Source organism: Sorex fumeus, unplaced genomic scaffold (genome assembly GCF_029834395.1).
Source record: "Sorex fumeus unplaced genomic scaffold, SorFum_2.1 ptg000006l, whole genome shotgun sequence".
Taxonomy (NCBI): Eukaryota; Metazoa; Chordata; class Mammalia; order Eulipotyphla; family Soricidae; genus Sorex; species Sorex fumeus.
In genome coordinates this window covers 56,391,093-56,463,181 of record NW_026606063.1, presented here as the reverse complement: position 1 = coordinate 56,463,181, position 72,089 = coordinate 56,391,093, and the positions used below count along the sequence as shown (strand labels likewise).

General features: G+C 44.6%; 1 protein-coding gene across 1 annotated transcript; it reads left to right on the top strand.

The window, feature by feature from the left end:
- Window positions 1-24,828: 24,828 nt before the first annotated feature.
- CNGA3 (cyclic nucleotide gated channel subunit alpha 3) lies at window positions 24,829-54,723 on the top strand. Its single transcript, XM_056127969.1, has 8 exons — window positions 24,829-24,941; window positions 31,869-31,982; window positions 34,962-35,141; window positions 38,595-38,648; window positions 44,306-44,377; window positions 45,545-45,646; window positions 47,426-47,532; window positions 53,031-54,723. Exons 1-8 carry the CDS (start codon window positions 24,841-24,843, stop codon window positions 54,434-54,436), a joined length of 2,136 nt encoding a protein of 711 aa, XP_055983944.1. The 5' UTR covers window positions 24,829-24,840; the 3' UTR covers window positions 54,437-54,723.
- The last annotated feature ends 17,366 nt before the right edge of the window (window positions 54,724-72,089 follow it).

Below are 72,089 nucleotides of genomic sequence, written 5' to 3'. Positions count from 1 at the left end.
CTCGGAGACCCATTGGCCAAATCTGGGCTCTCTTTCCTAACAGCCCAGATCTATGTGCTGAATGCTCTTTGCAGGTAGATTCATAAATATCTTCCCTCTAGGCTTTTTCTACTTATCTTTAATCTCAGTTTATGTGTTTTCACAAGGTTTTTCAATGACAATTATTGCCTCAGACATCATTTCCCAAGGGCCTGCATGCTTGTCTCATTTTATCAGACCTGGGAACTTTTCCATTTCATAGGTTAATTGGGGGGCCTCCCAGCAGTGTTGGGAGTTTGAGAGCCATATCTTGGGAGTTTGAGCCCATGGCTATCGTAACTACACAGGGCAGTGTTGGTGAGAGGAATGGGTGAGAAGGGAGCATGTCATGTCAGGAATCGGGCATGTAAAAGACTGGTGATGTCTTTTGAGCAATATTCCTGTCATCTCATGGGTTAATTTTATAAGGGCTTATTTTCCTCAGGGAGAAAACATGGTCCAAAGAGATGTATTTTTTTAAGATTCTGTTTTAAAAATGATCTCATGATAAACTACTTTCTCTAAAATTAGTATTATAGACTCTTTTGAAGCTCTGAAATGTTTCTGGACAACAGAGTACTAACCATCTGCTTCCAATCTTCCCTGAGGACAAGCCAAGAGGAAGCAGCTTTAACATGTAGAATAAATTACAGGGATTCGGGGAAATAAAGGATTTTTTTACAACAAGGGCTATGAAAACAAAAAGTTGCATAGGACAGCTGATACAAATTGGAGGTTCTTTGGATTACAGATTCTAAGGGTCTTGATAAGACAACACTCCTAAAATTATGTTTTTCTCTCCTGTTTCTTTACTGCATATTTCTTTCAGAAGTCCAGATAATAGAGTAAGAATTCTCTGTTCTAATTCCCATGGCCTCAACTGTTTGTTTGACTTCTCACTTTCATTTACTCGCTTAGTATCAGAATTCCTAGTATCTGAACAACTATATGGACTTTTCTTTAGGGAAAATCTTCTTTCAAAAGATGTGGCTTTCCTTCTTTACAATGAGGGTGTGTAGAATAGACTGCATCAGGCCACTCTAATTTTTTTCTCCCAGTGAAATTTACACTTGACTTTCAAGTACTTCATGAGCTCAGAAACAGTGAGACCCCCTGAGATAATCTGCCACAGGACAGACATCTTGATGCTTATAAGGGAAATACAATGAAGACCACAAGCCCACAAAGAAGCCTGTTTGCAGGTTGCTGTGGTGTTACACCTGAGACTTTCTTTCCAAAGGTTGTCAGCCGTAAGGAAGAGGGAGTCTGAGGTAGAAGGCTACAAGGTGGGATCCCTTCTCTTCTGCTCCAGCAGATCCAGAGTGGAGGATCGGGTTGAGCTTAGATCTTTAGTGGAATAGAAAATCCTGTTATTAGACATGAGACTTCTCTGGGGAAAATGAGTTTGGTGGACCGTGAAGGTGTTGTTAAATAAACTTATTATATCCCTGAAAGAATGTTTCTTTGGCTCAGTAGCGGACAATGACCATTTGAATCCAGTGGTTGTTCTAAACTTTCATTTTGGGGGTGTCTGGTTGCCAGCTGTGAGCACGGGAAACAAGTCCGCGGGGAGCATGTACAACAGCCCTGCTATTTGTGGCCCAGCCCGAGGACTGCATGTGAGTGTAGGGGACACGGGCTCCCACCTTCGCGCCGCCAACTCCCAGAAGGCCGTCCTCATCAGTGCAGATGACACAACCGGCGATGCGTCCCGGGAGAGAGTCCAGGTGACGCCCGCGGTGGGTCGAGCGTCCGGGCGACCGGCGGCCTGTTCTGCGCGCCTGACGCTCGCTCCGGCGCCCGCCCAGAGTGGACGGTCCGGACGGTGCGCCGCGAGCTGCGGCACCGCCTTCGAGGCTTCCGGGTGTCCCTGAACCTGCCCGGGTCGGGAGCAGAGACCGAGCGAGAAGGAGCCTGGAGGGGCGCGGGGGACGTGGGAGCCACCGAACTCGGGCAGGTAAGTGTTTCGGGGGGTCGGGGGGGTCTCCGCGGGACACTTCGCGGGGGACCTGACTGCGGAGGGCTGTGGGCAGCCGCCGGCGCTGTCCTCGGGGCAGGTGCTGAAGTTCTCAGGAGCCCGCAGGAGCCAGGCGAGGTCCTGCCGCGGGAACCGCCGGACCCGGAGACCCAAGCCCGCGTCGCCGGTTTGCACCCGCGTCCTCGCAGCGCGCGGCAACCCCGCAGCGCCGGGCTGCACCGTCGGGGCGGGAAGCCGGAGCAGCTGGACTAGCTCTCTGCGGGGAGAGTAAAAAGGGTCCAGCTGCGAAGCCATCCCTGGCACTCCACCCCTGCTAGATCACCCCCACCCCGAAGCGCCCCCAGGGCTGCCCTCCGGCAAGGGCGCCCAACCCTGTACCCGCGACGCGAACTCCCCCGGGCCCTGTGTGGGGTGCGAGGGACGCCACCTCCGGGAATTCCGCCCCACATTGCTCGCCCCTGAAGACTGCAAGGGTAGCTGGGTTGAAGAGAAGGGCTTAAAGCTATTGAAGGAAGGCGCCCTTCTTTCCTTCTTAACTTTTCTTTCTCCTGTTCTCCCTCCCTTCATCCCTCTCTCCTTCCCTCCCTCCCTTTCTTCCCTCCTTCCCTCCTTTCTTTGTAGCTTCTTCTTTCTCTCCTCTTTCTTTCCTCTTTCGTCTTAATCCGAAGCTTGGGGCTGTGATAGGGGGGGAAGCTCCCGATCCCAACTGGATCAGGAGATCCTGCAGAGCAGTCGTCAGTGATGGCGCTTTTCTCCTTAGTTCAGCGCCCACCCGCCCACCCACACCCCGTATGGGGTCCCTTGCCGCCGGCCTTTATCCCCCTATAAATCCCCAGCACAGCCATGCTGCTGTGTGCTGCTGCAACACTCAAGCTCGTCGTTCTGGGGCCGCCTCTGCAGCCGAGCGCAGGAACCCGGGCCTGGAGGCCACCACACCCAGGGATGGTGCCTAGACACGCAAAACCCTTGCGGGCTTGCAGGGGTGGGTGGTCTCCCAGAATCGCACTGAAAATTAGACAGCGGGTCAGTGGACTGGGTCGTCACACGTTTCAGAGGGGTGACACTACTGTAAGCCACATCCCTGGTCTCCCCAAACCCTTGGGAGCACCGCAGCTCCGCACCTCGACCCTGTGTGAACAACCTTGCTGGTCCTCGCAGACCACCCACAAGCACCCACCAGCACCCTCAACATGGCCCTGCACCCTCAAATGGGCAAGACTACCATCCAGGGAGAGGCGGCCACAGGCACCTTTGTGAGAACCCCTGGGCCTGGGGTGAGGAGTGGGCAGCCCTCCAACACCAAGTTTGTTGATGAGTCTCCATTCTTGAAAGTTTTGCCAAATCAGGAGGCCCAGATGGTGCCTTCCTTTGCTGATGGGAGCCTTTGGCAGGAATGGGGGCCAGAAGGCCTGACCACTTTCCTCACTGGAGCCCCAGTGCTCCCACTTTTCTCTTCAGCCTCTGCCCAACCATCTGTCTGTGGGGTCCTTCTGTCACCAGAGAAGCTGGGAGAGGGTTACATGCAGTTCTTGGAGTGATTCCCCCACTTCTAAGAGCCCCCAGACACTAACTAGGGCGTTGGCCTTTGATGCACCTGTTTTGTTTTTATGAATGCTTTTGATGCACCTGTTTTGTTTTTGTTCTTGGGTTGGAGGTGTTTTGTTGTTGTTTGTTTGTTTTAGTCTCTTTTTTTTCATTCACTCCCTGCCAGCCATGACTGTGAGTAGTTAATGAGCTGCCATGGTAACCACCTCCTGTAGCCTTGGTGTCCTGAAAAGAAGCTGTTGGAAGCTGCAGGTTTGTGCTCTCTTCAGTAGCTTACCCATATCTGGCATGGGTCAGTGGTTTCTTGCAGGAGTGTGAATTGCAATCCCAAAGGCAGGCTCTGCAAAACATACACACACACACACACACACACACACACACACACCCTCAGGCACACACACATACCCCTGGCAGCCTCCTTACCTGAAACTCTCTATTCAGTTACCAACCATAATGGCCTCCAAGCTGAGATGGATCAAGTCTTTTTTTTCCCTCCATCTCCAAGTTACATACACTGGGTGCTGGGTATGTAATTGTTTTTCCCTGACCTAATTCTTGCCAGCTGCACTACTTCTGAGTACAAATCCAAAGACTAAATCCTATGGGAGACAGAAATGAATAAAAAGAATACCTCTTTGCCCTCTGATTCTCACCGTGTAGTGTGAGAGACTCTCCATGACACCACTTCAGCCCATATCACTGGCTTGTGCTATGCTTTGAAACAGAGGTGGTGGCAGAGTCCTAGGCATAGAAGGAAGTTCCAGGAGAGGTCAATTTGGAGTTGAAAACTGAAGGAATGATGGAATTTCAACTGATGAGCAGGAGGGGAACATGTTCCCAGGTGGAAGCAGAAGCATATGGAGTAGTCAGGCAGGGCTTAGCTCTGCTGTGATAACAGGGAATTGGAATGTTTTAGTGGCTTGGTTCAGTATTTACCAATCTGAGATCACAAGGCTTTCAGTGACCTTGTATTTGGGGGATGTGGAGTTCACTGACTTGAGCTTTGGTTAATAGTCTCTGCCAAAAGGTGGGAATACACATAAGGAAAGAATGAATAATTTGGTTTAAACAGAGCATCTCACTTAGCCTAATATAATGCATATTACATAAAGCCTTTAGTTTTAGGTAAAGCTATATGCTGGACAGTATAAGCAACCTCTGAAAGTTTCTGAGTGACATGATAAAACCGTAAATGCTGGTATCAGAGTAGAACATTCACTTATTCATTCATCCCACACCCACTAATTACATTCTAAGACCCAATTCTTGAATAGATTGCAGGTGTGAGACTGAAGATGGAGAAAAAATCAAAGGTAATTATTTCAACAATCCTAAAGGACCTGGGAATATGTAGGAGCAGATTCCAAGGAGGTTGACTTGTTCACTACTATAGCCACACTTCATGTCAGAGATCATGGCACCTGATTGTCACTCAAAGTGTTTCTGAATATGTAATAGATATGAAGAATGAATAAGAGTTGGTGGTGTAAACTGCTAGAGGATTCAGTGATGCTGAATTTAGGATAGCGAACGAGAGGTGAAAGATTATACCAGTCTTAGTTGGGTAATCAGCGGACTGCAGGCTCCCATTCTTGGAATGGTGCTTTTTTGGGTAATTTTGCACCCATGGAAATTCTCCCCTAATTATGTTACATCCTCCTTTGCTTGGCTTTATAGAATCTATCTTGTTTTACAATAATGCAACATAGTCATTAGCTCAAACAGGCTCTTTTCACAATAGAAATATCTCAAATGGTATAGCATAACCCTAGCACTTACAAGGTCCTTGATCTGATCCTCCATACCATATGGTCCCCTAAGCACCATTGACTGTGGCGCCTATAAAAGTATAATCCTTTGCTCCCCTTTCTACTACTGGGTAATTTTGTTGTTCAACCATTTCATTCTTAGTTTGTGTGCAACCTTGAAGTAATGGTTATAATATCAATCCCATGTTGTTGATAAGTAATTGAGATTATTTCATAACACCAAAACTTCCATATAGCAAGTGCTCTGAGTTCAATATTATCACAATTTTATTTCCTGTAATGACTGTGTGTTCCTTTTATAGTGAGATCCCAAAAGCTAATGAAAGAGAACATGCATTTTGCCTCTCATGCCTATAGCTAAGTTTTTGAAACAGGTTGTCAAGGAAGGAAGGAAAGTTGCTTGTCTGGCCTTGTTGGCTTGTGTGTGTGCTCATTTGCTGAGACAGGTGTGTGTGTATGTGTGTGTATTGGAGTTCAAGGGGGAGTTCTGAGCAAAGCATCTACAGGGTTAGCTACAGAGATCTAGTTTCTTCATCTCTAGCACTATCTGGAAGGTAGTTTTGTCCATTTAGAATCTCAACCCAAACAGCTGACTCTTATAACAAGGCAATCATTTTGAAACTTATTTAGAGCTGAAGAATCCTGAGTCCCATTAATTTTTAGTCAGCTCTGAAGACCAAGCCACTTCCTCAGCATGAGACAGGCCTCTTTCTGGTGATTAAGCAACAAAACTGATAACCTTGGTCCAGTTTCAGTACATTCTGTTTCACCACCAAATCTCTTTCTGCGCCTGGAAATAATGCTTATTTTTCTTCTAAGGCAAGTATTGAAGACTTACAGCTGGCATATGTGAGCTTCCCTTTACTTGTATTACAAAACTGCCAGAAAAAGAAGAATTCCACTCCATAGACATTCAGAGACTTCCTTGGGAAACACAGATGACAGAATTTGCATGAATCAGACTAATCTGTCTTGGTGAGGCAACATTCCCAGGTTTGCTTATACTCCTCTTCACAGAAAAGAAAGGTCACAGATTCTGACCTCTGTTTCCACATCACCTGGGTGTTCAACCCTGAGCACAAATATGCATAAATGCTTACATGGTCAAACGCCCAAGTTGCCTTTTTGAACCTTTATTGGACAGATGGAAGAATGTTTGATACTTACTAGTCCCACAATCCTCATTATTTCTGGAGCAGAAAAGTATTAAGTTTGAAGGCTCTGGAACAAATTACCTGCTGTAATCCCAAAGGAGCCGTGCACCTCAGTTTGCTCATCTAAAATAGTTATATAGTGCTAAAGAGGCTGGAGCAATAGCACAGTGGGTAGGGCACTTGCCTTGCAAGCGGCCAACCTGAGTTCGATTTCTTCGCCCCTCTCGGAGAGTCCGGCAAGCTACCGAGAGTATCTTGCCTGCACAGCAAAGCCTGGCAAGCTACCTGTGATGTATTCAATATGCCAAACACAGTAACAACAAGTCTCACAATGGAGACGTTACTGGGCCCATTCGAGCAAATTGATGAACAATGGGAGGACAGTGCAGTGCAGTGCAGTGCAGTGCCAAAGAGAAAGTACAGTTTAAGGCACCTGCCCCCCGCAACAGTCAACCCCAGAATTATGTACGGTCCTGGAGCCCTATCCAGAGTGGCCCCTGAGTACAGAGCTGGGAGTAAACCAATTGTGTCTCCCTGCACAAAACAACACCAAAAATAAATTAATGAAATGCAATATAATATTCTTACCCCTAGATTTATTGCGGTTTAAATCAGTTAGTAACTACAGAGCAATGTCTGGAACTCCCAGAGATCACTGAACCTATTTGGTCTACAGTATTTTTAGAGAAAAACTACCCAGTTACTTCTCCCAGAAATCTACCTTCCTTAAGCAAATAGAAAGTGCCCCCAGTTATTCTTGCCTTCCTGGATAATTCTAATATCCCTAATGTCTAGTTCCTTGTAGCAGCTATTATGAATTTTTCATTTTAAAGTGTTTTAAATTTATATTTAACATTTTGGTATATTTTATACTATAAATCATTGATTTAAAGTGTGCATTTCAATGACATTTTTTATTTGTATAACTATCATCTAAACTTTATTTTTTAGACTTCCTAATACTCAAAAAAAGAATCCTTTATTCATTAGTGATCTCTCTCTTTTCTGATTCTTCTCCCCACACTTCACCAGCAGCCTCTGTTTCAGTAGATTTTCTTATTTTGGATATCTTGCACAAATGAAACCATATAATATGTGCCCCCCCATCCTCTGCTACTTAGCACAATATTCCAAGGTTTTATGTTGAAGTATATATCTGTATTTTTAACATTCCTCAATAATATTCCATCCAAATAACATTTCATTATGAAGATGTGCCACGTTTTATCAGTTGATGGTTATTTATTTTGTTTCCATTTATTAGCTATTATAAATAAAGCTGCTGGTGTGATGAAGATACCAACAGACTTAGCCAGTGGTTTGCAGGTCTCCATCCCCTTATTTTCCCAGGGAGCAGCCTCCAGGCACCAAGTCAGGAGTAATTCCTGACACCAACCAGTGTAGCCAAAAAATACAAAGTAAATAAATAATACTGCTATAAATGTTCGCGCAAATTCTGTGGCTTCTGCAGCCATTTCTTATAGGAACTGTGGGGCCATGTGGTTTTTGTAACAGCATTTTGGGAAACCATCAGGTTTTTTTTTTTCAAAGCAGCTACAGCATTTACATTTGCACCAGTTGTGAAGGAAGAATCAAGTTTTTCCACATCCTTGCTGTAGTCTGTTTTCTCCACCTTCATTTGGATCACAGATCATGAGGCTACTGGGTTCATCTCAGAGTATCAGAGATGATTGCTTGGAAGGTTCTTTAAGTCACCGAGTTGTCTTCCAGGCCTCTGCTATTGTCTCTTTTATTTTTGAACTAGAACCTTTATAGGAGGTATGAGCTCATCTCTCTGTGATATTGATTTGCATTTCCCTATGACTGAACATGTTAAGCACATTTCCATGTGCTTTTGATAATTTATTTGAATAAATGTCTATTTCAATTTTATGACCATTATTTAATGAGTTGGCTTTTTTTATTATTGACTTGTAAGGTGTTCTGGGTATATTCTGGATAGAAGTCCTTTAATAGTTTGTGATTTAGATTTTTCTTCTTCCATTGCATAGGTTGCCTTTTGACTTTCAGAATAGTATCATTTTTGCAAAGATATTTTAATTTTGATAAACCACATTCTATTTTTTTCTTTTGTAAAATGTATTTTGAGTGATATCTAAGAAATGCTACCCAAACTCTCAAAGATGTGCTTCTATATTTCCTTCTAGAATTAAATAGTTTAGCCCTTATATGTAAGTCTATGATACATTTTGAGTTATTTGGGGGATCATTGTGTGCATTTGAATATTTAGTTTTCCCAGCAATATTTGTTGAAAAGATTGTTTTGTTCTTCCATTTAATTGTTCTTTTATCTGTATTAAAAAGTAACTGATTGGAGGACAGAGAAATAGGACAGGGGTTAAGATGCTTCAGACAGTCATTCCAAGCAGTTAAGATGCTTCAGTCACTCCTGGTTCCATTTCTGGTGCTTCAGACAGACAATCCTAGTTTTATCTCGGACACTACAAGGTTCCTAGAGTGTCACAAGGGCAACCCCCATGCACACAGCTGAAAGTAGACCCAAGCACCATACCAAAGAGTATGGGCCATCAGTCCCCCCTACATACCTCCACCAACAAAATCAACTAATTAGGATCAAACCATGATTGGTCACGTGCAAGACAAATGCCTTACCCCCTATACTATCTCTCCAACCCTAATCCATTTATCTTTATATTTGTCCTAATGCCAGTGAGCATTATGTCTTAATGACTATAGCTTATAATAGGCTTTGAAGTCAGAAAGTGTGATTTCTCATTGTTCTTTCTGTTGGGAGAAGAGCTTTATAAGCAGTGCTCCTGGTGAGTCTCAGCCAACTAGAACCTGAGGATGTGGTGCTGCCTGGGCCCTGTGGTACCAGGGATTAGCTGGGCCACTCCAGCATTGTGGGGATTGAACAGGGTTAGCTGCATATAAGGCATGTCCCTTAACCCCTGTATATCTTTTGATCTTCCAACTTTTTTCCTTCACAAGATTTCAAGATAGTTTAGACTATTTTAGGTTCCTTGAATTTCTATGTAAGTTTTAGGATTATCTTGTCAACTCAGAAAAAATTTCAGCAGACATTTTAATAAAATCAATTTGGGTAGATAGACCTTCATTACAATATTCCTCTTTTCTACAAATGTCAATTTATTTAAATTTACATTTATCTCAATTTCTTTAATTTCTTTTAGTAATGTATATAGTGTATAGATCTTTCATTTCCTTGTATAGATTCATCCCTATATTATTAATTTTTTGCTATCAAATTTGTTTTTTTAATTTCATTTTCTTACTATTTCTTATTAGTATATAGAAATACAATTGGCTTTTTTTTAATGCCAATCTTGTATCCTGTCACACTGCTAACCATTTATTCACTGTCACTGTCACTGTCCTCCCATTGTTCATTGATTTGCTCGAGCAGGCCCAGTAACATCTCCATTGTGACAATTGTTACTGTGTTTGCCATATCAAATACATCACGGGTAGCTTGCCAGGCTTTGCCATGCGGGTAAGATACTCTGGGTAGCTTGCTGGGCTCTCTGAGAGGGTAATTGAACTCGGGTCAGCCATGTTGGCTGCATGCAAGGCAAACACCCTACCCGCTGTGCTATTGCTCCAGCCCAAACATTTATTAATTCTAATAGATTTTTAGTGAATTCTTTAGGATTTTCTATGTTCCAGATCACATCATATGCAAATATGAAAGTTTTTATTTTCTTTTTTTGTCTATTTTCTCTAGCTAGCATTGCAAAGTTGCCTGGAGACAATAAAAAACATATTTCTTTGTCTTGTTCCTGGCCTAAAGGGGAAAGCATCCAATCTTTTTTTTTTAATTTTTATTAGTGAGATATCATGAGATACAGTTGTAGACTTACAAATTTTTGTGCTTGGGTTTCAATTATACGATGATCAAATACCCATTCCTCCACCAGTGCCCATTTCCCACCACCACGGATCCCAGCATCCCTCCCACCCCCCATCCCCCCCATCTCACCCTGTCTCTATGGCAGGGCATTCCCTTTTGTTCTCTCTCTCTTATTGGGTGTTGTGGTTTGCAAAAGAGGCAATGGGTGACAATCATGTTTGGTCTATAGTCTACTTTCAGTAAGCATCCAATCTTTTAAGTATAGTGTAGCTCTGCTCTGCTTTTATATTCACTGTTCTTTCTCAGGCTAAGGGTATATCTTTTTAGTCCTCATAAGTTAATTATTTTATCATAAAATTGCACTGGGTTTTTCTTTTTTTAAAAAAACTTATTTAGTTAAGTAATCATCATTGACAAAGTTATTGATAGTTGAGTTTTAGACATATAGTATTTCAACACTAATCCCATCACCAGAATCAACTTCCCTCCACCAGTGTTGCCATATTCCATTTCCTGTCCCCCCCCCACCTTAACATACACATTACAAAGTTCCTGTGGTTGTATCAGGCAGGCAAAAAGAGTACACGAGTTTTGTCAAATATTTTACATATATGCATTGAAAAGATCATATGATTTTACCCTTTGTTCTATCAATATGTAGTATATTATATTGATTGATTTCAGATGTTAAATCATCTTTGCATGCCTATTATAAATATCACTGGTCATAGTATAAAATTCTCTTTGGGGCATCCTATGGTGCTAAGGATCAAACTCAGCCAAGAGCATGCAGTGTGTATGCTCTGACCCTCTGAGCTATTTCCTTAGTTCCTTAAAATTCTGTTTATATGTTCCTGGATTTGGATTGCTAGTATTTCATTGAAGATTTTTTTTCCCCTGACTTTTAAACCACACCCAGAGGTGCTTGGGGTCACTCCTGCCTCTGTGCTCAAGAATTATTCATGGTGGTTCCAGGGACCGTATGGGATTTCGAGGATTGAGTTTTGGGCAGCCATATGCAAGGCAAGCACCCTACTCATTATACTATTGCTCCAGCCCTATGGATCTTTGTATTTTAATATATACTCAAAATGCACTGCCATTCAAGTTCTAACATTAATTAAAGCTATTTTTATATATACTATCAAGAAAATGTTAGTATTATTTATTTTTTTCCCTTCTGATTTGAGGGCTGGAGTTATAGCACAGCAGGTAGGGCATTTGCCTTGCATGTGGTGGACCCGGGTTTGATTCCTCCACCCCTCTTAGAGAGCCCAGCAAGCTACCTAGAGTATTCTGCCTGAAGAGCAGAGCCTGGCAAGATCCCCTTGGCGTATTCACTATGCCAAAAACAGTAACAACAAGTCTCACGATGGAGACGTTACTGGTGCCCGCTCAAGCAAATTGATGAACAATGGGAGGACAGTGCTACAGTGCCATAGTGCCTCTGATTTGAAACCCTGCAATATTTTTGTCTAATCCATATATGATCATATTCACTTAGAAAATATATGAGGCTCTTCAGTTATATTTGTACTGTAATATTTTGTCCCATCAAATGGGGCCTTGGTTTTCAGCTCTGTTCTAAAGAAGTTCTTAGGTATTCTGTATACATCTCAAGGCTTGGCTCTTTTGTTCTTAAATGTGTATTCATATGTTTTTTAAACCCAATAGAGAAGACAATGACATATCTTGTACCAAGTTCTAATATATTGAATGTCCTGGTCAAAATAACTTGCATCATATTGACTATCTTTATCAAATACTTCCAAAAATATCACGAACGAATATTCTGTACATTGGTTTGCTATGAAAGATTTGATTGGCATTGTTTCTTCCCATCTCTGGAGGAAGAAACTGCAGTCTGGGTCACTTTGCTGAAGTTGCAGACTAAGCTGGAAAGAAACTCCAGCTCTCCTTTCCCTTAATATGAGGTTCACTATTGCCAATATTGCCTTTTCAATACCATCTGTCCCAGATGAAAGTTATTTTACTCAAGGTTTTTAAGAACACTTTGAAAACATACCTCTTGACATTGAGTATAGCAATGTCTATTGTGTTCCTTGTGTTTTCTCTGAAGACTGGTACACAGATTGAGTGAAACTGTGGGTATTTTTCATTTCTACCCTAGAGGATTCAGCTGTATTGGGGGAAGAAAACAAAAACAATTAGAAGACTTTTTTGGAAACAACCTTCCTTCCTCCCTCCCTCCCTCCCTCCCACCCTTTTTCCTTCCTTCCTTCCTTCCTTCCTTCCTTCCTTCCTTCCTTCCTTCCTTCCTTCCTTCCTTCTTTTTTTGGGGTCACATCCAGCAGTACTCAGGGCCTATTCCTGGCTCTGTGGTCAGGGATCATTCTTAGTGGCACTCTGGGAACCAAATACAGTGCCACATGCAAGACAAGTTTCTTACCCTCTGTACTATGTCTTTAGTCCCCCAGATCATCGCATTTTAAACTGTAGTACCCCCATGGAGGTGGGAGGAGTTTGCATAACAAGGCTGGAAAAAAATTGACAACAATATCAATAGTTCCAAGGTCTGAGCATATGCTTTGCATGCAGGAGGCTCCTTTGATCTTTGGTACCGCATAATCCCCTAAGCACCGGCAGGATGACCCTCAAACAAGGAACCATGAGTAACAACCAGAGAACTGCTGGAGAGGAAGGAAGGAAGGAAGGGAGGGAGGGAGGAAGGAAGGAAGGAAGGAAGGAAGGAAGGAAGGAAGGAAGGAAGGAAGGAAGGAAGGAAGGAAGGAAGGAAGGAGTTTCTGGACATGCAAATTTAATTCAATAACAACCTTGCCACAGATCTGAGATATCTGTGATTCCACTCACTTGCTCTGTATTTCCCTCTGCATGGGGTTTCAGTGTGTTACATGTGATTTTTGTGTCCACACTTGCTGCCTTAATAACTGTGTCTGTCAACCAATGACTGAGTAGAAGTCAGAACCAAGAACAATGCTAACTCAGAAAGGCCCCAGTGGGTGAGAGGGGGTATCCAATCAGTACCTCTCTTTCTGCTGAACTACATTCAGGGCTTGAAAAATGATCATGTTAATGTTTCTGATGACCTGAAATAGTGGTAAGAAGCTGGCTCCCATGTTTAATTGCAAAAACCAAATTTAACTAAAACTGGTTTTCTTTTTTATTTTCCTTGAATGAAACTTAATTTAAACACTGTGATTTACAACGCTGTTTAATAATGTAGTTGGTTTCAGGTATTCAATACTCCAAGACAAGTCCTACCACCAATATGCCCCTCCCTCCACCAATATCCCGGTTACTGCCTACCACCCAAAGCACACTCCCTAAGCAGGCACAAAATAATTTACTTGTATTGCTTGTTACAACTTTTATCTTGTTATAGTGTTGCTAAAATCATGGTCTGAGGATTTACTGTGCTGTTAGGTGTGACTTGAGCTTCCCGTGTTATTGTTTGCACTCAGTGAGCTTAGTGGGCTTCAATTCAATTTTCCCATCTAATTGTCTGTGCTTCTACTGGGCTATCAGCTCTTTGAAATTTGGAGATATTGCAAGGCCAGAGTTTCAGGAGCATTGGAGCTGGCATTATCAGCTGTCAGTTTCTCTCTGGTGTCTCTCCCCAATCAGTCCAGAAGCTAGACCATTTTTCTGGCAGCAGCAAGGGTGGAGGGCTTGGTCTATACCCAGTCCTCACTAAGGCTACAGAGATACATGCTCGGTGGCAGCAAGGACTACCTGGAATAACTTAGCTGCCAGTGTCTCTCTGAGATCAGTCCTCCAACCTTTGACTTTGAGCCCCCATTTATCCTAACAATTCAGATATGTCTCTTGTAGACAGTTGTAAGAAGGGTTCAGTTTGCTGATCCATTCTGCCAGTTGTGTCTCTTAGTGACTTCAGGCATTGTTGTTGAGATTATTGAGATAAAAGAATTTATTGTCATTGCTTTGTAGGAGTAATGTATGTTTCTGCATTTTTGTTTGTCTTTTAAAGAAGCTCCATCAATGTTTCTCGCAAGGTGGGTTTCGAGGCTTTGAATTCCCTAAGTTGATCTTTGTTGAAGAAACTTTCTATCTTTCCTTCAAATATTAATGACAGTCTAGCTGAAAAGAGTATTCTTGGTGAGGCATTAATTTTCTTGAGCTTTTCTACTATCTCCCACCATTCTTTTCTAGCCTCTAAAGTTTCATTTGCTAGATCTGCTGTGAATCTTATGGGAGTTCCTTTGTATGTAAGTTCCTTCCTTGATCTTGCTGCATTCAGTATCCTGTCTCTGTCAATGGATGTTGTCATTTTGATTACAACGTGCCTTGGAGTTTTTCTATTTGGGTTTATTTTGGCTGGGATTCTTCAGGCCTCTTGAATCTGTGTGCATGCAATCTTCAACTCTGGGATATTATTATCTATGATATATTTTTTATATAGGAGTACTGCTATTTATTCAGCCACTGATTAGCTGATTGAATTGGGCATGAACTTCACCTTACCTTTTTTTAATAATTTTATTTATTTATTTTCTTCTTATATCTATTTATTGAATCACTGTGAGAAAAGTTACAAAGTTTTCAGGTTTAAGTCTCGGTCATACAATGATCAAACACCTTTCCCTTCACCAGCACTCATTTTTCACCACCAAGAACTCCAGTATACCCCAATATGATATTTTTAACTAGTATTTTTTTTTATCAAATTCACATTCCTGTTCCTCAGGAACTCCAATGATTCTTATATTGTTTCTCCTGAAATCAGCCCACATTATTCTGAGCTGCGTTTACTTTTTCCCAGCCCTTCTTCCAACTTCTTTTCTTGTCTAGAGACTTTCCATACATCATCTTGGAACTTATCTATTCTTTCCTCAGCTATTGTTACTCTGCTGCTGATGCCTTCAAATGAGCCTTTCTCTTTACCAACCACACTGGTAATTTCACTCATTTCTGATTGTAGTTTTTTTTTTTTAATTTCTGCTATCATACATTCTTGTATGATAGCCATTGCTTCTTTGAGGTCATCAACTATCCTCTTAATAGAGACTATAAAGTCATCCAAGGGGCTAGACATACCATTTACCTCACTGACTGAGCTTGGTGGGCTTCTACGTGGTTTCCCCATTGTGTCTACTGAGCTACAACGGTGAATCTCTGTAGCTCACTCCCTCTCTGAAGGATCAAGTTGAGTGTTGCTCTTTCCCTTCTCTGAAAGTGCTCTCCCAAAGGACTTTTTGCTGTTTCTGGTTTGTGATTTTGAGATTTAATCTGGATTATGAGGCTACTCTCAATGCCTTCTTGATCAGACTATTTTCTGATTTTGGTTTAAGGCCCAATAATTTCTCACCACCACTAGTTGTTGTAAGGGCTTTTCTGGAGTATGGAGCAGGCAAAGAACCAGATATAAAGTTGTGGATGCAGATCCACAGAGACAGCAAATGTGGGCACAAAGGCTGTAGAACAAAGGTAGTCTTCCAAACAAATGATGCCAGAACACAGATACTTCACTTGATGAATTAAGAGGCAGTTCTTGCACTGGATATAGCTTCTGATTTTGTGTAACTGACGTCCTCCATCACTTGGCTCCGGCTCCTTCTAAAACTGGTTTTCAAGATTTAAGAAAATTACAGGGCCTTGACAACATTTTTAAATTTTTTTTTGTTTTTCTGTCATACTCAGAGATGCTCAAGAGATATTCCTGGCTCTGCACTCAGAAATCACTCCTGGTGGTGCTCAGGAGACTATATGGGATGCCTGGGATAAAACCTAGGTTAGCTGCATTCAAGACAAATTGTTCGTTGTACTATTGCCCCGGCAAGCTACCGAGAGTATTTGATATGCCAGACACAGTAACAACAAAGTCTCCCATGGAGACGTTACTGGGCCCGCTCGAGCAAATCGATGATCAACGGGAGGGCCTTTACCTTTACCTTTACTATTGCCCCAGCTCTGGCAATAAGTTTTTAGTGTAAAGAGTTAGTCGTCATGAGTTGGGATTAAGAATTTTTTCAGAAAAACATCTATTTTTGGTAAAGGATCTTCACATGTTTTGCCCACTTTTGCCACATACTTGCTCTCTTCCTCATAATTCTCCACCAATGTTGAAGTAGGACAGAAATGTCCCATTTGACTCATCAATAGGAGTATTGTGAAAATCCAGTGAGTTACTATCCACCCACAACATTTACAACTCACCATACACAGGGGCTTTGCTTAGTAAAATCCTATTATTTCCAATGTCATCACTGTGATTACCTATTCCTCTTATGCCCTCTTCCATTTATGTCACGCCTGAGTGTATATTGTGAATTTAAAGAACCAATTTTTTTTAGTAAAAGGAAATTTTTTTTGCTTTCAAGTCTTTTAAAGTTAATAAAGGACTAAGAAAAGTACAGTAATAACTGGAATGGGAGTGAGCTGTGTTGTACTCAGACCTATTTAGGTGTCTAGGTCTCTTTAATATGTTCAGAACAGCCCCGACCCCCACCAAAATATGTCACTTTAGCATTTCACTTCCTTAACCAACCTAAAATAAAAAGTTACAGAATATGGATTTTTGCCAGAAATAACCTTTGGGCTGGAGCGATAGCACAGCGGGTAGGGCGTCTGCCTTGCACGCAGCCAACATGGCCGACCCAAGTTCGATTTCTCCGCCCCTCTCGGAGAGCCCGGCAAGCTACCGAGAGTATTCGATATGCCAGACACAGTAACAACAAAGTCTCCAATGGAGACGTTACTGGGCCCGCTCGAGCAAATCGATGATCAACAGGAGGGCCTTTACTTTTACTTTACTAATAATCAGAATGATAATACCGCAGGCAGGGCCTTTGCCTTGCACACAGCCAACCCAGGTTAAATCCCTAGCATCCCATATGGTCTCTGAAACCCACCAAGACTTATTCATGAGCTCAGAGCCAGTAATGACCCCTAAGCATGGAAGATTTAGCCCAAAAAGGAAGGGTAGAAGGGAGGGAGGGAGGGAGTGAGGGAGGGAAGGAGGGAGGAAGGAAAGAGCGAAAAGAAAAGAGGAAAAGGAATTAAAAAAAGAAAAAGAAGGAAGCAAAGAAGAAAAAAGAATGAAAGGAAGGAAGGAAGGGAGAGAGGGAAGAAGGGAGGGAGGGAGGAATGGGGGAAGAGAGGAAGAAAGAAAAAGAAAGAAAGAAAGAAAGAAAGAAAGAAAGAAAGAAAGAAAGAAAGAAAGAAAGAGGGAAGGAAGGGGAGAGAAAGAGGGAGAAGGAAAGAAAGCAAGGAAGGAAGGGTCTTTTTTTACCCCTTCACCAATACTTATTTTTCACCGCCAAGAACCCCAATAAACCCCCCTCCCAGCCCCCTCAATGCCTGTGAGGCAGATGAATTCTAGTTAACACTCTATCTACTTTGATTAGATTCATTGTTTCAACAAAAGATGCACCATTATTATTTAGAGTTTACACCCCCAAGTCAGACATGCTGAAAAAGCTTTGTGAAATAATTTTTTTTCTACAGCTGGTTACAAGAATCAAATGATGTCGCGTGACCGCAATAGCGGCCGCACGATTTTTGGATTTCTGGTATTTTACTTATTAAGTGTGGAAGTATTTCTGCTGAGAGTCAGATAATTATGAGATTGGTTTCTGTGGCTCTGGAGCCATGGACGTGCCGGAGAGCCGCTCGTGGGGGGCAATTCGTGATCTTGGTAGGGTGTGAAGGACAAGCCCGGAACACCCCCTTCCCATGAGGTTTCAGTCGCCCCTACACGACTGGCTCATACCTGGCTTTCCATAAAGCTCCGAAGCGGCTGCCATCTTTCTTCCCAGAGGGAGGAAGGGTCTTTTTATCAGAGAAACCTCTCTATAAGGCAGGGCAAACAAGCTGTTGCAGAGCACCCGTTCTTAATTGTTTCTTAGCTCTTAGAGTGTACCCTCATTGTGCCCCCATTTACTTTAGATGAACATCTTGGTGTGTATTTCATTAAATTTGTTCTTTTCTCTTGCAAATGAGTCTCATATTTGATTGCCCCATGAGTTTAAAAACCACCCAGAGAGGTAGAAGGAGATTTCCCCTTTCTCCACAAGGTCAAACATGAGGGAAAAGTTAAAGAAATACAGCAGCGCACAGACGGTATGGTGTGGACCAGAGAGAGAGCACACGTGCAGAGCACATCTTCACACATGCAAGTCCCTGAGTTCCATCCTCGGTATCGAATGCCCCTGCCCTTTCCTCCTCCCCCTTCCCAAGCCCCAGCACATAGGTGTGGTTCTGGTGACCAGTGGGCACTGCTGGGGGTGGACTTTAATTTTAAGAAGGAACCATAGGGTAAGAAAGACAGTGCAATAGTTAAAATGGTTCCTTGAACACAGCCAAGTCTTGTTTAATCTCCAGAACTGTGTGGTCTCCTGAGCACCACCTGGAGCCTATAGCCACTTCTGAGCACACAGTCAGGAGAAGTGCCCAAGTACTGCTAGTACTGCTAGCCCCGACCCCCCACCCTTCCCTCCACCCAATCAAATAAAACAAATTTTTCAATTTTAAAAATTAAAAAAGGCATCATAATACTATAACACAAGATCAAGATCACATAATGTTAATTAGATATTGTGATTGTTCCTCACTTATATCTCCATAGATCTCTGATCCCTGAAGTATAATTATTCACCCCCTTACACATTTGTCCCCCCACCCATCCTACCTCTATCTCTCAGCACCTCTCTCCCCCTTCATAATCTGAAGGACTAGAATATAATGCCCAGTGCGAAAGGAGTCATAAGTGTATTGGGAGGAAGAACATACATTGGATTAAGTTAAATTTCAAAGGAAATGGAATTGTCTAAACTGATGTGATCTTCCTCAGTTCCCCAGTCAAGCCCTCAAAAAGGTATATTCATTAAAATGATGTTCACAAGCCTCTCAGATCCATCTGGGAGACACTTCAAAGTCAGGTTTGTAGTTCACAGCCTGCATTTCCCTTCTGTGCTTTAAAATTATATTTGTATTTGTACATTTATAAGATCTTACAGGGAGTGTGATAAACAAAACAAACCACAGATTTGTGGACTTCAGGGCCAGACAAACCCAAGCCTATATTTTCTCATCTGCAAAATCAGCATCACTGTTATCTCTTGAGGCTCCTAGAGATTAGCAAATAATGGATATACATGTTCCTCTCACTTGGGGAAGTGGATAGTAGCCTTTATTTTCAGATGAGCCTCAAGATCTTTGTGCTTTCAAAATCTCATTTTTAGTTTTCCCAGAGCTCTGGTGACTAACAGCTGTTGGAAACAAGGTGGTTGGTAAGTCACTAAAGAACTTAGAATATTACTTAGAATATTTTTTTTCCTTGAATCACCGGTGATGAGATGCACAGTTACAAAGCTGTATGTGACTGGGTTTCAGTCACACAGTGTTCCAACACCCATGCTTCCACCAGTGAACATTTTCCACCACCAATGTCGCCTGTTTCCCTCCCACCACCAGCCTCCACTCCCAGACCCAACACACACACACACACACACACACATACAAACACATAAAATCTGCCTCTATGGTAGGCACTTTTTTTAAATGTAGGAGTACTGTTAGTTATTCAGTCATTGATTAAGCTGATTGAATTGGGCATGAAATCCATATTGCTTTTATTTTTTTCTCCTTTTTTTATTTTCCACATTACTTTTAAATTTTTTTAATTTATTCATTGAATATCCTTGAGATAGACCATTACAAAACTGTTCATAATTGGGTTTCAGTCATACAATGATCCAGCACCTATCTGTCCACCACTTTCCTTCTCTCTCTCTCTCTCTCTCTCTCTCTCTCTCTCTCTCTCTCTCATTTACTCACTCTCTCCATTTGGGCGTTATGGTTTACAACACAGGTACTGAGAGGTTATCATCTTTGTTTGTTCTTTTACTTACTTTCAGTATGAAGTTCTTATCCAGACTGGTCATTTTCAACCATCATTGTCATGATGTTCCCTTCTTGTTCTCAAATATTTTCTTACCAGCAGTTGAGGCAAACTTCCAACCATGGACCAATCCTCTTGGCCCATGTTTCTATTGTCCTTTAGTATTAGTCTCATACTATGTTTCTTTATATCGCACAAGTGAGTACAACCATCTATGTCTATCCCTCTCCTTCTGACTCATTTCACTCATCATACTTTCCATGTGCATCCATTTGTAAGCAAATTTCATAACTTCATTTTTCCTGGTGACTGGGTAGTATTCCATTGTGTAGACATACCATAGTTTCTTTCTTTTTTTAAATTTTTATTAGTGAAACACCATGAGGTACAGTTGTAGACTTACAGATTTTTGTGCTTGGGTTTCAATTATACAATGATCAAGTACCCATCCCTCCACCAGTGCCCATTTTCCACCACCACGGATCCCATTATCCCTCCCACCCCCTATCCCCCCATTCTACCCTGCCTCTGTGGCAGGGCATTTCCTTTTGTTCTCTCTCTCCTTTTGGGTGCTGTGGTTTGCAAAAGAGGCATTGAGTGGCAATCATGTTCAGTCTATAGTCTACTCTCAGCATGCATCTCCCATCCTGGGAGGATCCTCCCAACACCCTTTATTTGGTGCTCCCTTCCCTCTCTGAGCTGCCTTTTACCCTAGCATGTGTGGCTGGCCTCCAAGTCATGGAGTAAGCCTCCTGGTACTTATCTCAGCTATTCTTGGGTGTTAGTCTCCTATTTTGTTACTTTATGTTCCCCCAGATGAATGCAATCTTTCTATGTCTGTCCCTCTCTTTCTGACTCATTTCGCATAGCATGATACTTTCCATGTAGTACCACTTGTATGTAAATTTCATGATTTCATCTTTTATAACAGCTACATAGTACTCCATTGTGTAGATGTACCAAAGTTTCTTTAACCAGTCATCTGTTCTCAGGCACTCAGGTTTTTTTCCAGATTCTGGCTATTGTAAAAAGTGCTGCAATGAACAAACAAGTGATGATGTCACTTCAACTATACTTCTTTGCCTCTCTGGGATATATTCCCAGGAGTGGACATACCATAGTTTCTTTATCCAGTCATCTGTTCTTGGGCATTCGGGTAGTTTCCAGATTCTGGCGATTGTGAATAGTGCTGCAATGAACATCGAAGGGCAGATGTTTTTCTGCTGTGTGTTTTTTCCCTCTTGGTGTATATTCCCAGAAGTGGAATAGCTGGGTCATATTAAAACTCTATTTCTAGTTTTTTGAGGAATGCCCATATTTTTTTCCCAAAAAGCTGGACCAGTTGGCATTCCCACCAACAATGAATGAGAGTCCTTTTCTCCCTGAATCCATGCCAGCACTGGTTGCTCTTGAAGGACATAGGATTAACTTTGAAGAGCAAGAACTAAGTGCTTATATTGCCTTTATGTAAGAACTTACCACTGAGCAGGTCAATGGTAAGTAAAATTTTATTTTAAAATTTCAAGGGTTAGAGAGATCATTCATATTTGTCTTGCATGTGGCTGTAACAACAACCCTATCTGGGGACCACATATAGTCACCTGAGTACTGTCCAGGTAGACCCAACCTCCCGTCTCAAAGAAAACGTCCACTAATCAATAAAATGATTAATTGAATATCATCAATTTTCAATTTTGATTGATATATCAGCAATGATCACTAATGGTTGCTAAAAACCACCCAAAGAAGTAGTCCTTCTGTTTTCACTGACTTGTTTGGTTTATAATTCCACCATCAATGTTCCAGTGCCATTCCACAAGTAAAATGACCTCTCTTTGCTCATTCTCCTCCTTTCCCCTCCTCTTTCCTTCTAGTTACATAAGACTTTTCAGAGTCTAGAAGTTAGTTTTGTTGTCTCTTGTCAGTTCATTTGCTTTAGTTATTCATATTCCACTTGAGGGTAAAATCATCTGATAAACTTTTCTATTAATTTTTAAATTTTATTTCATAAAGTTGTTCACAATAATTGATTACATTCAATATTTCAACACCAATCCCACCACCATTATTTCGAATTTTCCCACCACTACTCAAGCCTACCTCACAGGGAGATGCTATTTTGTATTGCTTTGTTAAAAATAGTATGAGATGTCTGTAAGGCTCTGTCTCACAGTGACTCAACAAAAAAGTAGGAAAAAAAATAAAGTATGAGATGTTGCGCATCTTCAGGAGTTGCCATGCTCTCCTGGAATTCTAAAATTTTAAATAACTGGGGTCTGGAAACATCTCTGCAGTGAGTTGCTCGGTTCCAAGATTCATTTGTGAATCTCTAGATCACAACCATCAATGTGCTTAGATGGCACCCAGAGGCAGTTTGTGGGTGTGACAGCCAGAACACCAGAAGGGCTGGGAGATGGGAAGGGGCGGCCCAGTCCTGACCCCCTGAGGCTTGGTGTTTTCAGTCCCACATACCTGGGTTTTTCAGCGGATTTATTCTCTTGCATGGGGGGCCCAGGATGAGCCTGTGAAGATTTGCCATAAGATTGGTGGTGATTGGGTTCTGGAGGTTTGTGGCCGCCGGGGTTCTTTTGGAGCAGGCAGAGAGGGGACACCTGCTCCTGCTGAGGCACCCCGGTGAAATCAGCCTGGCACAAGGTCTGGAAACATCTATGCAGTGAGCTGCTTGGTTCCAAGATTCATTTGTGAGTCTCATCTGATAATCCTTCAAGGTCTTAGAATTACAACGTTTATAAGTGGGCAATAATATATGTCATTCACTTTCTAATTATCCTTTAACCAATAACAGTTTAATATCCAAGCTGAGAGAGATTGACTTTAGTAATCTTTGCAATTGAACAATCCTGATTTTTAAAAAATTTTTATTAGTGAGACACCATGAGGTACAGTTGTAGACTTACAAATTTTTGTGCTTGGGTTTCAATTATACAATGATCAAATACCCATCCCTCCACCAGTGCCCATTTCCCAATCCTGATTTTTCAAATGATTGCTTCTGAATGTAAATATTAAAAATCCTATTTTCTGATCATCATAGATATTGACTTCACTCAACATGATACTCTCCAGATCCATCCATGTAGCACCACATTTCATGACTTCATCTTTTTCCTTACTGCCAAGCAGTAGTCCAGTGTGTATATGTACCATAATTTCTTTATACAGTCATCTGTTTTTGGACACTTGGATTGTTTCCAGATATTAGCTATTTTGAATACTGCTGCAGTGAACATGTGCAGATGACTTTACTGCATTGTACTCTTGGCCCTTGGGATATAGTCCCAGGAGTGGAATTTCTAGGTTGTATGGAATCTCAATTCCAGGTTTTTAGAGGAATGTCCATATTGTCTTCCAAAGAAGCTGGACCAGTCAACAGTCCCACTAGTAGTGAATGAGGGTGCATTTTCCCCACTCCTTATCAACAGTGATAGTTGTTCTTTTTGATGAATGCCAGTCCCTGGTTTGAGATGATATCTCTTTTTTTTTTTTTTTTTGCAGTTACTCCTGGTTCATGCACTCAGAAATCTCTCCTGGCAGTGCTCGGGGGACCATATGGGATGCTGGGAATCGAACCTGGGTCTGCCACATGCAAGGCAAACACCCTACCAGCTGTGCTATTGCTCCAGCCCCAATATCTCATTTTTTATTTGCATTTTTCTAATGATTACTTAAATAGAGATTTTTTTATATGCATCTTGGCCATTTGTGTTTCTTTGATGAAATTTCTGTTACTCTCTTATCCTTATTTTTTTATTGGGTTGAAGGGGTTTTACTTGTAGAGTTCTACCAGTGCTTTATATATCTTGTATTATTCTTTTATCAGATAGTAGTGGGGAAAAATATTTCTGCCAGTCTATTGGCTGTCTTTATATTCTGGTTATTGTTTCCTTTGAGAAGCAGAAGTTTAATTATTTTTTGTTCTTCTATTTTACTTTTTCATAATTAAATTTTTAATTTAATCACCATGAGTATCAGTCATATAATGTTTCAACATCCATCCTTTCACCAGTGCACAATTCCTGCCACCTGTGTCCCCAGTTTCTCTCTCTCCTACCCTCTACCCTGACCCCGAAGCCTGCCTCTATGGCACATACTTTTCTTCTCTCTCTCTCTCTCTCTCTCTCTCTCTCTCTCTCTCTCTCTCTCTCTTTCTCTCTCTCGCTCTCTCTCTCTCTCTCTCTCCCTCCCTTATTTTCCTTTTCCTTCTTAATTTGATGTAGCCCCATTTGTTTGTCTTTGCTTCTACTTGCATGGTCAGTGGCATTTCATTCTTAAAGATGCCTCCAGTTTCAATGTCATGGGGGTGGGGGTGAAGGTGGTTCTGCCTATATTTTTCTCTATGTGCCTTATAGATTCAGTTCTGATATTAAGGTCTTCAGTCCATTTTAATTTAACTTTTGTGCCAGAAAGAGGTCTGAGTTCTTTTTTTTTATGTCACCAACTAGTTTTCCCAACACCACTTGTTGAAGATGATTTCCTTGCTTCATTTCATATTTCTTGATAAACATTTCTTGTTTATCAAAGATTAGCTGACCGTACATCTAAGTATCTGTCTCCTCGATGTGCAGTAAAATAGATCTGAAGATACCTCCCATTATGATGACACATCTGCCTTTTGTCCTTCTTTCAGTAGCACCTTGGGCTGTCTGTGACAGAGCTAGAAGATGGACAAGATTAGCACCCAATACTCTCACTCTTCCCTAAGCCACCCTCATGTAAGGAGCAAGGACAGAGATCTTGAACACCTTGAAAATGGCCTTGACAGGTAAGACACACTTCTCTTTTTAGACTTGTGAGAGGTTATTCCTGATTCTGATCTATACTCACAGAGAAAGACCATGAGCAATTCATATGTGTAACTTGATATAACCATGACCGAACTTCTAAAAGAGACCCCTAAGCTTCTTTTCTTTAAAATTTTTTACAAGGCAGTTCACAATATTTGATTACAGTTAATATTCAAACACTAATCCCACCACCATTACATCTTCCCACCACCAAATTTGGGATATTTCCATTCCAAGCCCCAATCCCTGTCCCAAAGAACAACAGAAATAATATATTTTGTATTGTCTGTAATGGAAAACCGCTGAAAATGCTACAAAAAAGTATTCATAGAGGAGACAGTGTGAAGATTGTTCTATTTTGGCAGGAGCCATTAAGATATTCTTTAGAATATCACTAACATGTTGTTAGAGGTTGAGTGATGTGAGCTTTAGTGTATATATATCTGAAACTATGTATATGTGCATATATATACATATATATTTCCCTCTATAATTTGTTGCCTACTATTTGAACCCCCATCAAATGTGGTGTGGTACTTATGTAGAATGTGTAGGGAGTGTCTTAGGATGTGTCACTGGTTCAGGAATATGTTCACTCATATGTGAGGCTTGGCCCAAGCATGTGGGGAACGGCCTTGAGTGTGGTGGCAGTTGGGTTCTAGTAGTTTTTGGCTGCCAGGGCTGGGTCCATTGGGGTGGGAAGGGCACTCACCCACCCCCCTCTGGGGTACCCCGAGTGAAACAGCCTAGCACGGAGTCTAGTGGCATGGCTATGGTGGCATCATAGACCCCTAAGCTTCTAATAGGAAACCCTTCTGTAGTTGTTTGTTCTTTATTTTTTCTACCTGCTTACCCCAGATCAAGCTGAGTGAGGGATCTGTCCTCTCCAAGCTTCTGAGGGGGGGAATTCTGGAGTCAGGATGCAGGACAGCACTTCCATGTCAGGCACCCTCACACACCCCACACTGGGTCTGTGAAGACACTCAGCGAATTCATCTGTGGGATTCAAATGAAATCAGTGTAGGATAAGAAGATGCAAATGGACATGGCATGTGTGGCTCCCCACCCAACCCAGTTCAATAAACCTAGTGGTCCTGGATGACTAAGGATCTTTTTTATTTCTTTATGTTCTCATCAATGTTACCACAAAATGATGTTGAATGAAATGATATTACTTGAAAACCTGTTGCACATTTTTTTAAACTGTAAGGTCCAGAGAAATGCACAATGGGGAAGGTACTCACCTTGCACCTGGCTGACCTCGGTTCCATCCTTAGCATCCTGTAAGACACCCCCAAATCCACCAGGAGCGACCCCTGACCACAGAGCAAGTAGTAAGCCCTGAGCACCACTAGGTATAGCCTCCAAACAAAAATTAAACAGAAAAAAAAATAAGTTTCATATTATTATTTTAGGAGGGGAGAAATGGTATTTGAACCACCAGAGAAATAGTATTTGAACAACCAGAGTTGTTCAAAGTGCCTCAAAGTGCCAATTCTTTTAGAACTTTTTCAGGAGAAGTGAGTGTAAATATGCATCCTGAGATAACAGATGTCTCATCTCTTAGAGATCAGGGTGCTGGGCACCCAGTCTGTGCTGAGTGCTCCCTCAGAGGGAAGTGTTTCCTGCTACCTCAGGCATCCCCACCCCTGGGCTGACCACCCCTTTGGAAGCCCACTTTTAGTTTTCTTTTCAAATGACTGGAATAATTTTCTCAGTAAAAAGAGATAAAAGATGAGGCAGTTCGTTGGGATGAAAATGTTAAGCCCATGTCTGAAAATACCCAAAATTAAAATGTCTTGAAGTTCTCTGATTTATTTAGATCTGTTTCATGGCTACAATTTTAAAGACTGTCTGGCGTATTTTGAAGATAACAGACAGAGAAAGACTTCAGAACTTGCTCTAGAGAATGGCAGCTGGGACTCAGGGTACTCCACATCCCAGAGCAGTCTTTCAGTCTAGCTATTTTAGGTGTTTTGGGGGCATTGGGTATTGTATCCCGTGGAAGATGTACCTTCTTGGTGCTGCTTGATGCTGCTCCCCGAGTGGATCTCGAAGCAATTATCACCGAAGTAAACTGGTCCAGCACACTGCCCCCACACTGACGAATGGCTGGGACTTGTACTCCCTGTCCCACAGGGCCAAGGGCTGTGGATGCCAATTATTAAAGGCTTAGGAAGAGAAGGACAATAAATAGGGGTCCTAATCTCCACCCTTCTAAAAGATCACTGCTGTTTATTCTCGTGGTCCAACATCACCAGAGGAAAACTTGCTACTCCCCAGATGCAAGTCAATGAGCAGCTCCGCTTCTGGAAGGACCTTTCTCAGAGACAGAACTTACCTGCAGGACACCCTGAAAGTCCTTCCTACCACCAAGCAGCAGAGCGAGTGCCACACACAAAACATGGTCCTGAATTTCAAAGCAGTTGCTTAGTTGTGTGGTACTAGCTGCTCTTGTTTGTGCTGATTTCCCATTTCCTGAGGCTTCTTCCTCCAGGCATGATCAGGATCTAGAATCCCAACTACAGACCAAGGTCCTGACTCCCTCCCCCCACCAGTCCAGGCCCTGCATTCAGCTGCATGGTACCCCAATCGTTCCTACCTCCATATTTCCCTGGAAGATTTGGAGCTCCATTATTACACTGATTGCCAACAGTTTCTCCCTAAGTCCTACAGACTTAAAATAGCACTTTAGGGGCTGGGGTGACAACTCCAAGAGCTGAGGTGAGGTGTAATATCTGTCATGCTTGGGACTCCAGATCCAATCTCCTGCAACACACGGCCTCCCAAATGCCACCAGGAGTGGCTCGGGTTGCTCTCACACCAGGCTTCCCCCTACCCGCGAAGGGCACCTATCTGCTAAGCAGTCAGTTTCTATGGGGAACAACTAATTGAGTTTGATATTTAAATGCCTTCCTCCATTCCTAGGCATTTAATGAGGATCCTAGCTCTCCACAGCTCCAGGAAAGACATGAATGTGGAAGACGTGTCCTTTGGGCAGTAGGACACAAGATCAGAGATGCACGGGAAAGAAAAGACCCCATGAGCCCCAGGAATTTCCTTCCACTGAATGAGGTTCTCCAGGTTCTTCCAGTCTAAATGTGCTTTTAGACTTGAATCTCTAGGAGATATCTGAATCCATGTGAAATCCATGATTGGTCTCTGATTTCCTTTTGATGACTTCCGTCATGCAGGAAGGGTGTCAGATAGTCAGCCCAGGCTCCTAGCTTGCCACTCTGCTGCCTCCCCCTACAGGCAGGTTTCCTTGATTCAGCCCACAGGAGTCCTAGGAGCAGCCCTGCTTTGAAATCTGAGGTGCACTCTGCCCTCCTCGCGAGTGCACCAGTCTGCTGTCCTGGGCATTGATTGCCTTACAGCTAATGCAGATGGATCATAACAAACAGAAACCAGAGACCAGATGCTGGGCCCGCTCCTTGATGCCAGAGGAGCTACTGGAAGGGGCTGGGGATGACAAAACACCGCATCTTTGGGTATTTTCCAGGTCCATGTCCTGGAAGATTTCTAGTCTAGCACTTAATTATGCTCATGTCCCCTTTCACCAGCCGATGGGATCCAGGGCTGGAGAGACAGACTCCCTTGTCCCCCCCCCTCCTTCTCCTACTGATCTGGCAGCTGTGGAAGGTGGTTTTTTTTATCAGACAGAGAATAATAGAAAAGCCAGGAAATCATCACTTCTGTGCCTCTGTGGGATTCTTCTTGGAAGAAGATGTACACGTGGTGCATCTGTGTGGATCAGAGTCAGGCACACCACAGGGCTCATGTCCTGTTAAATGTTTGCTTCCTGTGAAAATAGAGTAGGCACCTTTATAGAATATATGTGACTTTAAACTGGAATAGAATGGAATTCAAATCTCAGTTTGTCCACGTGGCTGTGTGCCCTTGGGTAAGTTAATTAATTTCTCTGCATCTCAGTTTCCTCGCATATAGGAGGACCACTATGTAGATTAAGTGCTTGCTAGAGGCACATAGCAGAGGTCCAGGGGTAATCAGTAAGTGGTATGCAGTCTGTATATCTCACTGGTGGATGAGATGGAGTCAGGAGAGGCCACTGTATTCCAAGGGTCTCTAACCATGCAGTGACTCAGGTAAAGAAAAACATCCAGTACATAGTTTTAAAAAGACAGTTGAACATGCACAAAATAAAAACTTCTGGCTTAGCCGCATCTGTTCTCTAGGACTTTGGGTTATGCTTACCAGTTGCAAAGAAGCTCACAAATGTTTCTACAAAGACCTTTCAGAAGTATCAGGGTGGTCTGTGTCTCACCTGTCACGTAAGCTGACTATGGAAGTTCAGAGGCTGGCAGTAGACACTTGAACTTGAGGCAGGACACAGGGGTATACTGGTGATTCCAGTGTGAAGCCAGGAGTGGCACGGATGTACGTGGCCTTATCACTGACATAGGAAGATGCAAGAGGAAGTTGCCTGGTTCCATGTGATTCCAGCAGAAGCAGTCCTGCTAGGGGAAGCTGAGGGAAGCAGGGAAGAACCTACAGTACTTTTTAGAGGAAGGAGATGGGTCACACCTGGTGGTACCCGGGGCTTATTCCTGGCTCTCTGCTTGGAGATCGCTCCTGGCATGATTTGAGGGACCATATGAGGTGCTGGAGGCCAAACCTCATGCAAGACAAGTACCCTGCCTGCTGTTCTATCACTCCAGCCCCCTACAGACCTCAAAATGGAGCAGTTCACGCCTGCTGCTGGTGGTGGAGGGGAGGCTGCCAAGGGCATTGGCAGCGCAGCAGCAGGGGCTTGGGACTCTGGCTTCTAATCACTCTCTGGGGAGGCAGAACTCTCTCCCTGCATTAACGCTTGCCTTCTCTTTCAAGCCTGTGGCCACCTTGTTAAGAGGTTGATTAGGTTGAAACAGGTCACGTGAAAAAAATCATTTGTCTTGCCTAGACTCTTCAAGACTCAGAAAAATGTACAAAACCCTAGAGGACAGTGCCTGGATGGCTTCTAATGAGGCAGATCAAGCATTATCCTCTTGAAAAAGAAAAGAAAAGAAAGTGCTGAAGAAATAGTACATCAAGTCAGGCATTTGCTTTACACATGACTGATCTAGGTTTGATTCCTGGCACATTATATGGCACCCCAGAGCCCTGCCAGGAGTCATCCATGAACTTAGAGCCAGGAGAAAGGCCCGAGCACCACCAGGTGTGACCAAAACAAAACAAAAAAAAGAAAAAGAAAAGAAAAGAGGCCCAGTACATCAGTCCTATTCCAGGCAGCTCCACACCCACGACTCTGCCTGTGTGCTACACTCAGTGAAATTGAGAGCTTTGTCCTATGCGTGTTCATGCTCTTCACCTTGAGCAGCAGAGGTGAGGTCACCAGCCCAGTTAGGCTTGTGTTGTAGGGGACAGAGTTTAGGATGTGGCCAAACAGCATGCTGGATAGATTTTCATTTGCAAGCACTAAACCAACACAAGGAAGATTAGACCAATTCCAAGCAATATTCTGGAATCTTCCTCTGCTGGAAGCCAGAGAACTTCCAGCAAATCCACCAGACATTGTTTCACCATATCACTGTCATCACGTTGTTCTTCAGTTTATTCAAGCTAGTGCCAGTAACGTCTGATTCGTCCCAGCCCTGAGATTTTAGCAACCTCTCCTTATTTGTTTTTCCCAATGTATTGGAGGCTCTTTCAGGGTCAGGGGAATGAGACCCATTATTATTACTGCTTTTGGCATATCGAATATGCCAAGGCTAGCTTGCCAGGCTCTGCTGTGCAGGTGGGATACTCTTGGTATCTTGTTGGGCTCATATATATATATATATACCTTTACCTTTAGCAAAATATATATATAGATATACATATTTCTCTATGATTTGTTGCCTATTGTCTGAATCCCATCAAACATAGTGTGGTAATTATGGAAAATGGGTAGGAAGTGTCTTATGATGTGGCTGCGGGTTTGTGGCTGTGAGGTCCGGAAAGCAGCCTGGAGCATGGCGGCAGTTGGGTAGTGGATGTTGGCTATAGGGGCTGGGTCCCTTGGGGCAAGGAGGGCTCTTGAAAACAGCCTGGCGCGGAGGCCAGTGGCAAGGTTATGGGGGCCTCACTTTATACTCCCATCTGGTAAGAGCAGCCATGAGTTCTGGAGGGTGACCAATGAGGAGATTATCTGGTGCCGGCAGGGTGTGGCTTATGGCTTATGAGCCCTGGTCACCAGGCATACACCCTAATAATTGCTCACTCAGGAACCCACAGCTGCACAGTGGGCAGAATGCTTCTTGAAGGAGGTAGCATTTGATCTAGCCTTAGAAGACAAGATTTCAAAGGCTGGAGGGGTAGTACAGTGAGTGGAGTGTTTTCCATACATGTGGCTAACCTGGGTTGGATCTTTGGTACCCCTATGATCCCCTAAGCACCACCAGGAGTGATCCCTGAGTACAGAGCCAGGAGAAACCTCTGAGCACTACCAGGTATGACCTCAAACTCCCCCACCCCACCCCCACCCCACAAGAAAAAGATAGAAGAAGAAAAGACTTCAGCATGCAGAACTGTGGCTAAACCAGAATCCTCCTCCTGCATTCTCCAAGCAGGATCAGTTTTTCTGTTTGAAATGGCAAAAGTGCCTGGACCTCCCCCATCCTGTGCTCTCACAAGGACCATCTCTGTTGGCTTGTTGCCTTTCATCTGTCCCATGGCAACAATTGGACACACACTGCCTTCCAGGCTCATGCTTGCTACAAAGGAAAGGCCACATTTATCCTAAAACTCAGATGCGCAGAACCTGAACTTGAGGGCAATCCCTTGGCTGAGATTAGTGGAGGCAGCTCTCCTCATTAAGCAAGGCATCTGGCATCTCATTCCTGAGTGTGTCCAGGAGGTGGAGAAGCTTAAAATCAATTTAGTATGCTGCATATTTGATTTCCTAGGACCCACCGGCCGCATGAGGAGATGTCAGCAGAGCCACAGCAAGGAATCGCCATGGAGATCAGAGGGCTGGCCGGATCCAGAGAAAGCCCCTTCTCTGGCCCAGGGCCTGCCAGGTAAGACTTGTCCCAGCCTTAAGAGGTAGGGGGAAACTGAGAAGGAAAGAAGGCACTTAACTCTCAGAAAGAAGTTGCTATGACTGGGTTGGAGAAGAAAAGGGCAGAAGCAGAGCTGATGGGAACCAGTGAGTCGTTTCTGGGCCAGGAGTTCTGAGCTCAGAAAAGTCTAAGAACTGCCTTTCATTTATAAAATATCTGCTTGCTTGTTTTTGTCAGTACCGACAAGAGTTTGGGGGCTATTTGGGACATGGTGATCAGGGGTCATTCCTGGTGGTGCTTGGGGACCTTATGTGATGCTGAAGATAGAAATGGGGCTAGGCCTGTATAAGGCAAGCATCTCAATTCCCATATAATCTCTCTAGCCCCTAATTGAAAGGGTTTTAATAAAGGATAATAGTAGGTTAGTTGCTTAGTTGTGGAACAATTCAGAAAACAGGACAAGATTGAGAACAAAGACCCACCAGCCAGCAGCGAGAGGCCACAGGGTGGGCTGCAGAGGCACAAAGCACAGCAGCATCTGCAGGTCCTCAAAGGCGTGGCTACAGGGGAGGTGGCCCACTGGCAGAGCACTTGCCTGGAAATCCTCGTCTCTGTCTCCCTGGAGAGGACATCTGCACTCGGCTGCAATAGCTGCACCACCTCCAGACAGTCACTTCACTTTTTCTAGCCTCATCTAGCAACTCATCTGTCGGTGCCTACCTGGACTGCCACCCTTGATTCACCAATGCTGAGCTGTGATTCCTTTTCCACAGCTATTTTGGAAGCAGAATAGTTTTATTTAAGCCATAGGAGAGATAACACGAACAAGAGTCTCCTATGAAGTAGAGAAATAACTGAGCTGGGGTGTGTGTCACTTTGGAGTGGAGTGTGCTTCTACCCAGCTTTTGAAACAATGCTGTTTCCATTCAAATGGTCTATGTTCTGCAGGTTTTAGTTAAGATTATTTCAAATAATTAACTGTTTCTTCTTCACAGTTTTTGTGGTAAAAGATGATCATCATTTCCTTCACTGGTTTATTGTAGTTGAACTTTTAAGTAATATCTGGTATTTTTGTCTTATGAATAAAATACTCTCATGGGCTAAAGAGATTGCACAGGGGTTAGGGCACTTGTCTTGCATATGGCCAAGCCTGATTCTATCCCTGACATTGCATGGCCTCCTGAGTGATGGCAGGAGGGACTCCTGGCCTGGAGCCAGGTGTAGCCCCAAGCACTTCCATATATGGCTTCCCCAACCCAAATGAAATCAAATCAAATGTTGTTCTAAGGCTCTTTGCAAAGAAGAGAACAAGCTGGAGAGATAATACAGTGATTAGGGCACTCGCCTTGCATGCAGCCAACTAGGATTCAATCCCCAGTACTGCATATCTTCCCCTGAGCCTGCCCCTCAGCACAGAGTCAGGAGTAATCCCTGAGCACTACTCGGTATGTTTACACACATACACACACACACACACACACACACACACACAGAGAGAGAGAGAGAGAGAGAGAGAGACAGGGACAGAGACAAAAACAGAGACAGAGAGGAGAGCACTGTTAAACCAACTCAGGTTAGAGGTGTAGCTGACACAAAGCATGGTATAGGCTAAGCTACATTATGGAAATGGAGTCAGGGGGCTGCAGTTGCATGGCCTTTGTGTCTTTTTCCATGTGCCTTTTCTGTTTCTGGCTTTGTTAGCTTAGTAGAAATACAGGCACTGGCTGAAAGTAACCTTCAACCCATGGCCTTGGTTGACCCCTACCTTGCCCCACCACCTCCAGGTCAGGGGCTAGAGTGACCTGCTGGTTTTGGCCACAGAGAGGAGTGTTCGTCACTTTGTTGTCCCACGGAAGTGATGGGTAGGGCAGGAAGTGTCTCTACACTGGATGTTTTCTCCAGTGACTTCCACTAATTTTCTAGGCTGAGGTCACTAGAGTGTGAGTAGGGTTAAGGGGGCTCTGAGCTTGTTTTGCCCATAGTGTAAATGGGATCTACTCAGACAGCAGAAGCCAGGTAGATAAACCAGACACAAAGAAACATTTGGGTCATTCTTCCTATGACCCTTCTGCAGAGACAGGGAGATAGGTGCGGATCTGAGAAGGTCTTCTAGGGAAAACTCCAGCAGAGAAAGGCTCTGAGGCTATGCATAGGTGCTGTCTGGCCTAAGTCCCTGGCAATACCTGGCTCTGGAGGGGGATTGGGGCAGGCTGCAAAGGAACTTCTGGGTGAACCTAGAAGAAAGAACAGATCATGGAACACTGAGACAAGGGCTGGGGAGAGAATCCATCTGATCTTGTCTTCACATTTATGTGTTGGTTGGTTGATTTGGGGAATCTGGGCCATGCCCAGGAATGCTCAGGGGCTATTCCTGGTTCTGTACTCAGGGATCACTCCTGACAGTACTCAGGGACCATATGCCAAGAATTCCAACCATGGGGGCTGGAGCAATAGCACAGAGGGTAGGGTGTTTGCCTTGCACACGGTCGACCTGGGTTCGATTCCCAGCATCCCATATGGTCCCCTGAGCACCACCAGGAGTAATTCCTGAGTTCAGAGACAGGAGTAACCCCTGTGCATCGCTGGGTGTGGCCCAAAAAAGCAAAAAAAATAATAATAATTCCAACCATGGCCAGCAGGATGCAAGGAAAGCACTTGACCCAGTGTATTATCTCTCTGGCTTGTTAATAGCATCACATTTGGAAACAGCTCAGTCATATTAAAGAGTTCCACACAGGACCCTGGGATGAGAAGCAGGAAAGCTTGCTGCTGCCCCACTTGTAAAGCAAGTGCCTCTGGAACGATGCAGGTGCTAGCAGAGCAAAGCCACATTGAGTAGGGCCTGATGGAGGAAACTCTGCCCCGGGGGGAGGTGCCAGTTGGAGCCTCTAGGCGCAGGTACCATGTCCTACCAGTCCTCTCTATTCTCACTCTGTCCCCACAATGGGCTTCCTGTACCCTTCAGCTCCACCTTTGCTTCCTGTCTGTGCCATTCAGGCTATCTCGCTTCATCATCTCCATGCGTGCGTGGGCCGCTCGGCATTTGCACCAGGAGGACCAGAGACCTGATTCCTTTCTGGACCACTTTCGGGGAGGCGAGCTCAAGGAGGTGTCCAGTCAAGAAAGCAGTGTCCAGCCAAATGTGGGCAGCCATGATCCCCCAGACAGAGGAAGAAGGTAAGGAACAAAAATGGAGGACAGGTCGCGGGCCTGTGGGAGCACTGGCTGTTCAGTCTGGTAAGGAACATCTTGTGGGTGGCCCTGAAGCACCGGCCCATGAACCACTCATTGAAGGTGTCTGGGGGCAACAACGCATGGTCTTTATAGTCCCTACCAAGTCGAAATAGTGTGGTAGAAGGGGAAACCATTTGAGCAGAGCCCCCACCTTTTCTGACCACTGATCCCACCCAACAAGGGGCCTTCAGGTGGCTAGCAGGGGATCTCAACAATGTTCTCATCAGCTGAGAAACCACCATGATGCACCTTGTTAAAACAAAATAAAAACATGAGATTTTAGATCAGTGTTGTCTGTAGAGCATGTGGACTGTGCACAAGCCTCAAGTTGAGTCCTCAGTCACGTGTGGATCCCCAGCAACACTGAACCCCACACAGCACTACAGCACCCACTGGGACCCACAAACATCAGGCAGAGAGAGAGAGAGAGAGAGAGAGAGAGAGAGAGAGAGAGAGAGAGACTCTGTTTCCCAGGGTAGGAGATGCTAAGGGACAAACCCTTGTACTCTGACCACAGAGCTGAGATCGCCTGAGGGAAGCAGAGCATAGCAGAGGGAGCTGGTCCCATGGACAGTGAGGGAGGGAGGGCTGCAAGTACTTTGGGGGAGAGCACATTGTGGCAGTTTTGGTTCCCTAGAACATATAAACAGTTGCACTTGTAAATTAATGTTCCTTCAATCAATTAAAAATAGACATAAAAAAGTCAAATCTCTAGGAACTCTCATACCAACAACCCACATAATTTCACTATTAGCCTCAGGGGGTACCCACACATTTGATTCCTAGGGCTCTGTCCATTCTTCTGGGAAGGGACCCATCCACATTCTGGGAGAGATTAAGAACCACATGGATGGAGGGTACTGGGCAAAGGGGCAGCTGGAGAGATAGTATAGGGGTTATGACCCTTGGACTGTTCTTGGTTCCATCCCTCGCACCCTCTATGGTCACCTGAGTCCCTCCAGGAGTGATCCCTGAATACATAGCCAGGAATAAGGCCTTAGGACCACCAGGTGTGCTCCACTACCACAAATAAGTAGAGATCAACAGGGGACCCCCCCTCAGCCCCACAAACCAGTGGACATTCACTCAGAGCCTCTTTTCTTGAAAAGGAGCTTGAATTCTGGCTGAATTCTCTAGGTAGTGCCAAGATTTCTAAGATATAACAAGGAAACCAGCCTGGTCACAGCCGAACAGGTGGTTCCTGTATAATTGTAGAGAAAAGTACTGTTGGTTTTTGTGCCACATGAGTCAAAGCAGGTAATACTGTACCTGCTGTACTAAGTAAGGGCATCTCAAAAGGGCCCAAGGGTCCTAGGGTGGGGTGATTGTGAAGGTTCTGAAATGCCTGGGAAACAGACAGGATATATCTGTGTAGTTTATATCTGCTTGGGGGAGACAGAGAGGGGAGGGATATTTTAATTTGTGATTACACAGTGAATTGTACATTGTAAAGAAAGTAGGGGTGTCTGTTGGACTGTCTTACAATGACTATGCTTGGAGCAGCCAGTTCAGCCACCTCGCTGGGGACCTATTGACCTAGGGGCTTCACTGTGCAACCTAAATGTCACAGGAGTTTAGATGATGGCCGTGGGGTTCCCTGGACTGTGAAGGGACCTCAGGGGGTCTCTGTGACAACCAGAACATGTGCAGAAAAGCAAGGGATCCTGCCGGCAAGTCCTGTGGTCTGTTCAGGGCTTACCCAGGGACACAGAGGGTAGAAATTTGGAGATGAAGAAGCAGGCAGAGAGATTTCCCTGCAGTTGGCATCTTTGGGCTACAGTTCCCAGGGGACAAACACAGAGCTTCTTGATTTGAGGGATCCATGATCTTGTCCTCCACCTCAGACTGTAGTGATGGCTGTGTTGTCCATGGGCGTGGAGGATGGGGATGGCAGAATAATCCCCTGGGACACAGTCTGAACAATCAGAACAGAGTTCAGCAGCGTCATCAGATGTGGCACAAGACTAGACTCCTCAGGCCACGTCCTTTTAGCAAAGCAAAGTGTTCACAAAGGCAAATCTTAGTGCTTCTGTGGGTCTGGTCTTGGGAGATGAGGGGCAACCCAGGAAGCTGAATGGGGATTTGATTGCTCAGGAAATGTTCAGGTTTAACCCTGAAACACGCATTTTGAGTTGCAGTGGAGCAGGGGCCAAAGGGGCCAGCCCAAGCATCAGAAGGGCAATAGGTTCCATGCTCAGCATCGAAAACAGTGTTGTGAGCATCAGGCTAGAGTGTCACCACTGACCAGCATTGATTCCCGTGGCCTCCAACAGTGACAACCAGCAAGGTCAGCTGGCTTTCTTTTATCTGTTTTTTTTTCTTTTGGTCATACCCCTTGTTGCTTAGAACTTACTCCTGGCTCTGCACTCAATGATCACTCCTCATGGTGCTCCATGCTTGGGGGACCATATAGGGTACCGGGAATTGATCCCAGGTCAGCCGCATGCAAGGCAAATACTGTACCTGCTGTACTAACACTGTGTCAAAAGTATGTGTTACACATGGGTGGCTAGACCTTTTCCTTCTGAACACAGGACTGCACAGGTCAGCTTTAAATCAACATGCAGCAGCATGTCAAAGCATCCCATGCCTTCCTAGCAGGCTCTCCTACAGATCAAGGGAGGTGGCCCCTAAATAGGTTTTTTTTTTTTAATTTCTTCTTTTGTGGAGAGGGAGATAGGACATATTTGATGCATGCAAGGCCTGCACCTCACCTGCATCACCAGCCATGTACCCAGACCCACAACCCTGAAATTTTGAGATGAATGTGGGGGGACGAGGGTGGGGGGAAGAGGGTAGAGGACATACCCAAACTGGACCACCTCTATCCAGGGTGGTTTGCTTTTGACCTGCACAGCAGAAGTAGCAGCTGGTGTCCCTGGGAATGCTCTCAGAGTCACACTGCTGCAGATCAGGTGGCAGCTTGTCACCATAGCTGAGTGTCCACTTTGGTGTGGAAGATGCTGGACCAGCTTCTCCTGAGAGTACCTGGGGTCTGGGTTTAATTTTCTGTGCTCCTCCTAGCACACAGCACCCTACCCAACCCAAGGTTAAGCTGCAAGAAATCCAGCAGGGTCTAAATCCGGGCTGTTGATGGGATTCAGAGCTAATCCCATGGATTCAGAAGCCTGCATTTGTTCAGCCAGAGCTTCATCCTCTCATTCCCCAAGGCATTTCCTAGAGCTAACTAGTTACACACAAAAAAAGGTTTGTCCCTGACTATAAAATCTCTGGGCCTTCTAAGTGGGTCTCAAAGCAGGGAGATGGGTGTGTGTGGGGGTGGGGGGGGGGGGCATGGAGGATGGGGATGGCAGAATAACCATCTGGGACACACGGGTTGGAGCAATAAGAATAGAGTTCAGATTCCCAAGTTGCTTTCTCTCCACCTCCCTGCAGTGACTGGCCCCTGGCCAGGGCCAATGCCAACGCCAGCAACAACTCAGAGAAGGAGTGAGTACCTTCACCCAGAGCACCTTCTCCCAAAGATGCCTGCCTTGCCTTTCTCCTTAGCTCTTCCTCTCCCCGTCCTCCCACACCATCAGCCCTTTCTAGAATCCAGTTTCCTTCCTCGAAAAGTATCCCAGACATGAACAGGAGAGTGACCATCATCTCTTCATCTCTTTCTCTCGTTTTTCTTGACTAGAAAGCAAAGGTAGAATCAGATCAATGCTGTAAGCGATGACATCCAATATTTTGAAATATATGAGAGAATTCTTGACAGAGCTGAGGGTTTTCTTTTTCAGAATAAACATGCAGTTTTGCCTCGGGCATCTACATGCCAGTGAAACGTCCTTGTCTTAAGGTCAATTTGAGCCAATTTGGAGGATGTAATCAGGGCGGGGAAGGAGATATAAATATTTTCAGAGAATAGACTCTAGATACCATGACCCAAGGTAATTACTTTCTATCACCAGATGCTGAGATAGCAGACCAGTTTGATGTTTGAATTGGCAGGTACTAATGCTGGCCCAGGGTGAGAGCCAGTGTGTGTGTGTGTTGGGGGGCGGGGGGGGGGGGTGGTGGTGTGTGTGTGTTTATGGGCACGTGTGCACCATCTTCCAGTCTTCTTTCTGGAATAAATAAATACTAAGGGGTGGGTAGAGACAGCATCCAAGGAGTTTAGCGGGGAAACCCACTAATACCAGCAAAAAAGAGAAATGTCTATTTTTCTTTTACTTCCAATTGGAAGAGAAATGTGCCAAGCTCTTCTTTTATTTTATTTTAATTTTTTATTGAATCACCATAAGATAGAGCATTACAAAGCTGTTCACTTGGGTTTCAGTCATTTAATGTTCCAACACCCATCCATCCACCATTGTAATTTCCCAGCAGCCAAGGTTTTTTCTTGTTACTTCTCTTTGTTCCTCTGATATAGCCTCCTACACCGTTACCTCCCACAGTTTTAGTTGCATTAGGTTTACATAAATTTTGAACATCAAGTCCAGAGACAAAAATGCCAATACACAAGAAAAGGGAACTGATTTAATCTGAAGAACACTAGCTCTTGCAGGATGTGCTTGATTTAAAGTCAAACCTAATATTAATACCCCCTTGTTATCCTGCTGTTGACTCTCTCCCTCGAAGAAAGGATCATAATACTGGAAATACCTCACTGTGGTCCTCATGATCCCTGGGCTTCCTTGGGGTCTGGGATGTGGGCAAGAATGGAGGTAGATGACTGCATCAGCTGGTCTCTTATAAATCTTTTTCAGATGAGCTCATGAGTCTACACGGCATTTAGTCCAGGACTGACACAAAATTAAGGACAGTTCCAAACAGGGCCACCTCAGCAAGAAGATATAAAAATCATTATATTTTGTTGTTGTTTTGGGCCACACCCAGCAATGCTCAGGGGTTGCTCCTGGCTGCACTAAAGAATTACTTCTGCTGGAGCTTAGAGGACCATATGGGATGCCAGGGACTGAACCTGGGTTGACCCTGTGCAAGGCAAATGCCCTATCCGCTGTACTATCGCTCCAGCCCTCTATGTGAATAATTCTTATAACCCTTATCCCAATTCTACCACATCCCTACATTTTCATTTCATCCCTGTGTTCTGCATCATTTCTTCCTCTCTGATCAAACTATTTCCAACCCAAGCCAACATCTTTTCACAGGTCTTTTAGAGAAGTGTTGGGTGGATTCGGAAATCCTGGTTGTATTCTGGATGTGCTGGGTTTCTCTCAGCAGGTTGATAGACAAAGGAAAGATCAAAACTTCTTATCAAGGGCTACAAATCCTGGAAAGGCAAGCTGAGCTTGTGACTGACATGGAACAGGAAAAAGTGTGCCAAATTAGCTTGTGTGCAGTGCCCTCTGCTGGTGCTTTGGTGTTTTAAAACTTCAGCAAGAGCCAAGGGACTCAGCCTCACTAGATTGCAGAGGACTGAGGACAGATGAGGACTCTTTTTCTTCTCCCTGAGCTACCATAATAACTTTTCATTCTTACTCAGCTTACCCACACATGCATATTGCTCCAAACTTGGAAAACACAGAAAACACTGGGAAGCACACACTCACAAAAGTACGCTTTAACAATGGAATAATGCCATTATCAGAAATAATCCTTCATGGGGGCAAATAGCTTTCCAAGGTCTTTCTAGGCATGTAAATTGAATAGCTATATAGATTGCATTTTATATATAGGTTGAGCATTTGTACCTCAACCGGGCTGCCTAAGAGTTTTGTGAGTGTGAGCAAGTTATCTGACCTCTTTGTATCTCAGTTTCCTGAGTTATAGTTTTATCTTGTAGTTATATAAGGTTGTGTGAATTTGAAACATGTAGTTACAGATGAATGCTTAGAACAGTAACCAACACTTAATAAGTGCTCAATAAAGATTCTTTTTGTGGCAAGTAGAATTCTTTAACCCCCCCCCCCCCCAAAGATGTCTTTTTCCTAATCCCTGGGACCTGAGAACAGGTTAGGTGATAGACTTTCTTCTAAGATCCCATTTCCTGAGTTATTTTTGGAGGGGAGCTCCCAAACAGTGCTTGGAGGCCACTCGTGGAAATATTTGTCTAATCAGGCCAGAGAGTTTAAAGCTCAGGCCCAGCTCCTAACTCCAGCATGGAAGGTCCCTGAGTGATCCTGAGCACCACCAGTCATGCTCTGTTGTTGAAAGGTACCTGGTTTGAGGGAATTTGTTGTGGTGGCAGTAAAAAACAACTATAGCTACTATTTTAAACACTTCTTGTCTACATTTGCCTAAGCAAAAATATTAGACACATTCCCACACCCAGCAAATATTTTCCACATCATTTAAAGTGCTCTCTTGGAATTCTTGATGAACTTTCTACTGTGGGTTAATTTCTTAGGTCCTGACGACTGTTAAGTAATGAATTTTTTAAATTTTTCTTTCTTTAGGTACTATGATTTACAATACTGTTAACAATGAATACTGGTTTCATGCACACATCATTCCAACACCATACCCACTACCAGAGTAGTTGCTTTTCCACTCAGGTCTCAAAGGCCCCTCCTGTTTAATTCTCCACCCCCCCCCCAAAAAAAATTCAGTTCTGCTGACCAGCTCTCCAATTTTGTTGTATTTGGCCCTAAGTTGCTATCTTATTGTGTTTTTTTAAATCCACATATGAAAAATTATTTTGTATCAATCACTTCCCTTCTGACTTCACTCAGCATGATATCCTACAGTTCAATCAATGATGCATAAAATTGCATGATTTTGCTCTTTCTTAGAGCTGCAGGGTATTCCTTTGTGTGTATATGTGTGTGTATATATATATATATATACATATATATATATCACAACTTTTTTTTTCTTTTTTGGTCACACCCAGCGATGCAGAGGAGTTACTCCTGGCTCATGCACTCAGGAATTACTCCTGGCGGTGCTCAGGGGACCATATGGGATACCGGGAATCAAACCCAGGTCGGTCGCATGCAAGGCAAATGCCCTACCCACTGTGCTATCGCTCCAGCCCCATATCACAACTTTTTAATTTATTCTTTAATACATAGTTGTGCATTTGGATTGTTTCCATACTTGGTTGTTGTACTAAGCACTGTGATGAACATAGGTGTACATATATACTTTCAAAACACTTTCAAAACACATGGCAAAAATCTGGTATTGCTAGGTCATATGGTAATGAAAAATTCATACTTTTTTTGAGAGATCTCTATAGAGGTTTCCATAGAGGTTGAAGCAGATGACACTCCCACCAACAGTAGATGAATGTTTCTTTCTCATCACATCCCCACCAACACTGGTTCGTATATGCCATTTTGATATATGCCATTCTCACTGGTGTGAGATGATATCTTATTGTTTAAATTTGTATTTCCCACGTGAGCACTTTTTCATATGCCTTTTGGCACCATCTGTATATTTTATTTGGGAACATGTTTATCTCCTCTCCCCATTTTTGGATGGAGTTGTTGAACTTTCATCATTGTTGAATTTTGTAGTTATTTTATAGATCTTGGATATCAACCCTTTATCTGATATATTATGTGCCAACATTTTCTTCCATTCAATGTAGAGTTTATTATAGTTTGAGTTTCATTTGCTGTGCAGAACTTTATAATCTGATGAAGTCCCAATTGTTTCTGATCTCATTGTTTTTGCCTCCGTGGTCATATCATTTAAAACACCTCTGAATTCAATTTCCAGGAGATTCTGGCTATACTTCAACGTATTTTATGGACTCTTGTATAATCTTAAGGTTTTTAATCCATGAAATGGATTGACAGAAGTCTCAACAAATAGTGTTGGGAAAACTGGATACTCCTGTGTAAAATACTGTGGCTCACATCACTCACAAAAGTAAATTCAAAGTGAATTCAAAAACTTTCGATCCTTTAAAAGAAGTTAGTGCCTTCATTCTTGTTTGTTTTGAGAAATCTTTTTATTTCTTCTTGGATTTCTTCTTTGATCCAGTTGTTACTTAAAAGTATGTTGTTCAGTTTCCAAATACTTTCTTTTATAGACTTTTTTTGGTGACTGATTTCTACTTTTGTGGCTTTGTAGTCTGAGAAGATACATGGTATGATTTCTATTTTTGTGATTTTGTGCATTTGGAAAGTGTCCCAGCATGTGACATATCTGAGCAGTGTCCCATTTGTACTGGAGATTAATGTGTATTCGATTTTGAGGGGGACAGGGGGTCTTGAATATGTCTATTATACCCAGTTCTTCCAGTTACTCTTTTAGGTCTTTTGCTTCTGCTTTGTCTGGTTAGTCTGCCCAACAATGAGTGGTGTATTGAATTCTCCCTCCACTACTGTACTGTAGTAAAGGACAAATCTTCCTTATGCATTTTGCACACATGTTGGATTATTTCCTGATGACATGATATGCAAAAGATATTGGTCTTGTTCAAGTTGTGTTAAATCAGAGACACATTTATCAGTCCCAGGGTCTTTGGAGAACTCTGATAGATGCTCTCTGTTAGGTAGTCTCTCTCAGCTATTCAGTGTGCAAGAGCGCTCTCAGAACTATGAGCAGAGATGTTTTATAAGGGTCCTCATCCATGCAAGGCTGCCAGAAGGAAAGGGAAATGAATTTGAGCTGCACATTGAGTAGACATTTGCCCTTGGGGCTCTCCTCCAGGTGTGGATGCAAGGAAAGCCCCACCCTTTGCTCTTAGCCCTTCAAGTTGGGACATGTCCCCATCTCTGCCCATCTTGCCTCACTCTTTCTCAAAGCCAGGTTTCCTTTGAGAGTTGACTCTTCTTTCCTTCACACAACAAGTTTTCCATGGCACCTCCAAAACTCTAAGTGACTTTTCTACTCTGTCAGTGGGGGGTTGCCCTTTCCTTCCCATGACCCTCAGGTGTCTCCAGCACCGGACTGTGACTTCCCAGAGGCCGAGGACAGTCTAGCATGTTCCAAGGAACCACTAAGCGTGCTTCTGTGTACACACTGTCGGCTTCCACAAGATAGTTTACCTTACACTTGGGTAACAATAATTTTAATTATCAACCCAATTATAATGAAGTCATCAATAGTCTCTCGTCACCCCTGTGTGCTGGAAACACACATTTCCTACACTACATCCTCTCCTCGCTGTAGTCTAGCCTCTCCACCGTGGTACTGTTCTCGGTTATGAAAACTACTAAATGTCACCCTATATCATTCAGTGACAAGGAGAGAAAGGAGGAGAGAGAGAAAAAGGAAGATGAGAAAAAGAAAAACTGTCCCAAACCCGAGGAGTAAGTACTGAGACAAGGTGCCTCCAGGGGCGGTTAGTGGTCATAGCAGGTGTGTCCCCAACCTGGGGATCAGCCCCGAGTCTCAGAGCCCCAAGAGAGGGCAGACTCAGACCTCAGAAAAGACACCCCTGCCAGGAGGTGAGCAGCTTCCAGAGACCTTGGAAGTGTTCACTTGTGCAGGGGCCCGTCCCAGCAGTGGGCACCTGGGCGGGACTTAGGGAGAAGGATACCTGCTGCCAGCAATCACTCAGGTGATCAAACATTTGCTCCCACCCATCTACGCGCCACCCCCCCCCCCCCACAATCACCCTATTGCTGGCCGGCCTAAGCGGCTGTCCACACAACGGAAAACAGCCTACTCACAAACCTAATCCAAGCCCAATGGTGCCAGGAATACGGAACTTTACAAAAGCCGGCGAAGTCGTTGATCTTGCACTGGCCGAGTCTAGACAAAGACAAAGGAGGCCAGAGTCTCCTCGGGGTGCAGGAACAGACCTGCTAGCGGGGCCTGCATGGAAACCAGAGGGGCCCTACAGACTGGGAAAAGTAGCATTTCAGGTGTGGCTCGTCAACGCGGATTCTCGGAGAGTAAAATCAGAACCTGCCCCGGTATTGGTGCCCACGGCCTGGCCCGGAAGAATTGTGGCCTTTGGGAACCCAGGGTGAGGGCTGGTAAGGAGCCTACAGTGTGGACAGGGGCACAGCGGGCCTGGTGCAGGGCGTCCCGGGGGCAAACTCCAGAGCCTAGCGCTGTGCTCATGAGAACCATCTCAGACCCGCCCCCAGCGTGAACTCAGGTTTCTGGGTCCTGGCTGGAAGGCAGGCGCTGAGTGGGCCTGCGAATCAGTGTTTCCACCAGCCCCCTCTGCTCTGAGCTGCATTATCACCATCCCTGATGTCCTGGAGGGCATGGTGATCCCACAGGGCCCTCAGGGGTGGGGGGGGGGATGGACAACAGCTTCTGTTTCCAGGCTTCCTGGGAAGCTGAACACCAGGGGTGGGGAACCTTCCCATTCTAACTTCCCATATAGGGGCCCCACCTGGGCATTCCCTGAGACAGGCAGGGAGCTGTCCTGGCCTAGGGGGTCTCTGAGCTAATCCAGGTCCCAAAGGCTCGGTTACTTTGAGGCCCCGTGTCGCATAGCTTTGGCTTTGTTGTGTTTCCAGGAAGGCTGCCGTGGTGCTGGATCCCTCTAGTGACTTGTACTACCGCTGGCTCACCATCCTGGCCCTGCCGGTCTTCTACAATTGGTGTCTGCTGGTGTGCAGGTAGGAGCGTCTACACAGAGGGGGCGGCAGCCAGGCCATACACCAGCTGAGCTGCTCCTCAAGGCTAGAGTGTGGGGCCCCTCTGGACAGCCACCGGCTGAGCCGGTGGCTCCTAACTTGGAGGTTCTGGCAGGTCTGCATGGTGGGGAAGGGCCTCAGCTCCCCGATGCCAACACTTTGGCTGCAGAAAGTAAACGCAGGGCCGAGTTCCTGCTCTTCTGAGGGCAAGTGGGGCTTGCTCTGGGGCATCCCCAAGCTGCCAACAGGACTGAAATTTGCTTTGAGAGGGTAGACGTGGGCTCTGGGAAGCGCCTAAGCAAACAAGTCCAGCTGCAGGGGCTGGCTGCGGGCTAAACAGAGGGAGGCTCTCCGGGGCGGGATGCCTGGGTGAGCAGCTGCTCATCAAATGAAGGATGGGGGGAGGGGGCTCTCCTCAACACCTGCTATTTGGGATGTGCCAGGCTCTGCCTCTGAGGGTGAGGGGAGCGGGAGGGGACTTCTCAGCAGAAGGCGGGGGTTGCATGTGCTTCTGTGAGCAAATGCAGTGGTCACTGAGCATCGCAGAGCAGGCACGTTTCTGGTCCTGGTGGGAAGCAGGGCTTGGGGAACATTCTGAGAAGTCTGCGGGGGCAGACAGGAGGTGCTGACTGTCCCCTAATGGGGTAGGGGGTGGAATTTCTGAGCAAGGTGTGCAGAGAGGAGGCAGGGGCCGAGGTCATGGCGTTTCTGAGGGAAGCTTGAGCTCTGGGGGTCCCTGTGTGGCCTTGGATGTGACTGCGGGGTGAGACACTGCCCTTCCCTGGGGAGGGGCTGGTGTGTTTGGGGAATTTTCCCAGGTATGCTGGGGGGAGCAGATGGGTAAATAAAGCACTTGTGGGGAGGAAGAAGGAAGCCTGCATGATTCAAAGCATGACCATGAACAAGGACACAGGTCAAGCATGTGGGAGGGACACTGGATCTGGCTGGGGACAGTCCCTAGAGACTGAAGGGTGACTGGGGAAATCTTTGGAATGTCCCTGGACCTGCCTGAAGGACAGGGTGACTAACTGGACAGACAGACGCCTTTGGAGTCCCGGAGCTTGTCTGCAGGGGGAGCAACTACCCTGCTCCTCAGCTGTGGTTTGGGCCACTCCAGACCCTCTTGGCATGGAGGGACCTACTGCCCTCCAAGTATCAGCTGGGGTTGGGGACCAGCAAGCCTGGGCCACCTCCTCCTCTTCTGAGGGAAAGTAATGGGTAGTGGGGTGGGGAGTTCAGGTAGTGGAGGAAAAGGCAATCTCAAGCCTCTTCCTCAAATGCCTGCAGGATGCTAGGAAGGCACCAGCTCTGAGTGAGGTCCGGGCTATTGCTGGGAGGAGAGTAGGAGGCTTGCCAAGACACAGGAGCCAGCCACTGCTCTTCTCAGAGAGAGCCAGGTTGGGATTCATACTAGAGAAACAGTGAGCAGGAAGATGAAGAAAGGGGGACATATGCTTTGGCATGCTCTGTTGTAATCTCAGCAAGTCTTACGGGTTTTAGACCACTTCCAGATTCCATCCTTCAAGGATCAAAAATGCTGCCACTCCAGAGGCCCCCTAGTTTCTGCAGGGCAGCAAGTTCCCCTTGCTTTGTGGTCACTACCAGGTTAACACTCTTGGGGAAACATCACAATGCCAAAGTTTCCTTGGCAAGAGTTGTAAGGACATAGGGCAGGTCCAGCTGCAGACTGTGGAGGGCACACAGAGCCCTGGGCCTGCCCACCCTGTCTGTGCCAATTCTGTCTCCTTTGCACTTGTGTAGGGCCTGCTTTGATGAGCTACAGTCTGAACACCTGGTGCTGTGGCTGGTCCTGGACTACATGGCAGACAGCCTCTACATCCTGGATGTGCTGGTGCGAGCCCGGACAGGTGAGTGTGCCTGGTCCAGTCACTTCCCTGCCACAGATCCCAGACTAGGCACCAGGAGAGGGTCAGGGGCCCGGAAATGTTGGGGGATTCTGTCCAGAACACTCAGGTGGATATTACCTACCTCTTATCTTGAAAGTCACACATGTCTGGTGTGTTCTTCCATGGTAGTGGGTGTCGGGGGTTATCTCAGCTCTTCCGACAGTGACTGCCTGGACAGGGCCTGAGCTGTGGTCACCATTGTGTCATGTGAACACCTATGAAGTGGGAAGGCCATACTTCCTATGACTGTACCCCCACAGGGAGGGGGAGCAGAGCTCAGTCAATTCTGAGGTTGGTCTTCAGAGCTAATCGGGAGATTCAGGGTTTATTACTCCATGGGTTTTAGAGACATTTTAGCCCCTGGAGAGTAAAATCCACAGCAGTCTTTGGTGGCTGCCTGGGCCTTCTTTTGCCTGACCTCAGGCTGCATATGAGGGCTACACTCCTACCCAGTCTGTGGCTCCACACTGTGCATCTTGGGCAAACCACTTTTTCATCTTCACAAAACATATAAGCTGGGAGATGCCCTGCTTGTCACTTCTGAAATTTTACAACTCTAAGTCTAAACCATCAGTAATCTAAAACAGATTACAGTAAAATCTTTCCATGTGGCTTCATGATGTACATGGCATTTCAAGCACATCTTATCTTCTCTTAGAATTGCTGCATGAGGCGAGAAGAGTAGTCATGATTGCACCCATTTCAGAGATTCAGAAACTGAGGCGCAGAGGTGCTGGTTGATTTGCCTAAAGACCACAGTCACAAACCAGCAGAACTAGTCTGTACCCAACTGCTTTCACCTCAGTGCACAGCATTATCCCTGAGAGAAACCCTGGTACCCAGCTCAAGCCTTTCCTGGGTCCCCACCAGTTCTAGCAGTCTGCTACTCCAAGGACATAAATTCTGCTGATTCAGGGGCTCTGATCGACCAGATTCAGAGAGAACTGAACGCACCTGGTATACACATGTCCCTGTACCACTCACCCTCACTCAGCCAGAGCCCTGCTTGAACATGGACACTGAAAGGACCCCTGGACCTAATTCCTACATGCTTGCTTCCCACACTGGTAGACAACCAGTCCCTGGACACCAGCAGAGAGTCCAAGATTTCTATTCAACTCCAATATTGTCCACAGGCATCAGACTCCAGCAGCCAAGAGCTCAGTCTCAGCTAAGAGCTCAGATCCCATGTGTTTGGACAAAAAGTTGCCCTTTGGAGGCTACCCTAACACCAGCCTTAACCTCAGTTGATTTGCCAGAGTAGCTCACAGAACTTGGGAAAACCATTTACTTACTGGATCACTGACTTCCCTCACGGAAGAAAAATAAATGAATCTATTGCTAGAGGAGTAGAAGCCAAGAGTGAGGTCCCCAGCCTCAGGTCAGCAGGAAGCTCTGAATCTTGTGGGTGGGTGTGGAGCTTCCATTACTTAGGTATGACTGCTAAAACCACTGGCCATTGGCAGCCAATGCCAGTCTCCAGTCTCTCCCTCTACCAAAAGTCAAAGGTGAGACTAGAAATTCCAACTGTCCAATCGCAGGACTGGTTCTTCCTGTCCCATCCTTAGGTACTTTTGTGAGTCCCCTATTTCATATAACAAAACATACCTTTTCCTCTCTCAACACTCACAAAAGGACAAGTGGGGCTGGAAGCTCTAAATCAGACAGCACAGAACCAGGTATAGTTCCTGAATATCACTGGGTGTGGTGCCAAAACAAAACAAAAAGCTTAATCCTCATTTCTTGATCATTTGACATCCCATTACTCATAGATTTGCTTGAGCAGGTGCCAGTAACGTCTCCATTCATCCCTGTCACGGGCTAGTGTACTCCAATGGCATCTGCTCGATCTAGGAACAAGAACAGCCTCAAACCAATCATTCAGGATCTTGACAAAGAAGTCTAACCATCTCATAGGTGGGCGGCCATGCAATCGTTCGACGTCCCATGGAATCCAGTCGGTAATGGTTCTAGTCCAGTGGTCATCTCCAAATCTCATTACGTATCCAGCCCATCTGATTTTCGATGCCTTGGCAAATGAGACAGCATCCCTGATTCTTGACCATTGATGGAGGTCGGAACTCCGGATTCTTTCTCTCATTTGAGTGAAGCATGATACTCCAAGCATAACTCATTCGATTCCTCTTTGGGAGACACGAATAGCGTTCTCATCCTGTTTGCGTAGGGCCCAGGTCTCTGAGGCATATGTTAATGCAGGAAGAACAGTGGAATTGAAGAGATGTGCCCAGAGCTGGAGGTTCTTCATCCTCTTAGCTATTTCGTTGATGCTCTTGAAGGTGTTCGAAGCCGCTCTCTTCCTCCTGTGCAACTCAGGTGCCAGTCATTCGTCATGTTGACTTCTAGACCAAGGTACACATAAATGTTGCATTCAGAGATGTTCATCCCGTTGAGAGTGAATGGAACATCAGGAATGAGACCGTTTCTCATAAACATTGTCTTCATGAGATTCAGCTGTAGTCAGACTTTTCGACAATCATGGTCGAAGTCGGCCAGCATTTGTGCCACTTGACTGATGCTTGGTGTTATTAGAACAATATCATCAGCAAAGCGAAGGTGGTGTAGCTGCCGACCTTCTATCTTCACTCCCATTCCTTCCCATTCCAGTTGTTGCATGACGTTCTCGAGGGTGGCACTGAAGAGTTTCAGTGAAATGGTATCACTGTGCTGAACCCCTCTCTTGATGTCAATGATCACCTCCCTGTAGAATGGTGAGATCCTGGTAGTGAATCTGCAATACAGCTCATGGAGGATCCTGATGTATTGAGTTTGAATACCCTGATTGGCTAGGGCTTCGATGACCACTTCTGTCTCAACATAATCAAAGGCTTTCTTTAAATCAATGAACATTAAACAGAGCGGCATCTTGAACTCCCGACAAACCTCAATGAGCTTGGTTATCATGTGGATATGGTCGATTGCACTGACTCCTTTTCAGAAATCAGCTTGCTTGCATGGTTGTCCTTCATCTAGTGTTCTGCCAATCCTATTTAGGATGACTCAAGTGAACAGCTTGTAGATGACAGACAATAGGCAGATCAGGCGATAGTTGCCAATGTCATGGATGTCTCCCTTCTTGTACAGTAGTATGGTCCTGCTGGTTTTCCATTGGGACAGAATCTTGCATTTAGACAGGTAGCGTGTGAAGAGCCAACCCAGTGTATTGATGAGTACTGATGGCAGGTTCTTCAGGTGTTTGGGTCTGACCTTGTCTGGGCCGGGTACTGTTCGATTCTTTACTGATGAAATGGCGTGTCAGATTTCAGAAGGGAGAATGTTGGGAATGACATATCCATCCTGCAGAATTTGGTATGTCAGCAAGTGGACATGGCTATCAAAGAGATTTGTGTAGAAGTCATGGATAATCTTCTCCACTGCTGTTCTGGAAGATGTGATAGATCCATCAGGACATCGGAGGGCAGTCATCTTGGTCTGGTAGTTGGCAAAAGACAGGCGGGCATTGCAAATGCTTTTCCCAGCTTCTGCCACATCTGCCAGCACTGCTGCTCTTCTCTCTTTGAGGTCTTCCTTTATCGCTTCTCTGCACTGCTTTGCGAGCTTGGACGTTCGCTTGCAGTTGCCTGAGGCTTGCACCAAGCTACGTTGGGAAATAAGCTCGAGAGTTTTCAAACATAGGTGTCTTTTTGTGGCTATCTCTCTCTTGAGTTCTTTGCACAATCATGGAGGTGCTGAATCAGTCGATCATACTCCTCGTCAATGTTGTCAATGACGGCATCTTCCCATGTTGCCACAATAGTGCCAAAAAGTTCCCGGTTGGTATTCGTTCTGGGAATTCTCTTCTTAAACTTTGCAGTCCTTTCTCCCCATTCCGTGAAGTAGAATATTGCATGAAGGAGATGGTGGTCCGATCCTGTTTGGAATTTTGGGACAATAGCGACACTGGTCAGGCAAGATCATCGATTGAATATGATGTGATCAATTTCGTTGTGGATCCATCCACCGGGAGACTCCCATGTCCAATGTTTAGATTCAGCCTTCTGGAATTGTGTATTACCATGGATGGTCTTGGTCGACATGATGAACTCAGACAGTCTTTCACCCTGTTCGTTCCATTCTAGGCCATGGGTCCTGATGTGGAGTTCTTTGGCTAATCTTCTTGGTCCTACCTTGGCAATAAAATCACTGACAATGATCTTGTAGAAGGTGTGGTCTTCTTTATAGAACTTCTCCAGATCCTTGTAGAACTTCTCAATTCCTCCTTCATCATAATTGGATGTTAGTGCGTAGACAAGGAAGATAGAAACTGCCGGCAGTGAGCCACATCTATTCATGTGTAATCATCTGATTTGGGTTGTTAGGCTTTCAAATGAATCAATGTTTATGGCCAAGTTTGTGTTGACAAGGACACCAACACCACTGATGCCTCTTTTGTCACATGTTCCGAGGAACAGTTCTTCTCCAATGTCAAAAACAACGTGATGTGATTGATGCCTTCTTGTCTCGGTCAGACCAATGATGTTGTACTTGATCTTTTGCACTTGCAACATCAGGTCCTTGATGATGCATCAGATGCCAGCGTACATGCATTGAAAGTACAGACACTAATTTTTGTCCTTCTTTGTTTTGGTAGCCTAGTTCGGCCTTGAGATTTTATCAGCCTCTCCTTCCTCATCCTTCTTAACGCTGCCATATTGGTGGCTCTTTCAGGGTAAGGGGAATGAGACCCATTGTATCTACTGGTTTGGGCATATCAAATACACTGCGGATATCTTGCCAGGCTCTGCTGTGTGGATGGAACATGCTTGGTAGCTTGCCAGGCTCTCCGAGGGGGATAGAGGCTTTTAGGGCAACCTCTAATCATTCTTGCAGTGTTCTCATGGTTCAAACCATATTTGAACCCCATCAAATATGGCGCAGTAATCAAATATGGTGCGGTAATCTTGTATTGGCTGGAGTGATAGCACAGCGGTAGGGCGTTTTCTTTGCATGCAGCCAGCTGGGCCGAGCTTGGTTCGATTCCTCTGCCCCTCTTGGAGAGCCCGGCAAACTACTGAAAGTATCTTGCCACACAGCAAAGCCTGGAAAGCTACCCGTGACGTATTCGATATGCCAGACACAGTAACAACAAGTCTCATGATGAGACGTTACTGGGCCCGCTCGAGCAAATCGATGAACAATAGGAGGACAGTGCTACAGTGCTAGACCTGTATTTTTAATTTAACAATGTATATTGGCACACAACCAAAAATAAAAATATCAGAGTTCATTTTCTGCAGTGTGTGTCTTAAAATTCTATCTCAGACACCCCAGCACCATGCCATGATCTTCCCTAAGCACTGTCTGAGGTAACCCAAAATTCAAGATCAATAGATAAAATAGTTCCTATAGAATGCATATAACTATATCTTGTGGTATCACTAATGAAATACCTTTCTGTGGGCCATCATTGAAGAATTCTTATTTCTTTCCATTCTTTCCAGGCTTCCTGGAGCAGGGCTTGATGGTCAAGGATACAAAGAGGCTGTGGCAGCATTACACCAAGACCCTGCATTTCAAGCTAGATGTGCTGTCCCTGGTCCCCACGGACCTGGCTTATTTAAAGCTGGGAGTGAACTTCCCAGAACTAAGGTTCAACCGTCTACTGAGATTCCCCCGGCTCTTTGAATTCTTTGATAGGACAGAAACAAGGACCAACTACCCCAATATGTTCAGGATTGGGAACCTGGTGTTGTACATTCTCATCATCATCCACTGGAATGCCTGCATCTACTTTGCCATTTCCAAGTCCATTGGTTTTGGGACAGATTCCTGGGTTTATCCAAATGTCTCAATCCCAGAGTATGGGCGCCTCTCCAGGAAGTATATTTACAGTCTCTACTGGTCCACCTTGACCCTGACCACCATTGGGGAGACTCCACCCCCTGTGAAAGATGAGGAGTATCTCTTCGTCGTCATTGACTTCCTGGTGGGTGTTCTTATCTTTGCCACCATCGTGGGCAATGTGGGCTCCATGATCTCCAACATGAATGCTTCCCGGGCTGAGTTCCAGGCCAAGATTGACTCCATCAAACAGTATATGCAGTTCCGCAAGGTGACAAAGGACTTGGAGACAAGGGTCATCCGCTGGTTTGACTACCTATGGGCCAACAGGAAGACAGTAGATGAGAAGGAGGTGCTCAAAAACCTTCCAGACAAGCTGAAGGCTGAGATCGCCATCAACGTTCACCTGGACACACTGAGGAAGGTACGGATCTTCCAGGACTGTGAGGCAGGGCTGCTGGTGGAGCTGGTGCTGAAGCTGCGACCCGCTGTGTTCAGTCCTGGGGATTACATCTGCAAGAAGGGGGACATTGGACGGGAAATGTACATCATCAAGGAGGGCAAGTTGGCTGTGGTGGCTGACGATGGCATCACTCAGTTTGTGGTGCTCAGTGATGGGAGCTACTTTGGGGAGATTAGCATCTTAAACATCAAAGGGAGCAAGTCAGGGAACCGCAGGACAGCCAACATCAGGAGCATTGGCTACTCAGACCTGTTCTGCCTCTCCAAGGATGACCTGATGGAAGCTCTCACTGAGTACCCTGAAGCCAAGAAGGCCCTGGAGGAGAAAGGACGGCAGATCCTGATGAAGGACAATCTTATCGATGAGGAACTGGCCAGAGCTGGGGAGGATTCCCAGAACATCGAGGAGAAAGTGGAGCATCTGGAATCCTCCCTAGACATCCTGCAGACCAGGTTTGCACGGCTCCTGGCCGAATACAATGCCTCGCAGATGAAACTGAAGCAACGTCTCAGCCATCTGGAAAGCCAAGTGAAGACAGGTGGGAGGGAGCTCCAGTCCAATGGGGAGGCGCCTGCTGCAGAAACAGAGAGCGCAAAACAATGAGAAGGTACATCTGTTTCACCAGGCAAGGTCAGCCTGCACAATCCCATGTGCTGTAGCCAAATAGCGTGAGACTTGGCCAGGCTTCCAGCTCTCCTTACCTTTTGCAAGATGTGTGGCCTATGGAGAAATGGTTTCCTCTTTTAGAAATCAGGACTCAATATCACTCCCAGTTAAGTGACAAGTTATGTGGGGCCTGTGTGAAAGTGTGGATGCAGCCAGGCATGGTTAAATTAGGTGCTCCCCCAAGTATATGCAAGTATAGGCACAGAACACTTTTAGGCATGAGGAACTTTTAATTTTGGATTTTATTTTCTCACAGGAGGGCAATTTAGCACCATCCCCCTTCCCCCCTCCACACCTCATCCAACACCTACTGATAAAGGAAATATAACAGAAGTTGAAAATATGACCTGGTAATTCAAATTCAGCCTTACATGACAGATTCTGGGAAGAGTTCTGATTCTGGTATCTCTTCATATGTTTTTCTGAGCCTGAGCCCCCATGGCCTTTGGAAACTCTTTGGAGTCATTTCAAGATCTGTGGGTCAAATCCAGACTCCCTGGTGTCCTGCTGCCATGAGGCAGGCCTCTGCCCTCACGGGAAGGACTTGGTGGGCCTTCTATGTCTAAGTCTTAAGTAGTCCCTCTCAATGTGGGTGGAGAAAGAGAGCTTGTCCAGGGAAACCTTTGCAAGCTGGATGTTTGGATGAGGTCCTAAGCCAAGCAAAGCTCACCGATATTTGTAAAAAGTGAGACCCTTAGGCCCTAACTTTTTGTGAATAACCTCTTCACCCCAGAAGTGAAGGTACCTTCACTGTCTCTTGCAGTGGCCCCTTGTATCTAGAGATCTTAGCTAGTCATTAAAGTATGCCGAGGGTACAACCTAGATTTCCCCCTAATCTAGTAAATAAAACTTCATTAATATTTACAAAGTGTTTATATATTCACTTTCCTTGGCTGTGAGAGGTGACCAGGGTGATCCAGTCTTTGCTACACTGTATTATAAATCACCCAAAGAGAAGTCACTCTCCAAGGTAGAGATTTTCCTCCTCAGTTTTCCTTCCTTCCCTCTTCTTTCTTCTCCATCCTCCCCCCATGTCTGTCCTCCTCCCCCTCTTTCTTCTTCTGTCTCCTTCTCTGACAAAATGCCCCCCTGGGTGTTGCCAGTTTGGGCATGTCTGCGACCTCATGTTAAAGTCCTTTAGTTATGTGACTGGGCCCTAATGTAGTTGATACAACAGGTGCTGCATTTTTGTCTAAGGGTGTTGGATTTATATGGGTTCTTTCTGTTTATTATGAATCACTTCACCATTTTAACTTTTTAATATTAATTTAAAGTGTGTATTCAAGGAAAAAAATAGTCTAAACTCAAGGAAAAATAGTCTAAACTTATAACAATAGCAAAATATTAACTAGCAATGTATTCTCAGAATGTACATATTTTAAAAGCCTTAACTATTATGCCTACATTCATATTTGCACAGGAAAAATAAAGACATGGGTTAAAAACTATCAAGTGACTCCAGGTTCAGATTTTTTTAATTTTGTTTTGTTTTGTTTTGGCTACACCCGTCATGCTCAGAAGTTACTCCTGACTGCACTCAGGAATCACTCTTGACAGACTCCCGGGACCAAATGGGATGACAGGAATCAAATTCAGGTCATCCACATGCAAGGCAAACACCCTACCTGTTGTACATCACTCTAGCCCCTGCTTCAGATTTTGTTATAAGGAAAGAGTCAGTCAGACTGTCTGTTTCTAGAGCCACAAGTCTGGTTTTCCTAGAGGAATAGAGGCTTTTCCACAGTCCAGGGGAGGAGATGTACCTGGCTAAAAGGTGACAAAAGGTAGCCAAAGCCTCAACACTTGACAGTGATAAAGCATTCAAAGACAGGGAGTGTGTCCTGGGCAGGACGCTGAACCCCTGTGTCATTTGTCCAGGGTCACTGGGAAGACATTTAGGCATTCCAGAAGGCATACCTGTGTAGGAGGTGGGAGCAGGTGGGGTAAGTACAGCCCCATTTTTACCCACTGATTATACCCAACGAGCATGTATGTTATAATTTAGGCTACTGTGCATCGGACATCCTGTTCCAGATGTACCCAAAGCTGTTCTATCTGTCTGAACCTTCTATCACTTGAAAAATGGAAATTAGAGCCAGTATAGGAGGGAAGGAACTTACATGTGGCTGCAGTGGTCTCAACCCTAGTTCGACTCCCAGTATCACATCTGGTCCCCTGAGCACCTCTGGGGTCACACCCAAGCATCGAACCAGAAATAGTTCCTGAATCCTGCTAGGTGTGGCTCACAAACCCAAAATAGGAAAGAAAAGTGGGCTTGATGCTAATCCTCTCAAAGAGTTGTGAATCAGCCTTTCAATAAGACTCTGGAGGTAGAGACAGTGTGTTTGATTCCTTGGGTGCAAGAAACGCTATAGTGTTTTTCTGGAGAAACAAATGAATAAAGTTTCCTCTAGCCCACTTTCAACAGTTAAAAGTGCTGGGAAATTGCATCTTATTTTGTTTGGGGGATTAATAGGCACTCTTGAAATCTGAGACTGAGTTTGGGGTCTTCAGGTCATTGTAACTGAAGTCCCTGCATTCTCTACACTGGGATGGCCATGCTGGCAGACAGCTATTTTGTTGTTTGTGTGGGTGTGTGTGTGTGTGTGTGTGTGTGTGTGTGTGTGTGTGTGTAAAGAGTCCTGGATGGGCAAGAGCTAGTTCAGTGGGTATGGTGCCCACCTTGCAATGCAGCTAATCCTGGTTTCAACCCCACTACCACATGACATTCCCCCAAGTACAACTAAGGGGTCACTGCTAAGCACAGAGTCAGGAATAGGTCTTAAGCACCAGTAGTTATGCGCAAACCCATCCCAGCCCCTAAACCCGCCCAATAGAGAATTCCCTGAAAGAGAAAAAAGATAGGAATAAGGGAGGTAACACACCAGGTATGAACCAATGCAGGTTTCATCAGAATTCTAGAAAGGTGGGAAGTGGCAGGATCAAAGACAGAAAGTGACTCTGAGCAAAACAGGATGGCAAAGGTTTCACTGCTTGAAGCTTGAGAAGTTCCAACACTCCCAGAATGCAAGGAACCAGGTGGAGTTGGACCAAGGGCACCTTAGTGATAGCAGATACAGAGTGTCTGAAAGTACTTCTGAGGGAACAGGATGCAGCAAAAGAGAAGTCTGCTCAATCCCCCTGAGGCATTGCTCCTCAAAGACCTGAGCTACCAGCTCTCAGGCTCCAGCAGGACCAGGGATCAAATAACAACCACTTTATCAGGCTAATGTGGGTCCATCTCAGACACTTCTGCCAGGATTTTATCAAATAGAAGCTGAAACAGGTGCCTTCTCTAGGATTCAGGGCTAGCCAGGATACCATAAGAATGTACAAGAATGAAGAGTTGAGATGCAAATAGTAATGAGCTAAATAAGTGAAACATGTCTCTTTCAAGTGCAGAGAAGAATTTTTTTCAGTCAAACTGAAGCTGCTCTGACTCTACAGTATTCCGGCTCAATACTGTAGGAAGTCCTTCTCACAGGAGTTCCAGAGATATACAGATGTTTACTACAATATGGATGGTTTTGTTTTTAAAAAGAGGAAATGGTGCAGGAGAGATATTATAGGGGTTAAGGTACTTGCCTTTCATGTGACCAACTCTGGTTTGACTCTCCAGCACCACATATAGTTCCCTGAGCACCATCAGGGATCACTCCTGAGTAGCCAGGAACAGCAACTGACCACTGCTGAGTGTAACTCAAAAACCACCAATGAAATATATTTTATATAAGAATGGCTAGATACTGACAATGTTAGAGCAGATATGAAACAACAAGAGTTTTCATTCTTTATAGGTAAACTGAAAGTAGAACAGTTCCTTCTATAGACTGCTTGGTGTATTTAATAAAGTTAACAATACTTACATATGTTCCATGAAATATTTCTAGGCATCTACCCAGTATAGTAAAAACATATTTTGACGTGAAAACCTGTTTTACAATGTCTATAGTATCTTCTTCATGATCACCAAAAACCTGGAAACAACTGTGATGCCACTCAACAGGCAAATGAATTGAAAAATAACAGCACATCTGTATCACCATAAATACCATTCGGCAGTGAAACTGAATGAGCTATTGATTCATGCAAAAAATATTCCATTCACATGACGTTCTAGTAAAGGAAAAAGTATAAAGGTGAAAAGTAGAGTGGCAGGCTGGAGAAGTATTTCAGTGGGTAAGGCTCTTGCCTTGCATGCAGCCAACCTTAATTCAATCCCCGTTACCACATACAGTCCCTGAGCCCAGGGGAATTCCTAAACACAGAGTTAAGAGTGAATCTTGAGCAATGTTCGGAGGGGATTCCCTCTACCACCCCCCACACACACACACACACAACAAAGAATAAAAAGAAAGTAGAGTATCTATCAAGGACTGTGGAGGGTGAAATGCTTGATTACAAAGGGGACATACAGGGTTTTTTGAGTAATGGAACTGGTTTGTATTGGGATGGTGAGACATGACCATGTATTTGATCGAACTCATAGAATTGTACATCACAAATATTGAACTTTTCCTGTACATCACAAAGGTTAAAAAAAATATCAACCACTGTGTGAACCAGGATAAAAAGAAAATTGAGATGAATTTAACTTCATGAAATCATGACATATCTCATTGAGGGATTGGATTAAACAATGAACTAAGTAATTTCAAAATTGTGCTTTGTAGGGGCCAGAGAGACAGTGGATAGATAAGTGTTTTTCCTTAAACTCTGCTTGGCTCAGATTTGATCATATAAGCCTCTGAGCCCCTCCGCCCCCCCAGGGTCCTTTCTGAGTACAGATCTAGAAGTAAGACCTGAACACACCCAGCAACTAAATAAAAACAAACAAAATTAAAACCATTATTTGTAATAGTGTCTTCCTAGCACTGTAAGAAGCACCCCAGTCTCATAAAATTCTTATTTGGGGGCCTGAAAGATGGCCCAATGGGTCAGAACAGTTGGGAGACTAGGGTTCAATCAATTCCATTCAATGGTTCCTCAGAAGAGACAGGAGTGACCCCACCTCACCCAGCACTTGTAAGTACTAGCCTAGCCCCAGAACACTGCCAATTGTGGCACAAACTTCACCCTGTTTCCTATTTTAAAAATAATATTTACCTTTAGTTGAAAAGTAAGGCTAAAAACAAGTGTGCAGAGGGTCTATTCTGTAGTTGTGAATTTTTTTCTCGCATAAGGGTATGCACTCTTTTTTTCCCCGTTTTTGGGCCACACCCAGTGCAAAGGGTTTACTCCCAGCTCTGCTGGAAGTCTTGGGTGGGGGGGGGGGTGGGTGGTACATGTGGGTTGCCAAGAATTGCCCATCAGCAAGGCAAATGCCCTACCCACTATGCTATTGCTCCACTCTCAGAATTCTTCGTTTTTAAGTTACTTTACATTTTAAGTTACTTTACCTACTGACAAAAGAAAGAATGGCTCAATACATGTTTCAGTACCAATGATTAACTTCTGGCTTCTGGGTTCTTGGGGATGGAGAGTAAGAACAGCATACTGACCACCCAGTTTCTTCAGTGTTGCAACTCTTTATAGCTCACAACAGATCAACACAACTTCTGTTCAGTTCAGGGACCCCATTAACTTCCTTCTGCAGCTCTTCCACTGCACCAGCAGCTCTTCTACTGCACCTTCTTTTGAGTGTTTTCCTGCAGCAGCTTCTCTCACAGGCTCATTTTTTTCCAGGACTGCAATGCCAGCAGCTAGTGACTTGATAATTTGTCCCCTAGTGTCTGATTGGTTATGCCTGATGTAAATGAGAGTCTAAAAACTGATCACTCTGATTTGTTACACAAAACAACCAACCAGATCACCTAGACAAGAACTAACCATATCTCTCTACAACAGCCAGTCAGATCGCCTAGATAATGACCCATCACATTGGCTTTACAACATCTGCTCAAATGGTAGATATAGAAGTGCCTGCCTCTTTCCTTCCACTGTAACACATGGTGAAACAATAGCAGGGAGGTTTATCACTGAGAACAAAGTCACAAATAAGGTGTAGTGTGCAAGATCAGAATGAACCCTGCAGCATGGCTTGGAATCTAAGACATCAATATGAGCTCCAGGTGAATTTCTATATACACACACATGAACAAAGAAGTAGTTAAGTATGTGTGTACACATATTTTTGTCTACAGAGATATATATTCTCTGACTGCTGAGGGCCTAGAAGTGACCTTCTATTGCAAAGAGCACACCAAACACCCAGAACTTGGTTTCTACTTGTCTTTGTCCAATAAAAGGAACTGGGGTTTATTCTAGGATGGAGTCAGGAAAAATGCACCATGAGCTTGAAACAACTACTGTACAGAGAGTGGTCGAAAACCACAAGCATGGACTTTCAGTCTCTAGGTTCCCATGACCGGAGCTAGAAGTCAGAGAGATGAAGTCATCACTCCAGCCTATCAGGTTAAAGAGTTGAAACAAAACTGAAACATCAACAGTTCTTGTTAGATCCACAAGGGAAGTGAAGGCACAGGGCAAACTTCTACATCACCCCTCAACAAGTTGGAGAAGTAGAAAGGTACAGGGAAGTACGATGTATTGGAGCAGAAATGTACCTGCATAAGAAGACCTGAACAGGGGCTGGAGCAATAGTATAGCATGTATAGTAACCATGTGTAAAGGCACTTGTAGAAAGCACTGACCATCACTGGGTGTGGCCCAACACCCCCCCCCCCCCCCCAAGAAACCTCCCTGAATTGCTGCAGGAAAATAAAATCCCGCAGTTCTGTGTATCTTGGATGGAACTAAATGGCATCATGCTAAATGAAGTGAGTCAGAAGGAAAAAGACAAATACCGGAAGACGTCACTCATGGGAAATATAAAGAAATGAGTAGGAAATAGACCATGGTCAATGAAAACAAACTGTGACATTGCCAATAGAGCAGGGAGAAGTGGGGACGTGGCAGGAGGGACACTGAGTGAACTTGTCATTCTGATGGTGGGTGTGGTGCAGTAGCAATGTAAGCCTAGAACGTGAAATTGATACTGTTGTAAATTATTCTACCTCAAAATTTTTTACTGAAGAAAACCTGAACTAAAATTGACAATTGCTAAAGACTCCACTGGAGTTTTTCCCAAGATGAACTTGACCAGGTTCTCACGGTAGATGTAATATAAAAAAACAAAACAAACAAAACAAAATCCTGCTCATACTTTATAGGATAACATTGGTTTGTACTTTCTGCCTTGCCGGGGAGCTTAGGTTTATTGGGTTACTCCCATCACAGTGGTCCCATTCCTCTGTTTATTTGTAACTTCTTTCTTTTTTCTCTGTTGACTTGTAAATATTGCTTTTCTCTTCTCCTTAAGTCCTTTGCATAGTTAATTCAGAGCAATGTCCTTTTGTATGGACACAGGAACTCACTGTTTTCATATGCTTTTGTAACTTGGAAGTTAATTGACTCTGAATGATATTTACCTCCTGGACTTTCGACTTAAGCCTCAGCTGCCCTTACTTCTTAGCATCTCAAAAGCAGGGTCCTGACAGGGACTGGATGGACAGGGCAAGCTGTGAGCTATGTGCTATCCTGGCATTGAAATAGGCCTGGCCAAAGTGCCATAATGCTTAACTATAAGTGAAGAGCATGGTCATGGACAAATTATGTCATGATCCAAAAAGTAATAACTAGATTTGGACCCTGCTAGGGTTAGGAATGATTAATCCGGCCTAAACTCTGTAGTCTGAGTCTGTGGCGAGATGTTCCCAGGAGAGCCCCCTACAAACTCAATCTCTTATTGTAGCACTGTAGCACTGTCCTCCCATTGTTCACTGATTTTCTTGAGCAGGCACCAGTAATGTTTCACAACAAACTGTGAGACTTGTTACTGTTTTTGCCATATTGAATACATTGCCAGGCTTTGCCATGCAGGTGAGATACTTTCGGTAGCTTGCTGGGCTCTCCCAGAGAGGTGGAGGAATCAAACCCCGGTTGGTCACATGCAAGGCAAACACCCTACCCCTTGTGCTATCACTCCAGCCCAATCTCTTACTGTGTCCATACAAAAACTAATATTAAGAAGTAGAATTAAGATGTTTATTAAGTTATTGGACTAAGGAGAAGAGAACAGCCCTAGGTGGTGTTTCCACCCTTAAGCCGGATGGGCGGTCAGGAAGGGCTTTCTTATGCTGATTTTGCTACTGGACTGTGTGTGGTCTATGCCCAGTGCTGGGGAATTGGAGAGAGATGAGAGAATTGGAGAGAAATGAGAGAGAGAGCAGGGCAGCAAGATGGAGCACAGAGACATCTGATTGATATTTACCTCCTGGACATCTGTTCTCTCGACTTAAGCCTCAGCTGCCCTTACTTCCTAGCACCTCAAAAGCAGGATTCCGACGAGGAACTGGATGTAACAGAGTAAGTCTGTAAGGGGGACAGAGGGAGAAGAATGTAGAAGAACACGGGAGCAGGCACGTGGAGAGAGAGAGAGAGAGAGAGAGAGAGAGAGAACAAAGGGAATGGCTTTGCATGGCGCTGACCTGGGTTTAATTCCTGGCACTACATAACCACATATGGCCTCTCAAGCCAACAGGAGTGATCCCTGAGTGCAGAGCCAGGTATAAGCCCTGGTATAAGCTCAGCCAGGTGTGGCCCCAAATCAAAACATAAAGTTGCCTTTAGCAGAAACTTATCAACCAGAGCCTAACCTGTTGGGGTATTCTCAGAGCCCAGTTACCCTATGGAAGCACCTAATTCCTCTTTATTCCAGCCATCACTTCTCACCAATGGAAGGTGAGTGTGGAACCAAGAAACATTTTGGGAATTCCATGCAGAGGGTAGGCACAGTAAAAGCAGTGTCTGTAGAACACTCAGCATGCCACATTAACCTGCCATGTTACTATAGGCCTCAATACAAGTGTTCCTTTGGTTTGTTTTTGTTTGGGGACCACACTCAGTTGTGCTTAGGGATTACTCCTGGCAGGACTCTGAGACCTTATGGGATACCAGGGATCTAACTCAGGTCAGCCATGTGCAAGGCTAACACTCTACCCACTGTACTATAGCTCCAGCCCCTACAGCTATTCCTTTTATCTAGCACATCTGTCCAGCTATCAAAAAACAACTTGAAATCACATTTAAAGGCAAAAATCAAACAAAGAAACCAGTTTGAAGACATAAAGTGAGAGCCAGAACCAGGCATAGCAGGTATATTTGGCCTCTTGGGCCAGGAATTTAAAACAGCTGTGATCAGTGTGCTTTAGACCGCTCAAGTCCTGGAACCTGCTCAGATCACTGATATGTTCCACTGTGATTTCTAACAGTGTGAGGAACAGTTTCATTTTAGTGTAATGAAATTAGAAGATGAACTTCCCTTGATACCTTTAAATACTTGCGGAATGTGTCTGAAAATTAAAGCTAAGTTGCAGAAAATTAAGATAGCCACTTTAATTTAGGTTTCTAAGGTTAAAATGTAGGGCCAGAGAAATAGCACAGCAGGTTAGGGGTTGCCTTCCATGAGGTCAACCTAGGTTTGTTCCTGGGCATTGCATATGGTCCCTTGAGCCCCACCATAAGTGATGTCTGAGCAAAGAGCCAGGAGTATTTTATGAGCACAGCCAGGTGTGGTCTACCCTTCCCCCCCCCCCCCCCCAATAAAATCTATCTAGGGCTTCTCATAGTCATTCCCAAGGAATACCTGTGTGAACTAAACTCATGTTTTGCTGAAATTTAGCAAGGAGCTTCTTTACCAATAAACAGGAAAGGTATTATATGCTAATGTCTCATCCATAAAGGTTGCTGAGGGCCACAAAGATGCTCAGCAGCCTGAGTACAGGCTTTGTACACAGGGGCCACAGGTTCTGTGTGGTCCCTGAACACCATACCACTGCCATATGTGACCCACAAACAAAACAGCAACTTAAATGTCACTTAAATTTTGACACCCTTCTCCTCCCCTCCCCCCACCCCACCACAAGATTCCTACTTTTTTCTACTGGCAGACAGACAAAATGCAATAACTAATAATTTATATACTAATTGAGGTTATGCTCGCTGCTGTAGTAAATCAATCCCAGTGTTTGAGGACTTGATGCAGTACAAGTTTCTTTGTAATGGAGTATGGGGGCATGCGCAGCTGGCAGGACTTGAGCACTGTCCCTCTGGGGCTCTTGGAGTTCTGAAGACTGCAAATAGGGCCAGGGGGGTAGAGCATGTTTGCTTCCTGAGCACCCAGACACCTCACTTGTGTTGGTGAAAACTTGTCACAGCAGGCTGCCGGGGGTGGGGACGGGAAATCAAGAAAAGGGAAGTGCTCCTTAGCAAAAAGCCACGCTGGTGCTGAGGCTGCAGTATGCAAGGGTGGCACAATATTCAGCATTCATAGTGGTCTGTGCAAACTAGAATTAGCTGGAATTTGTGTTGTTCAGCAGCTTCCTTTTATTTTTCATACTTACTCTCGAATCTGCTGCTGTTTGATACACATAATAGTGTCAGTCCTACTTTCTTCTGACTCACTATGCCAGATGCTCAGGGTTGTTCTTATCTAAAGACTGCATTTAAAAAGAACTTTGCTGGCTGGAGCCATAGTACAGCAGGTAGGGTTTTTGCTTTGTGTGCAGCCAACTTAGGTTTGATCCCCAGCATCTCATATGGACCCTGAGCACCATCAGAAGTAATTCCTGAGTGCAGAACCAGGAAAAACTCCTGAGCTTCACCAGGTGTGACCCTAAAAAGCAAAGCAAAACAAAACAAAACCTATGCCCAACTGATCCTAGGAAATCTCTTGAATTTCCTTCTACGGAATCTAGAATTGTCTGATAAGGCCCACAAAGCCTTTTTCCTTCATTGTTGTAAATTTGCTTGCTCCTTAGCTGAGAATCTGAGGAGGAAGTTGGTTTATTTTCAGTGACTGGGCAGAAATGGTGGCTCTAGTTGTGTTAATACTTCAGAAGACCATTTCTAATGGAGACAGTGTGGAGGGAAGATGACGGTGGTGGTGGGATTGATTTTGGAATATTGAATGCCTGTGACAAATCATCATGAACAAAATTGTAAATCATATTTAAATAAAGTTGGGGAAAGCACCTTCTGCAGAAGCACCCTGTGTTGTCATAGGCCATTGTGTTTATTAGAAATTTCCACCAGATGGCAGTAAAGGATTTGTTCTAATATCAGAGTGAGGTATGACTTCTTCCTCAGGGTAGCACTGCTCTGTAACACTGTCCTCCCATTGTTCATCGATTTGCTGGAGCAGGCCCAGTAATGTCTCCATTTTGAGACTTGTTGTTACTGTGTTTGGCATATTGAATACGTCACGTATAGCTTGCCAGGCTTTGCTGTGCGGGCGAGATACTCTCAGTAGCTTGCCAGGCTCTCCGAGAAGGGTAGATGAATTGAACCCGGGTAGGCCAGGCTGGCTGCATGCAAGGCAAACGCCCTACCGCTGTGCTATTGCTGGGTTTTATCTGGGTAGGTTGCTGACCCATTCACATAAGAGGGAGTGGGGAGAAAAATCCAATGCCATCAAAAAATGGGGTGATGAAATAAATGAATAGAAACTTTTTCAAAGAAGAAATCCGAATGGCTAAAAGGCACAAGAGAAAATGCTCTATGTCACTAATCATCAGGTAGATGCAGATCAAAACAACAACAAGATATCATCTCACACCACAGAGACTGGCCCAACTCCAAAAATACAAAAGCAACCGGTGTTAGCGCAGATGTGGGGAGAAGGGGACCCTCCTTCACTGCTGGGGGAATACCGACTGGTTCAGCCCTTTTGGAAAACAGTATGGCTGATTCTCAAAAAATTAGAAATTGAGCTCCCATTTGACCTAGCAATACCACTCCTGGGAATATATCCAGGAGAGGCAAAAAAGTATATTCGAAGTGACATCTGCACTTGTTTGTTCATTGCAGCACTGTTTACAATAGCCAGAATCTGGAAAAAACCTGAGTGCCCAAGAACAGATGAATGATTAAAGAAACTTTGGTACATCTACACAATGGAGTACTATGTAGCTGTTAGAAAAGATGAAGTCATGAAATTTACATACAAGTGGTACTACATGGAAAGTATCATGCTAAGTGAAATGAGTCAGAAAGAGAGGGACAGACATAGAAAGATTGCATTCATCTGGGTAATATAAAGTAACAAAATAGGAGACTAACAACCAAGAATAGCAGAGATAAGTACCAGGAGGTCTGCTCCAAGGCTTGGAAGCCGGCAGCACATGCTGAGGGAAAACACAGCTCAGATAGAGACGGGAACACCAAGTAAAGGGTGTTTGGAGGACTTGCTCGGGATGTGTGACGTGTGCTGAAAGTAGACGACAGCACGCACACACACGTGCGCACACACACACACACACACACACACACACACACACACATTTCCTTTAGTCTTCCTTTTTTTTTTATTTTTGAGGGGGGTGCAGGGCTGGCCACACTCGGCAATGCTTAGGCCTCACTCCTGGTGACTACAGACCGAACACTATGGTCACTCAATATCTCTATTGCAAACCACAACACCCTAAAGGAAAGAGAGAGCAAAAGGGAATGCCTTGCCACAGAGGTGGGGTGTGTGTGTGGGGGGGGGGATGGGAAATGGGAGGGCTACTGGGTTCATTGGTGGTAGAGAATGGGCACTGGTGGAGGGATGGGTACTTGATCATTGTGTAACTGAAACCCAAACACAAAAATATGTAAGTCTACAACTGTACCTCATGGTGTTTCACTAATTAAAATAATAATAATAATAATAATAATAATAATAATAATAATGAAAGGAAAAATAAAAGAATGTAAGATCCAGAAAAAAAAAGAGGGAGTGGGGAGTGGGCTCTTCTATGTCCCACTAAAGTGCCACAGCATAAGAGCAGTGATCAACATTAAAAATATGTTTGTGGTCAGAGAGAGAGAGAGTACAGTGGGGCAGGCATTTGCCTTGAATGCTGCCAACCCCAGTTCAATCCCTAGTACTGACTGCAGAGTCCCCTGAGCATCACCAGGAGTGATCCCAGTGAACAGCACCAGGAGTGAGGCCTAAGCATTGCTGAGTGTGGCCAGCCCTGCCCCCCTCAAAAAAAAAAAAGGAAGACTAAAGGAAATGTGTGTGTGTGTGTGTGTGTGTGTGTGTGTGTGTGTGTGCGTGCGTGCTTGTTGAAGGGAACAGACAAAATCCAAGTGAAAGCAAACACTTGGATTTCAACCACAACACACCTGAGGTTATGGGGAGTGTGGGTGGGTAGGGGAGGGTGAGAGGCAAAGTGGGGAAACCCAGTGAACAGAGGGATATTGTCACTTGGGGGTAGGTGCAATTGTGGTTACTTAAAGAAATATGAAACTACCCCTAATTTCACGAAACTAACCTTACCACAGTAACATGCACCAGCACTACTGCAGTAAAAACCATAACTAAAGTTATCTCACTTGCTAGAAAAAATTCTCACTCGTTAATCAAGGTCCATTTATGTAGAGCAAAAGACAAATCCGCTGACTGAAGGATGAGTGAGAAGAAAGGAGAAGCTGCTGAAGAGCTTTGGTCCTGGGTCCTGATTACCACTCAGGCCCTCTCAATCTTTTTTTTTTTTTTTTTTGCTTTTTGGGTCACACCCAGCAATGCACAGGGGTCACTCCTGGCTTTGCACTCAGGAATTACTCCTGGCAGTGCTTAGGGGACCATATGGGATGCTGGGAATCGAACCTAGGTCAGCCACGTGCAAAGCAAATGCCCTACCTGCTGTATTATCACTCCAGCCCCGATTTTCTTTTTTTTCAATTTTATTGAATCACCGTGAGATAGTTACAAGCTTTCATGTTTGGGTTATAATCACACAATGATCAAACACCCATCCCTCCACTGGTGCACATTCCCACAACCAATATCCCTGGTATAACCCCCCTTTCCCATCCTCCCCCTGCCTCCATGACAGACAATATTCCCCATGTTCTCTCCCTACTTTTGGGCATTATGGTTTGCAATACAGATACTGAGAGGCTATGATGTTTTGTCTATTATCTACTTTCAGCACACATCTCCCATCTCAACCGATTCCTCCAGCCACCATTTTCTTATTGATCTCTTCTCTATTCCAGCTGTCTTCTCCCCTCTGCTCATGAGGCAGGCTTCCAGCTATGGAGCAATCTTCCTGGCCCTAGTATCCACTGTCCTTGGGTATCTGCCTCTTGCTATTTTATGCTCCACAAATGAGTGCAGTCCTTCTATGTCTGTCCCTCTCTTTCTGACTCATTTCACTTAGCATGATACTCTCCATGTCTATCCATTTATAAGCAAATTCCATGACTTCATCTCTCCTAACAGCTGCATAGTATTCCATTGTGTAGATGTACCAGAGTTTCTTTAACCAGTCATCTGTTCTAGGGCACCTGGGTTGTTTCCAGATTTTGGCTATTGTGAACAGTGTTGCAATGAACATATAGGTACAGATCTCATTTTTACTGTGCTTAGTGTATTTATTTTTGGGGGATGTTTCTATTCATATCTTCTCCCTATTATTTGATGGGGTTGGAGGATTTTTTTTGTAAAGTTCTACCAGTGTATTATATATCCTGGATATTAAGCCCCTTGTTGATGAATATTGGGTAAATCATTTTTCCCATTCTATAGGCTTCTCTGTTTTTTGGTCATTGTTTCTTTTGACGTGCAAAAGCTTCTTAATTTAACGTCGTCTCATTTTTTTTATATTTGTTTCCACTTGTTTTGTCAGTGGTGTTTCATCCTTGAAGATGCCTTTAGAGTCAATATCATGGAGGGTTCTGCCTACATTTTCCTCCATGTACCTTATGGATTCAGGTCTTTAATATTGAGGTCTTTAATCCATTTTGATCTGACGTTTGTGCTTGGCGTTAGACAGAGGTCTGAGTTCATTTTTTCATATGTACCTCTCCAGTTTTTCCAGCACCATTTATTGAAGAGGCTTTCCTTGCTCCACTCACATTTTTTGAGAGGCCTCTTTTTATTTTTATTTATTTTTTTTTGCTTTTTGGGTAACACCTGGCAATGCACAGGTGTTACTCCTTGCTCTGCACTCAGGAATTACCCCTGGCGGTGCTCAGGGGACCATATAGGATTCTGGGAATCAAACCCAGGTCGGCGGCGTGCAAGGCAAATGTCCTACCCATTGTGCTATTGCTCCAGCCCCGAGAGGCATCTTTTTAAATCAGGAAGCATCAGTCTTGACAGAGTGGGCTATGAAAACCTCAAAGCTCTTTTGACAGTTCCTTTGAAATAATTCAACTCTTTTTAACAAAGACACTGAGTTCAAGATAAAAATTTCAAGGTGATCTTTGAAAATATTTTAAACTTAAGATAGATACTCAAGCATGGAACTTAAAATGTGATTAATATGTTAATACTCATCTTAGATTCCCAGTGAAATTGTCTGTGACATGACAGTTAAGAACAAGAGGACAAGGTATGAATCACTCAGGTGAAACACCTTCAGGGCCTGTAGAACTGCTGAAGTCTGAGAACATTCCTGTCTGCAGTTCATGGCTGTGACAGAGATGGCTAACTGAGGTCAGATTACGAGTCTACTTTGAGAGATCCATTCCATCTCTGCATCCTGTCAGGGGGTGTGCACAATTGGAGACTTTCATGGAAACCGGCCATCATACTAGCAGTACGAGACTCGTGTTTTAAGCCTGTTAGAAGAGGAATGTTGAGTGTGTGGTTGTTGGTGTGGTTGTTGTTACACATTTAAGATCTAGGTTACTAATGGGGGAGGGGGATGGATCTGATGGGCACATACACCAGCTCTTGGAATGGTTTTCTAGCCCTACGCAAGGCTAATCACACTAACCTCTGTGTCTGTGAGCGCTCGCGTGTGCGCGCGCACGCGCACACACACACACACACACACACACACACACACACACACACAGAGGTGCTCCCAGTAGGGAGATTGCCTGATAGAACAGGTCAGAGTTCCCTTTTCAGAGGGCACCAGCACTTCTCTGCAAGGCTAGAGGCAAGCTATGGTTTGCTAACATTAACAAGTTAGTTTCAGCAATTTGGATGTCAAAGCAAGCTGTGACTGACTACATTAGAGAATTTAGGATCCATTGGTTGATAATAGTGAAACTGTTAGGTATCCGTCCCACTCCAGTGGGTGAGAGAAAGGAGGGTCTGTGTGAAAAAACACCTGTGACCACTTCTCTGTTTTATTTATGGTGAACTGATAAGAGTTTACTATCAACAAGGTCTCTAACTGGCCAAGTGGTTAGATGTGTATATATGGTGGTGTGAGAAAGTGTCTGACCCCCACCCCATCCTCCTAACCCAGTCCTTAGGAACAGTCCTGGAGTCAAGTTGAGAATCCTACCTGCCTGGGTCATGGCTTCTGTCCACTGTCTGTGCAGGATGTGATGTAAGTGAGAAGGAAAGCCTCGCTGTGTAAAGCCAACGGCATTTGCTGGTAGCTTGCCACCTCTCATAATAAGAAAGGAATCATTTTACTTGCGGTGCCAGCTGGCCCAGCCTCTGTTTCTGTAGAGGTCATTTCCAGACTCACTTCCTGAGTGACACAGGCTCCTGAGGGGGTGGTGCTGGTTCTGTGGCTCCTGTAAAGCTTCCCTGGTCATTCCTACATGAAAAGCCTTGGGCCCAGAGGTCTAGGGAGAGATTTTTGGGAGGGAAAGGCTGTCATTGTTCACATTTTCTAATGGGGAACTGAGACAGATCAAGTCACTTACTCTGCACATATAGCTTTGTTTTTTTTGTTTCTGTTGTTTTAGGTCAAACCTCACATCTGGACAGTGCTCAAAAGCTATATCAGGTTAGTTAGCAGAGCATACAGCTTTGTATTTCTTTCTTTCTTCCTTTACATTTTCTTTTCTTTTCTTTTTTCTTTTTTTTTGGGGGGGGATGGCACATCTGATGGTACTCAGGATCCCTAGAAATAATTGTTGTGTGGTAGAGAGATACTATAGTGGCAAAGGCAGCTGTTAGGAAAGTTGTTGTTTGATCACGATCATCCTGTTGTTCGTCAATTGCCTCAAGCAGGCACCAGTAATGTCTCCTTCATCCTAGCCCTGAGATTTTAAAGTGCCATATTCAAGGATTTTTCAGGGTTAGGAGAATGAGACCCATCAGTTACTGGTATTTGGCATATTGGGTACGCCACGGGGAGTTTGCCAGACACATGTGGGCAGGTTACATTTGATAGCCTGCCAGGTTGTCCAAAGTAAGAATGAGTTAATAAAATGTCTGGGAGCTGGGTTTTATAGTCTCTGGGTCTTGACCATTGGTGGGATTACACGGAGCTGGGGGCGGGGTGTGGGGAGTTGGTGGGTGTCACCCCTGCCTACTGGAAGATGGAGGATCTGGGTGGAGGATGCTCAGCCCCGATCTGAACAGACTTGGAGATCTCAGCCCTGGGACCCGCATGCCTTTGTTCCTCTGCTAGTACCTTCATGGTTGTGGAGAGTGGTCTCAGCATGGTTGTGGCTGGTTCTGGAGGTCTTCGGCTGCCAGAGCTCTGCTCAGGGTGGGGAGGGAAACTCAACCCGCCCCCTTGCAAGGGGCCCCCGCGAGGACAGCCAGGCACAGGGGCAGGAGACTCTGGAAAGTAGAAGTCATGAAATTTGCTTGTAAGTGAATGGACATGGAGAGTATCCT

Excerpts from the sequence above, each read along its gene's own strand:
- CNGA3 (XM_056127969.1), top strand. The coding sequence starts at position 24,841 with ATGGACAAGATTAGCACCCAATACTCTCACTCTTCCCTAAGCCACCCT. Across the intron at positions 44,378-45,544 it reads AACTGTCCCAAACCCGAGGA|GAAGGCTGCCGTGGTGCTGG; the intron begins GTAAGTACTGAG and ends TTGTGTTTCCAG. Across the intron at positions 47,533-53,030 it reads GCTGGTGCGAGCCCGGACAG|GCTTCCTGGAGCAGGGCTTG; the intron begins GTGAGTGTGCCT and ends CATTCTTTCCAG.